The sequence below is a fragment of the Prenolepis imparis genome, unplaced genomic scaffold (genome assembly GCF_030444845.1).
Source record: "Prenolepis imparis isolate NDT839.2.m4 unplaced genomic scaffold, iyPreImpa1.0 SCAF_7, whole genome shotgun sequence".
Classification (NCBI taxonomy): Eukaryota; Metazoa; Arthropoda; class Insecta; order Hymenoptera; family Formicidae; genus Prenolepis; species Prenolepis imparis.
In genome coordinates this window covers 18,524,253-18,596,341 of record NW_028141165.1, presented here as the reverse complement: position 1 = coordinate 18,596,341, position 72,089 = coordinate 18,524,253, and the positions used below count along the sequence as shown (strand labels likewise).

Sequence of the window (72,089 nt, the reverse complement as noted above, 5' to 3'; positions counted from 1 at the left end):
CACTGTCGGGCGACCGCTACGCTCTTCGTCATGAACATTTATTCGTCCTTGTTTAAACAAGCGACACCATTGTCTAACTTTACTATCACTTACAATATTTGGACCATAAACTTCACAAAGTTGCCTTTGAATTTCAGCAACACTATTGTTTTTTGCTAACAAAAAACATATTACAGCGCGAACCTCACAGTTGGCGGGATTATCTATCGTGGCGCTCATTTTGAATTGTTTACACACTACAACAATCACGTATCTAATGTTGATTGAATGGTTAATAGTTAGCTATTACGTCACATTTAAACATGGCGCCATGTGCGATTCCGTTTCCTAGCAACGATCAACAGTAACTTTAAAACGGATCTTATTTTAAAAACGCGCCTTGTATAATCTTGTGTTCGTTAATCACTGTTCATTTTTTTGTCGCACTCGCCCTTCCTTTCACGCACAGTCGCACACTATTTGCGAACTTCGGATTTGCATATTTTATTTGTAATTATTTTTTCTTGGTTAATTTTTAATTTTTGCACAAATTTTTTATTTTTAATTTTTCTGTTAATTTTTAATTTTCTTTTTTATGTTTTGTATTATTTTTTTTAGGCTGACCAAGTCGCTTATTAATCTATTCGACAAATATGAATGATCTGGCAAAGATTCATTTATTGACTTGATATTTATGATCTCGATTCTCTAGAACCCGTTAAACTGATTGTTAGTGCGTTTTCGCAAACAATGCGATCATTCAGAATTTCTTCGTTGAGATTGTCATAATCGAAATTATTATTTACTTGAGAGCTTTCATGCGCCAATTCTCTATAACCAGGAAGTTTGAATCAAGGTAAGATTCAATATCGTTCGATGGCATTTTAATAAAATTCGAAACGTTAATGTTGAAATCCAAATAATAATCGAATTTATTTATTTCAAATTTTTCTCGTCAATTTTTAGTAGCAAGCAACCCATATCACAAGAGTAATCTTCGATGTTGTTCGTTAAATTTATCCGGACATGATTTGTCTTCAGTATGTTCGTATTTCATCTTTAATTAACTGATTGCTCGGATGACGTCCAATTTGTCTCGCTTGTTGCTTGATGATAAATAACTAAAGTGCGTTTTCTCTTCATTGTTCGGTTCGATGGTAGATGCCAACTGAGATTGGTAAATGGGTCACGTAAATTCTTCAATTTATTTTCATTGTTGTTTTAAACTGATTCATCAAAGCACTTTTTTTCGTTGTTCATCTTTGTCTTTAGTCCAACAACATCGTTGGAGCAAGTCATTGAATTTTCGTTGGTTCTCATTCGTTGATTCTAATCGATTGATTCTAATTGATTCTTTTTGATATTTTTCGGAGTAAAATGTAGTTTAAGAGATCGCTTATAAGATTTGTTGATTTTCTTTTGACTTTCTCGTTCTGACTTTCTTCTTTTTTCCATTGGACCGGTGTTCTGTACACATCGTTTAGCGTTGAAATTTATCATACCCAATGAGAAAAGCAAAGTTGCACCGTAGATGTCATGTGCATGCTTTATTAAGAATTTATCAACTTGCATCGGTCCGGTTTTCAAAATTTGGATTTTAATGTTGTTAAAATAACCTTCTACGTAACTTGAAGTTGCGTGTGATGTACTATAATCCATTCCAACGCTGGTCCACAGGGGGAATTCTTAAGCATGCAACAAAAGTATATTGACGACTTCTAATAAAAAAATGGATTCAACTCTTTTCCATAACGTTGTATTTTCTTGGCCTTTGCAACTTGTTCATCGATCCAATCACCGATCTTACTGCTGTTTTGGTCCAATTCGTTACATTCGGTCATAACTTGAGCTTTTGGATGTTCAAGATCGTCAGCAATACTTTGTACGTCAAAGTTCACTTTTATACCATAAATGAGCAATCTCTCCTTCTAGTTTTTTCTTGCATTCGTTGTTGTTAATACCTCTGAATAATCAATTTCTACATCTTAATGAGTTTGCAAACCCACAACACAGGTCAAATAAAAAATTTTCTAAAAATCGGAAAACGTTACACATTTTATCAATGCGATGCAGTGAACATAAAATATTTTAATACAAATGTGACAAACAGACTTCAAGCAATTCCAACGGCACACGCAGTGATTAAATAAGCTGCGTCGACTCGAATTATCGTGTCTGATCTTTTTCTGACTCCAAAAGATCTTAATATTGCGTTGAATGAATCATCATCGTACGATTTAATAGTTTGGTTATTGAAGGCAAGACTAATGCCACATAAAAGTGCACACAAAAGATCACAGACAACCTGCTTGGGCTTGGAGGCACCTATTGCTTCAGCCAAAGCTTAATGAACTCCGTGATATATTTCTTTGAGAGCATTTGATACACAGATATTGTAGTATTGTTGAAATTGATTACAGTCACACTATAAGAAGATATGACCAGACTTCTGATCGTTTCAATTTAGTCTTTGTACGACACTTCCTGTCAAATCGAGACTTATAAGTAGGGCCCGGATGTTTGGACGATTTCTCGGGTCGCGCGCGAGCACCACTGCGTGCAGGAGACCCGACGCCCGCCGACCGCATCTGAATTGACTATCGGCGGGCGTCGTGTCTCCTCGAGAAATGTTGCTACCTCACTTGCACACAGCGGTGCTCCGCGCGCAACCCGAGAAATCGCCCGAACATCCGGGCCCTACTTATAAGTGACTTCTTGTTTAACAGCTTGTTTATTCTTTATATGAATGGAATTGAGTTTGAATACTACTTGAACAAATATGAAACGGTAGAGATCCGATATCGTGTATTAATCCAATATACTTGGGTATCAATAACATTTCCTTTGTCATTCGAACAAGATCTCGGCCATTTTCTTTTATTCCGAGCTCTGCGTTAACTCCTTTTTTATGTGCTTGCCAAAGTACATCGCCACTGGCAAAATGAGTGGTTCGGTTTCATTAGGCCACATGATCTCTCTTACCTTTTTCGCCACTCAGAAGACCCTTCTGCTTTGAGTTTCTTTTATACTTTTTTCGTCGTTTGCTTCAAAGGTCGTTTGACTGCTTCGTGATTTTCAGTATTTTGTGTTGTAATTTGTATTCTTAAATTCTCAACTCCAAATTGTTTTTAGCATATCTCCGAAAAAGGTTACAGCACTTCTTGGATTTACACGATCGTTATTTTGATTATATGTAGTATATATATCGTTCTGAGATAAAATTTCTTCAGCTCGTTTAAACACGAATGCGCACGAAAGTAGGTATTGTTTAAAAAATAAAATGGCAATTTTGTTTGTCCATATTTTTACTTTAATTTCAAACTTTAATTACTTTTGCTTTCAAACTGCCCTCAATAATATCAGGCTTAATGTCATTCCACTGTTGCTCAGTTAGGCTTTTTGTTCGACGAGGGTTTTGGTCTCGTCGGATAGGCGATCTGGCAAAAGTTATTCAACCAAATTCAATAATAGAAGGTAGAGAATAACAAGCAAATTAAAGCAAAGCGACTCACCATTGGCGGCACGTGGAGTCCTCTCATCGATTTATGGCCTCCTTCGGAATTCGATCGTCTCCGGTCTTCCCTTATGCAATCCAACCTTCATGCATAGAGTGCAATAATTAGCGGCAAGCAGGCAAGCTAGCAGGCAATAAGCAGTTAGAAGATAGAGATAGTGAGAGCCATCCAAGTAGAAGATAGAGAGAGAGAGAGTGTATAGTAGTGCGGAGCGTGTTGAGGTCCGTCCGCTCTCCTCACGGCGCCGTGGGCAAGTGCTTTTCTCGCTAGAAAGGATAAGCCGTGAGGCAGTAATTTCGTCCTGCGTGACAATTTGGATATCGCCGGCGGCAATCGATGGCAGCACCGATACGGTGAGTCGCAATATCGAATGATTTGCCAAATCGCCTCCCGCCGATTATATCGACTACAACACTATTTGAAACATTTACAAACAATAAGCGATTTATACAACTAATTACAATAAAGTATAATCTTGCAACTACTATCTACAATTATATACAAGTGTGTGCGCCAAACACTTTTTTTTTTACGCTGTGGAAACCTCCAAGAGGTACCCTTGCCCCCCAGGTAAAGAGCAAGGGTTATGTGGGATTCCTTCTCCTCATCCCAGGGAGAACCGAGGTTTTCCCTGTGATGGGGCACAGAAGGGGACCGCACTAAAATCACAGCGGGTGTCCTTCTCGGGCGTTTAGGTAGGGAGCGTGGAAGATGCTGGAAACCCATGCCGACTCCACGCCCCCCCGCCTTTTCCTTCTCGGAGAAGAGTCACGGGAGTAACCCTCCTCTCCGCCATCGTGCGGACTTCGCGATTGCGACGCGGGATGACACCGATCCCGCGTCGCGCCCTCCCAAAGAGTTTGGGGGGCGGAGTCACGGCTCGAGTATTCCCGCTCGAGCCGGGGCCCCCCGCCTCCAAGGTTGGTGCTCCCTCCACCCCCAAGGGGGGGAATTGGATTCGGTATTTAGCCCCGGAGGCCCTCACCAAAGGACTCTCCTCTGAGGGAGGAGAGTCCTCTTTACAGCGGTGATGTCCTCTCCCCGGTACCTTATGGCTCCCGGTAAGAGGGCACTTCCCGCTGCATTTCCGTCCAAGAGGGAGGTCGCGCGCGCCGTTAGCCGGGCATGGGCCCAGCCACCGGCGACACACGATCCCCCGGCCTCCTCGATTGCAACTTCCTCCGCTCCCATGGGAGTTAGGACCGTAATCGGGGAGGTTGCCCGTTTTGGGAGATTTGGGCGAGCATGCCACGCCGGAGCTTAGCCTACCCGCCCCCACCCCCAATTCCCGAGAGGTCGGGGGGGGAGAGACCAAGACTTAAGCGTCTCGGGTCCACCCCCGAAAATCTCATCCCGGATCAATATTGACCCCGGGGAGGCGGGTGAGTCTCCCCCTCCGTTGTTGTGGAGGAGGTTCCTCCCCGCTGCTCTCTCTATCCTCCTCCGCCCGCTCCAAGGAGCGTCTTCTCCTTCCGCTTCTCTCCCTCTCTCTCTCGGCTTCCTCCTTCTGCAGCATTACTGTGCGGAAGAGAACCCCTTCCAGGCATCTTCGCTTCCTATCACTGCTCTTACAACACTGGGCAGTGATAGGTCCCCTCCGATTGTGGCCACGAGCTCGGCTCTTTCTCCCGCCCAGGCTGCACACTCCTGCAGGGTGTGCTAGGCGGTGTCCCGCTCGTGGTCACAATGGTGACATCGTGTCGTGCGCTCCTTCCGTATACGACCCAGGTACTCGCCAAAACATCCATGGCCTGTGAGCACCTGGGTCATACGGTAGGTTACACCCCCTTTCGCCCTGTCCAACCAGTCTGTCAGGCAGGGCTGGATGGCCCCGACGGTGCGCTGACCAGGCAGTCTTGGGTCGAGAAGATTCTCGGCCCACTCCTCGATCAGCGCCCGTTGGGTATGGACCCTCAGGGTCCGTCGGACCGTCCGTAACCGGAATGCCCGCCCGCTGATATGCTCGCGTACGCCGATATACTTCGGCGTACATGCGGGCGAGCAGTTCCGCAAGGGGTACACCTGAAAGCACCCCCACAGCCGTCCAGCTGACTGTACGGTAGCCCCGGCAGATCCTGTTCGCCACCCGCTTTTGCAACTGATGCATTGCATCTTTAGCTTCGCGGGTGGCTCCCAGCTTCTCTGCCCATACCGGGGCTCCGTACATCAGCATAGAGTGAACGGTGCCGGCATAGAGACGGCGAACACTCTCGTCAGGGCCCCCGAGATTGGGCAGCAGCCGGCATAGTGCCATCGCTGCCCTTTCTACTCTCGGGGAGATTTGATGAAAGTGCTCGCCGAAGCTCCACTTTCCATCCAGGTGGAGACCCAAGTATTTCATATGGGTCCCCACGTCCACGGGGGTGTTCTCCAACGTGATCTGTGCTTTTGGCGGAGTCCCCTGAGAACCGTTGTGCATAAACACTGCCTCAGTTTTTTGGGGCGCCACTTTAAGCCCGATCTGTTTGATTAGCCGCACGACACGAGCCACCGCCAGATTGGGTCGCGCAGTCGCCTTTTCCCACGTTTCTCCCCCGGCCATCACCAGCGTGTCGTCTGCGTAGCAGATTGCGTGACAGCCGGGGGGCAGGGCAGTCCGAAGTACGACGTCGTACGCCAAGTTCCACATTAGGGGTCCCAGCACGGATCCCTGTGGAACCCCGCACGACATACGACGCCGTCGCTCCTCGGCATCTCTATCGGTATAGGCCAACACCTTATCCCGGAAATAGTCCCTGAGGATGGCAACCAGGTACGGGGGTACTCTATGATATCTAAGAGCCTCCCCGACCCGGTGCCAGGGCAGGGTGTTGAAAGCATTGGAGATGTCCAGGGACACCGCCAGCAACACCCCGCCCCCCTCCGTCACGGCTTCCGCGATCGAACGAACACGCAAGACAGCGTCGATCGTTGATCGCCCGGCCCGGAAGCCGTATTGTTCCTCACTTAAATTGGGACCATCCCGGGACAAATGATAGACGAGGCGGTCGGCAATGATCCTTTCTAGGATCTTGCCCGCCTCGTCCAGTAGGCATATTGGCCTATACGCCGAGGACGAATCCTTCGGCTTGCCCTGTTTAGGAAGGAGGACCACGTGTGCCTCCTTCCATTCCCGTGGGAAGATGCCCATGCGGAAACACTCAGTATAGAGGTGCCGCATGGGTTTTGCCAAATCCCGATGAGCTAAGGCCCAGGCCTTTCCGTGGATGCCGTCAGGGCCGGGAGCCTTCCCGTTCTTGATCTTCCTGACGAAGCTCTCCTCCCGTGACCCCCATGATCTCGTCCTCCCATTCCCACTCCCGCAAAGGAATTGGATCTTTCTTTTCCCCCACGTGCGGGAACAGGGTGTCGATGACGCGATCGATGAGTTGGGGGTCAAGAGTCTCCGTTATAGGGGCCGTTCCCCCCCGGAGTTTGTTGAGGACCATCTGGTAGGGACGTCCCCACGGGTCCTCGTCCAGGGAGGAGAGCAACTCCTTCCAGGCTCTGGCCTTGGACTTCCTGATGAGGACGCGTAGGGCGTTCCGTCTGTGACGGTACGCATCCCACGCGTCCTCGTAGCCCTCGGGGTCCGACTGCGCGAACCTTTTCCGTCGTCTCACGGTCCTTCTTGCGTGGAGGCTCGCCGGAGTTCGGCGATTGTCTCCTACCACCAATATACCTTTCTAGGGGACCTGGCCTTGACCTTGGGCATGGTAGGGATGCAAACTATCGAAAAAATTTGCTTGTCGATACTATCGATAGTTTTCAAGATCCTTGTCGATACTATCGATAAATATCGATAGTTTTATAAGTTGTTTATATGCTATTTTTTAACTATAGATTCTCCTAGATTACATTTTCAGATACTATATTCGATAATTAAACAAAAATAAAATATAATTAAATAAAAATAAGGCTATAAATATTATAAAAACAGACAAATTTATATTAAATGTATATTCAAAATTTTATTGACTATATTTGTAATTACATTTTAAGTAAATTAGTTTTTTTGCATTATCAGAGGTTAATCTAGCACGTCGATCACTTATCGTATTTCCAGCAGTGGAGTTAATCCTCTCCGATGGAACAGATGTACCTGGTACACAGAGGTATTTCAAAGCTATTTTCTTCAAAGCATCACATTTAGTGTAGTTAATCCAAAATTTAATAACATCTTCATCTTCTGCAAGAATTGGTTCTTCCAAATAAGAATTGAAATGTACAATTGCCTGAGACAATAGTGGAATATTGTGAGAAGCTGGCAGGGTAGGACTTCGAAATTGGTTCAAAAATGTGAATAAACCTAAACAAAAAGTAACGATTTAAAAATAAAACTTAATTAAATACATGACTTATTGAAATACTTGTAGAGATCCTACTTTTTTTTTGAGATGAATCATCAGAATTAGATGAAGCCGAAGGTTGAGCATGAATAGGTGGAATAGTCGTAGAATTTAAAATCATCTTCAATTCATGTTTAATAGAAGTTGCAGCATTACCAAAGTTATTATATTGATAAAATTCTAAATTTTTAAATCTAGGATCCATAACTGTAGCAATGCTGTAATAAAATAAACAATTTTAATAATTAATTAAATTATAAAATATTAAGAATAATATATTATAAATTATATAACAATATATTATATAAACAAATTATATAAATAATTAAATAATATTAAGAATAATATAAATTTATATACCTAGGAACAGTTCGTGTTTCATATTGCAGCAATCTATCTTCACTCAACTTAATGAGGAGTTTTCGAAATATTTGCCCAGTTTTTGTTTTCATAACTGATTCTAAATTTTTTAACTCAATGAGTATTTGTTTTGTACATGGAATTAAAAGAGAAATTGTGGCATATGATTCACCACTTAGTTTTTCAGTCATAACAGCAAATATTTTCAAACAAGCTAAAATATCTGGGATACATTGTGTTTCTTCATGATTCAATAGAGGAATATTATTTTTAAATTTTAATAAAATAATATTAATACAATCTAAAGTTTTATATATACGTTGTAACATCTCATAAGATGAATTCCAACGAGTATAAACTGATTGTACTAAAGTTGTAACTTCCATTTGACGTAAATTAAGTTCTTTTTTCAATTCAGCTGATTTCTTAGGACTTGAATGAAAGAAAGTAGTTATACGCTTACATTTCTTTAAAATAATGTAAACTGAAACTTCATTTTCAGAAGATAAATTTTCAAATTCATCACTCTCAAATAATCTAAAACATTTAATTTAAACTCAATAAAATAAAGAATAATAGAAATATACACATTTAGATAAAGTTTGAGTACTTACTTCATCACATCAGTATCTATTGCAGTTAACGAAGATGATGGCTTAGTTTTTAATATGACATGATTTACAACTAATTGTATAGAATGGGCTCCGCATGGGACATGTTTCACCTATTAAAATTGTAATACATTATATGATAAATATAAGTTTTAAATATAATTTATTTAAGTAAAAATTTACCTTTAATTTCTCACAAGTTGCTATCATGTTAGCAGCATTATCAGTCACAGCACATATTAGTTCTACATTTGGGTATATCTTCAATACTTTTTCTTGAATTAAGGATTTTAGATCTTCAGCTGTTGATGATACATCACTCACGTGAATAAAATTCAGTAATGCTGCTTGTAATTTGGATTCAAAAATGAAATGACCTGTGATCGTCAGATAAGATTCTCTGGCAACACTAGTCCAGCCATCAAAAGTTATTGCTAAATATCTATAAAATAATATAAAAACTTAGAAGAAAATTAAAAATTATTTTTTAAAAATTATTTAAAAAATTAAAATTATAAAAATATTAAAAATTATTAATTTAATCAAAAACGTAGAAGAAAAATATAAAAAACTAAAACATTTGAAAAAACATACTTGACAGTATTTAAAATAGTTGAAATTTTCTCTTTCACCTCGTGATACATTTTTGGAATTAAAACATTAGTGACTGTAGGTCGACTTGGCAAACAATATCGTGGATTCAATTCATACACAAATTCTTGAAATCCAATGTCATTTACTATGCTCAAAGGCTGAAGATCTCTAGTAATAAATTTTACTAATGCTTTATCCAATATAATTTTTTGTTTACTGTTAGCACCATAATAGAGTCTTTTCTTTTTTATAAACTTCTTCAATGACGGCTGATTCTTAGAACGTTTTCGAGGCAAATTTTTTTTAGTTTGAACACTGAAACAATAGAAATTATTAACAAACATGAGCCTATACAAACGCTAAAAGGAAATAAATTTATAATATTTGTACCAATGATTCTCAGTTTCAATTTCTATTCTTGTTCCTTCAGGTTCACTTCCACTGGGGGTAGAATGTGAAAGGCTCTCTTCCTCTTCAATAGATTTTTTTAATTTGGAGGCATGATAGCGATGTAGATGATCCCAATAATTACTTGTATTACCACTGTTATAAATTTCAGTATTACATATTATGCATACAGATAATTTCTTATTGTTTGGATCTTTTTTAAAAAATTCCCATACTTTTGATTTCTTCATCCTTGTTTTTACACTAAACAACAAAAGAATAAATTTATTAGATAAATTTTAAAAATATAAAAATATTAGCATTTTTTAAAATAAATTATTACTTACTTCGAAATTTGACATTCAGACTGAGAGTTTGATACAAGAAAGCCTTGTAATGTTGATTGTTTCTGCTTTTTTGCAGGTTGGGGATCATCAACTATTGATTCTATAAGTACAGATAAATAACAGAATAGAGTAATAAATACACAATATTTTATAAATAACTTTAATTTGTTTTGCATGTAATTTTAATATAATTCAAATTATTAACTTACCATTTTCCTCTTCCCAATGCATATTGCGTGATAATAATAACGAAAATTGAAATAACCTCACTTTTAAAAAGTTAAATTATCTGTCAAATTAAATTATTCATTAATATCAAGTTAGGATATATAGTTGTTAACATTGATAATAATGTAAGTCGTAGACGGTAGACGCAAGTAACGCACAAGTTTTGGCATATGAAATTTTCGATTGTAGCACGTTTTTACGACATCCTAAACTTGTGCGTTACTTACAATATTTACGTCTATCGTCTACGACTTCATAAACTACGTCATACCCAAACAAAAAGCACGTAAAAACTTCGACAATTAGGCTGCGTTCGGAAATCGAAAACATCACATGTCACTTCTCTAAAGGCCAGAGCACAGACTTTTGCATAACGCATAACGCATATGCATAAGAAATTTGATTGGTTCATAACGTGCATAACGCATATGCATAAGAAATTCAACCAATCGAATTTCTTATGCTTATGCGTTATGCGTTATGCAAAAGTCTGTGCTAGGGCTCTAACTCTATAAAAGAGAGGGAATGCACTCGAGTCACTCAGATGAGGATGGTTTTTGAACGTACTCTTATCGATATCGATAGAGACTTCTCCTTCACCTTCTTGTCGACAACTATCGATAGTTGGTCTTGTCGATAGTATCGATAAATATCGATAAACTTTGCATCCCTAGGGCATGGCTACGTTACACGCTTTCTCCATGGTCTTCAGCAGCCATGTCCGGTGTTCGTCCAGGTCCCCTTTGGCTTCATCTCCGTCTGCCATGAGCACGGCCTCAATCATGGACAGGAACGCATCCTGGTCCAGTTTCCTTAGGGCCCATCTATGAGAGGCACTCTCCCGGAGCCGGCGGCGCTTCAACACTTCGCGGGGGAAGGCGGCAACGGAGAACTCTATATACCTATGGTCTGATAGAGTTTCCGCCTCCGTTGCCACCCTCCACCCGCGAATCAACCTCTGTGCGGGGCGGGTCGCCCATGTGAGGTCCACTATGGACCCGCCCCGCATTCTCACACAAGTGTTCTCGCTCCCCTTGTTGCAGGGAGCGAGTCCACATTGCGTCGCCCACTCCAAAAGCTCGCCACCCCGCCAATCGTTTCGCGGGGAACCCCAAACGCTAGACTTAGCGTTGAAGTCCCCCGCTATTATGATGGGGGCGGAATGGCGACCAATAATTTGCCTCTCAAGGGCGCGTAACCTCTCGCAGTACGTTCTCTTGTCGAGACTCGGCGAGAGGTACACGCCCACAACTACGATGGGCCCCCACTGAACCATTACGTATCCCTCCCCCGCTTGCAAAAATTCCAGCGGGATGCAAAATTGAGAAAGATTTTCGCAAATACAAAATACGCAATTAAAAAGAGCGCCGCTATCGCGAAAATGATTTTACATAAAACACAGCGCGACGGGGAAGCCGCATGCGCGATCTATGTTGGCGAAATCGATATCCGACGGGCGGACAAAGGTACCGCGTGTACTTTCTCTCTCGCTCTCGCGCTTGCCAGTGGTCGCGAGTTACTCATGTTCTTTTTAACAATGGGATTATCGCAACTTGTACTCACATTCGCGCTCACACGACAAACGACACTTTACTCACGCAAGTAATACACGCCGGCTATGGCCGGTTACAACGACGACAATATTAACAAGACGGAAGACGCAATCACACAACTACGCAATAACACAAAATTGCGACAGGCAATATCCGGAGAGACGATAGTGGTACATAATAGAATTAACGGACTGACGGTCTCGAAATCTTGCGTTGCTTAAGGGAATCCAAAACGTGGTCGAAATTTTCCAGTTTCTTCCAAGTTTCTCGAAATCATCAAAGTTTCGTCCAAGTTTTCTCGAAATTTTTCAGAGTCTCGTATAAGTTTCGAGAAAATTTCAAGAATGGTTGATATATCATCAGAAGATGATAGGGGTTGAGAAGTGGGGGGTGGAGGGTCAATGGAGTCGCGGTCCGAGTCGATGCCACCGACCTTCACTCCCCTCTCATCTAAGGTTCGGAAGTTACGGTGAGTCAAAGTTTCGATTTTTGCGAGGACCCGGGAACGGTCGGGGAACGGGGCAGACACACCCCCGATATCATTTTTTTCTCCTACGATCCCACTCAAGTCGCTATCACGGAGAATAACCCGAATACGAGCGGGCCGGGCGCGGCTGGGGATCCAGAGGGGTGAAGCCCCCCGGTGGGGGGTTGGGGGGCGAAGCCCCCTACTCTCGCGTTGTACTTAAGAAATTCCACCACCTTATTACTCGAAGACGGCGCGATATTCAAACACGTTGTAAACATTATTGTACATGGGGCGTCGAGTCCTTGAAAAAACAATAATAACATTTCGTTCCCGGACGTACCGTTTGCGAGTTACGGACCGTTGAAAATCTAGAAAAGTTTAATCGACGCCAACATGGACTCTCGGAATCGTTTTATCAGATCTTGTGGAAATTTTATTTCGTCTCTCAAAATTTTCAGAGCTTCTCCCAAGCTTTATGAAATCTTCAAAGTTTTTTCCAAGTTTTCTCGACATTTTCCAGAGTCTTGTCCAAGTTACCCAAAGTTTCGAGAAAATTTCGAGAAAAATTCCAACAACGATTGATCTATCATCGGAAGATGATAGGGGAAGAGAAGTGGGGGGTGGAGGGTCAATGGGGGTCACGGTCCGAGTCGGCCACTGACCCCCACTCCCCTCTCTCCAAGGGTTCGAAAGTTACAGCGACGGGAATTTTCGATTTTTGCGAGGACCCGGGGAACGGTCGGGGAACGGGGCAGAGATAACCCCGGTACCATCTTCCTTCTTCTTTGATCCCCCGAAAGTCGCGAACATCCGTAAAACCCGGATACGAGCGGGCCGGGGGTCCAGGGGGGCGAAACCCCCTGGTGGGGAGTTGGGGTGCGAAGCCCCCCACTCTCACGTTGTACTTAAGAAATTTTTAAATCAAACTACTCGAAGACGGCGCAAGATTTCAACACTTTGCAAACACTATGGTAAATGGGGCGTCGAGTCCTCGAAATGATGATAATAACACTTGGTTCCCGGACGTACCGTCTACGAGATACGGACTGTTGAAAATCCAGAAAAGTGTAATCGATAAAAGGGCGAAACCAGAGAATCCCGAGAGGCTCTCTACGTCACCCCCGACTTGACACAACCGGCAATCATCATCCCGATCCATCCATTCATCCATCCATGCCGCGCGACTCTGAGAAATTGGGAAAATTGTCGACACGTATCTTTGTCTTTGAAACGATTCAAGTTTCCGGGGTGTCGGCGACTCGGATGATTTACGGAAATTAGATAGACTGGAGAATCGAGACCGACGGAGAAGAACACATACGTACTCTCGCTCGACACTTGTAACCATCCGACACTCGTATCTTAATAATTTGAAGATTTACAAAGTCGCGCGCAAACTATTCGCAACACCACGGGGAGGTTCGGGGGGGCGAAGCCCCCCAGTCCACGTGCGCAAGGCGCGGATGAGGGTGCAGGGGGAAAGGGCGGAGCCTATGACGTAGCAACTCGGGAGAATATAAAAGTAGAAGCGGTATTATTATCTTAATCAAATTTTCGAAACATTATACTCCGTCGGTCGCAAAGTAGAATCTAGAGTTTCGCGAACTCAATCACCAAGTACCTAGTACCACTACCTCACCAACAATACCAACAACACCAACTAGAACAAGACGAACGTCACCGCCGCGAGAGAAACTCGTACCAGCAACATCATTCCAACATATATATCCGTACGATCGATCGGACGATTCCCCCTTTGAGAGTTTCAATAGACATAATTACATATATCTTCAGCTACAACTGTGTATGCGATATGTATGAAATTGTTGCCGCGGGCTAAAGAGTATGTGTCTGTCTGTCTGTTACTCTCGACGGCAAAGTTTTATAGAATTCTAGTTTGTCGTTTCTCGCGTTATAACTAGCACCGATATCGGGGAGGTAACATTATTATGACGATACCTGTACGATTGTTGCTGACTTGGCAACTCGGGAGGATATCGGCGGAGTGGATGCTGCAGCAGCGGTATTATCTCGATCAAAATATCTAAACATGTTATACTCCTCGCTCGCAATGTATAAAAGTTTCGCAAACTCTAATAACCAACCGGATCATTTTTATAACAATACATGCGCTATAATGCTAGATGAATCGGAAACATGTCGATACACAATTATTATTAATCTACTTGATATGATATATATATATTGTTGCGCCCCCTCGGATCTGCATCCTCATCCTCGGGGGATCACCCCGTATACGTTTCCGGAGGATCGTCGTCAAGGGGGTTGTTGATAAACAACCTCCGACTTTCGTTTGTTTTCCGGCTCCATCTTGAGTCTTGGTCTAGCTGTCAAACCGATTTGACGTGTTACGAGACCTCAGACTATTTTCCCGATTTATTGTATTTCTTCTTCTGCATCTCAAAGGGTCGTCACTTCATTAAATAACATTCTGTGCTTAACCGTGTCTTGATTTATTTCGCGCGCGAGTGAGAGTGCTTGTGCGAGTGAGATATCTCTTATGATATCGCAAGAGGCGTCTGGGGGACGCAACATTTTGGGGGCCCCTCCGGGATCAACCGAAAGGATCGCCCGAAAGAAATTCCAACGATGGCACAGAATTCTCCGAAAGCGACGCGATCTCGAACGGCTGCGAAAGACGCCGAGACAGATCCTCTACAAGCCGCGTTTCAGGAGCTCAGAGAGATGCGCGAAGAGCGAGATCGACAGCAGGCTCGTTTCGAGACTCTCCTGAGAGAGAAGGACGACCAGCTACGTCGACTAGAGCAGAGGATTCAAAGAGTTTCTTCACATCAAACACCCAATCAGCTAAGTCCTTCCAATAATAGAGATAGGGCTTGCGACGATACGCAAAACGATTTTGGGGCTTGCGCGAGTACTGCGAGATCCGCGACAAATGCGAGTGCCGCGATAAACGCGATAAACGCGAGTGAAGTGACCGCCGACTTTCGCACGAAAACGGGTTTGAAATTAAAGCCCGACACGTACGACGGGAAAGTTCCGCTGCGGGAGTTCCTCTCCCAATTCCTCCTAATCGCGGTCTCGAATAAATGGGACGACAAAACAAAGACAATCTCTCTCGCCGCGAACCTTAGGGGAAAAGCGCGTACCGTTCTAGAAAACGTCGAGAATTTTGAGGAATTATACAAGATATTATATTGTAGATTCAGTTAATTACTTATTTTGATTGTTAGATGTATGAAATTTAGTTTTGCGATACATGTAATTTTTGAATATATACCCGTATCGGTCGAATAATTAATTACATGGATTTGGCATTTGCTGATAATATATAACAATTATACTGTACTATTTATACAACATACTGCATTGGGGATTTTGTATCTTACTTATATCGATAGGGATCATTTATTTAGTTTCTACGATATGTCAAATTTTTGTACTCTGTAAGAAACGTGTTCTTACACATAGACAGACATACGTAAGAACGCCCGAACGTTTTCGTTTCAACAGTTGATTTTATACATATATGTCTTATGTATGTTGTGTGAAAAAAAAAATTAACGTAACGAAGAAATGTTACAAAGTCGCGCGCAAATTATTCGTGTCACCACGGAGGGGCTGGGGGGGCAAAGCCCCCAGTTCTCGGGCGCAAGGCGCGGATGGGGGTGCAGGGGGAAGGGGCGGAGCCCCTTCCCCCGCCTATGACGTAGCAACTCCGAAGAATATAAGAGTAGAAGCGGTATTATTATCTTAATCAAAATTTCCAAATATCGTTATACACTTTGCTCGCAAAGTAGAATCTAGAGTTTCGATATCTAACCAACCGCACCAAATACCTTTACCACACCAACAAGACCAACAACATCAACTCCCTTCTATATATCCTTGCGCGCAATCGGACGATTCCCCCTTAGAGTTTCAGCAGACAGACTATTCTCCAATTCTCCAACTATATTAGATAAATATTAAATTGTTTCGTTGGCGACTCCCCTAAAGAGCAGAGTACGTGTCGGTCTGTTTGTCTGTCTGTCTGACGAGAAGGAAGAATGCTGTATCGTCCGCGTTATTACTACCACCACCTCAGAGGGTTGGGAGAGAGAGGGAGAGTGAGAGAGAGAGGGAGAGAGAGAGGGAGGTGGGAGAGAGAGAGGGGAGAGAGAGAGGGGAGAGAGAGAGAGAGAGATCTTTATTAGCATTCTCAGCTATTTGTATACAAGTCTAGTTTACATTAATAATAACATGCTCCTTTAACATTCTCTTAAACAGCTCAATTCTTTCGCATCGCCTTATCTTAGCTGGTAAGGCATTATACATTTTTAACATTTTCACTCTTTCATAAAACATACTCTTCTGCGCACTCGTAGTTCTACGAAATTGTATTACAATATCCTCAGCCTCTCGTGTTTGTCTTTCACTCACATTTCCTACTATTTGTAACCTATTTCTTAATTGCTCGGGTAACATTTTCTTTAAAATCTTAAAAATCAATATACATATAATACATTATAATATAGCCTCTGTCATATGGGCATAAACTGCACTGCTTGCAGCATATGCTCCACTTTGTTACGCCTATCACATTGCAATATGACTCATGGCCCGATTTTTCGCTATTTGCAATTTACTCAGCTGTGTTTCTTCCATATCAATTAACATCGTCGCACAGTATTCAAAGTGAGGTGCAATAATTGTTTTATATATCTAGTATATGTCGATATAAAATTACCTATTCTATTTAAAAAACTTGTTTTTTTTCCTATTTTCTTTAACATGTAATCACAGTGGTCTCTAAATCGAAACCTATCGTCAATAATTATACCTAGATATTTCATTATTTCTACTCGTTCTATTTCAGTTCCATCTAAACATTTTGCAGTAACATTTTCTCTTTGTTTTTTTCTTATACGTCTAACTATCATATATTTTGTTTTTCCTGCATTCATTTTTAATTTATTTATATTCATCCATCTTTCCACTGTGCTATATTCATTTTACTTTCTAATTCCGCACTACTTTCTCCGGTCATATATATTAATGTATCATCTGCAAACATTTTTATACTGCATCCTTCTGGACAAACTTTGATTATATCATTATATATACAATAAACAACAAAGGTCCTACAACAGATCCCTGTGGTACTCCGTATACTGTAGTAATTAGTTTCGACCATTTATTGAATCGAACCTGCTGTGTTCTATTCTTTAAATACGATTTTAACCATTCTAAAACCATTCCTCTAATTCCATACTGCTCGTTTAAGATCCGAAAAGATGAAAATTACCCCTACCATCTCCCTTTCACCGACTATTAATTTCCATTCGTCGATGACTGTTTGAATCGCCGTTTCACACGAATACTATTTCCTAAAACCTGACTGATGTTCTGTTATAATATCATTATTTTCTAAGTACATTTCAATTTGCTTTTTTACTATTAATTCTAATACTTTTTCAAATATTGGTAGCATATTAATAGGCCTATAGTCACTCACTTTTTTCGCTTTTTCTACTTTTGGGATCGGTATTATCGTGGATGTTTTCCAACTATCCGGACAACACCCCTCCTTTAATGAGCTATTTATTACATCAACAATTTCCTCCCTTATTACATAAAACGTTGCTTTAAATATGTTACTAGTTATACCCTCTTCTGTGCCTTTCATTTTTGGCAGACTCATCACAACTTTCTCAAGATCCTCTATTTTAATCATCTCAAACTTTTCCATAATCTCACTACTTTCAATAACATAAATAATTCTCTTACCTATACATCCTGATTTATATCCATTTATAGATTTTACTATGTTATCAATACTCTGTACATAATATAAATTAAATTTATCTGCTATATTGCACTCTTTAATATTATTTAATATTTCGAAATCTATATTCTCTGTTTCCTTTGTACCCATCTGCTCGCCTTTTAATATTTCTTATAAAGAAAACCTTTCCACATAGATGTAGGATTTTCCTTATTATGATCTATTATATTTTTATATTATAATATTCTTTTTTCTTGTATCTAATTAATTTAACCACTGCATTTCTTTCACTCTTAAATTGCAACCAATTTTGACAACAATCTGTGTCTTCATACAACGCTTTACTGTACACCTCGTCCCTTCTATTCGCTGCTTCTCTTATTTCCTCCGAAAATCACTTTTTCCCTTCCCATACTTTCGGAATTTTAAACTTTTTCCTAGGTGCTGTGCGTCCAGCGCGTCTACTATATTATCGATGAATTTCTTTGCTTTTGCATTGATATCCATACCCTGTATTTGACCTATTTTATTTTCTAACAATTTATTAAAATCGTCTATATTAAAATTACTATAATCTAAATTCTCTATACTTATTTTCTGATTTACTTACATTTAAATCAATTCTTAACCACGCATGGTCTGTTATTTTAGGCTTATGAATCACTGATACATGTACTTTATAATTAGCAAAAAGTAAATCTATAATTGTTTGACTGTCCTTCGTAATTCTTGTCAGACTATCAACATACTGTTTCGTACCCAAGCTATGCATTATCGTTTGCAACTTCTTTGTATAGAATGAATTTATCATAAAGTCTATATTAAAGTTGCCCATTATCATACAATCTCCTTTAATTATTACCTCTTCTATTATATCTTCTAGAAATCTCACCAAATCACCGTGTGATGCACTCGGTGAGTGATATATTACCATTATCACACCTTTATCACACAATTTCTCTTTTATCGCGACACACCAGCAGTTTGACACTATTCTTTTATCAAGACTGTCTCATATTTAATATCGTCTCTTATTATATAAAATAACCTCTCCTGTACTTCTATTTTCAGCATCACATCTAACCATACTATAACCTTGTACGTTCACTTCACTATCTTCAATTTCAGTCGTCAATCTAGTCTCCGATAATGCTATAACTGCTGGATTCATTCTCTTCATAATCTGATATTTTATCTCATCTCTGTGCGCTATCAAGCTTTGCGCATTTGTATATAATATTAGCTCCTCTTCCTTCTCTAGTTTCTATTTAGTATCCTCTCAGCCGACTCTCTCCTCTTTTCTTCTTGTATCGCCCTCCTAAATGTCGGACATTGCGGATCAAGTGCGTCATGTTCATCATTTATTTTCAGGTTGTATGTTTGAATTTTAAACATACAGTTTACACATCTCTTCTAAGAGAGAGAGAGAGAGAGAGAGAGAGAGAGAGAGAGAGAGAGAGAGAGAGAGAGAGAGAGAGAGAGAGAGAGAGAGAGAGAGAGAGAGAGAGAGAGAGAGAGAGAGAGAGAGAGAGAGAGAGAGAGAGAGAGAGAGAGAGAGAGAGAGAGAGAGAGAGAGAGAGAGAGAGAGAGAGAGAGAGAGAGAGAGAGAGAGAGAGAGAGAGAGAGAGAGAGAGAGAGAGAGAGAGAGAGAGAGAGAGAGAGAGAGAGAGAGAGAGCTTCATTTATTCAGCGCTCTGGGACACGTCCCCTCAAGCGCACTGACATTACAGAAAAAATATACATAGTATCAATGAACCAATTTGTACATATACATTTATGATATTTCCATATAGTAGTTAAGTGTAGTAGAGAGACAGACAGCCCACAATTTAGTAATCTTATTGTTGAGGTATGCCAGAGAAGAAAATCCCATGCAAGCATGAATCAATTCATAGTCAAGATAGACCAAGTAAATGCGCATAGAGCCCCTGCTTAAAGACAGTTAGCGATCCCGCCTCCCGAACTGATGGAGGCAGGCCATTCCACAACCTGATGGATGAAACTCTAAAAGATCGCTTAAACAATTCTGTTCTACACTGCGGTTGCTTTATAGTGTCTAAGGGAGCTCTGGTCAGTCGCTCCGAGTCAGGAACCCTGAAGGAGAGGCCCGAGTAAAGAAATTCCGGCTGTCTTGACCTTAATACATTGAATAGCAAGCACTCCACAAAGTACGACCTGCGTGAATCTATCTTAAGCCAGCGAAGCCTCTCATAATACGGCGTAATATGGGCGTCTGCTCTCACATTAAAGATGAATCTTATGCAAGCATTTAATGCCCTGTAAAGTTTCCTATCGTGTTCTGCATTCATATCCGTAAAGACCACACATCCATAATCAAGGTGAGGCTGTATCAGTGAGGTGATTAGTCTAATTCGAAGAGCTTCGGAGAATAAGTGCTTGCACAATTTTAACTGGTAAAGAATTGAATGTGCCTTGCCCGCCATTCTTGTGACCTGCTTCTTCCACGAAAGAGTGTTGATGATCGTCACTCCAAGATACTTCACAGATGTAGAAAACTCAATTATAGATTTGTCCACCTTTATTCCAGGAACAACATTTAAGTCAATGACATTTGTTCGAGAGAGCATATGTTATTATTGAACGGTGTTTATATTCCCTTTGTCTACTCCCGACGAAAGATCTCGAACGACACTTTATTTGCGGATGATCCGGCAGTTATTTGACTTAGTTTTTCGGAACCTACGTCACCGAGCAAAATAAGTATACCTTCGCTAATAATAAGCTCGTGTCGACTGGTTATTGGTCGACAATCTCGCATGATCAGGGAAACAATAAGAGCACGGATCATCGGCTCCCGTTTTTCGGGTCTGAGGTCGCCCGCAAGACACTTTTCCGACTGGATCGCGCCGAGAACACACGTATTAAAGGCTTCAGTCGTCACGCGTTAAGAAGATAGAAATTTCGAATAGAATTCCGCGAAACGAAGGTCTGAGAGTACGAAGTCTCTTAATAAAGTTTTTCTACATTCGACCGAGAGCTCAGATTATTGTCCTGTCATTGTTCCGGCTACTAAAGAAAATTATTAAAATTAGTGCTGTTGCGTAAAGGGAATCGAAGGCGTGACAACAACATTGATGAATCTTGAGGTGGCCAAAATAATTGCTTGCGTCTTTTCAGTATTCAGACAGAGCCCACTAGCAATAGTCCAGTCAACAATAGCTTTTATATCTTCATTCATTCTGCATATTGCATCCATCAGATACCTTGGTTCACAGTGCAGGTAGATTTGTAGATCGTCCGCATAAAAGTTATACTTGCAGTGGTTGAGCACAAGTCCAAAGTCAGACAGAGAACGAAAGGCAAGGGTCCCAAGACTGAACCCTGCGGTACTCCTGTTTTGACGACTAATCCAGCAGAGCAGGTGTTCCTTGCACGATCCTTGACAACCTGTGTCCTCCCCACCAAGTAAGAATAAACCCATCTCAAAGCTCCATCCGAGAAGTTCAGTTTCTTCAGTTTTTTGATTAACAGAAGGTGGTTTACTCTGTCAAAAGCTTTAAAGAAATCGAAGAGTACAGATACAGAGATCATTCTTCTATCCGCAGCCTATCTAACATCATCGATCATTCTGATCAGGCATGTTTGAACTGAATGATTGTTTCTGTAGGCAAACTGGTACTGGTCAAAGAGATTTGAGTCCTCTAGAAATTTTTGAATCTGCTCACAAGCCACTCTCTCCAAGGCCTTAGCTAGTACAGGCAAAATTGAAATAGGTCTGTAATCCTGAACTGTCATAGGGCTCCTGATCTTGGGGACAGGACAGACAATGGCTGTTTTCCACTGTATCGGAAATACTCCACTAACAAGAGAGAAGTTAAACAGGTATTCAAGGATCGGCAACAGATGGTGAATGGAGTATCTCAGCAACACTAGTGAAACTCCATCCGCACCAACAGCATTTGATTTTATCTTGGAGATCACTCTTGCTATAGATGTTGACGTTGCATATCCCCAGTGGAAATTTTCTTCATTAAAAGATCTCGATAACATATCATCTATGGATAATCCTTGATCAATGACCGATTGATCCGCGCTGAGGGAGAAGAATTCGCTGAGTTCATCGACAGAATGTAAAAGGCCTCCTCCTCCTCTTCTGGTTTTGATAAGTCCAAGATGCCTAAGTTCCCTCCAGATCTTATTTGCACTACCAACCCGATTGAAAGTGTTTGTAAAATATCTGCTCTTCGCCCTGCGTACAAGAATCTGCGCCTCATTTCGCAAGACTTTGTATTCTTCATAGAGACGATTTGTACCTACGCCATAGACGCATTTGTACCTACGCCAAACTCTTCTCGCTAGGTCCCTGTCGCGCATGGCTAAACGTATGTCCTCTGTTAACCAGGGAGCAGGCAGATTTTTGAAAAGGCGAGTCCGCAGAGGAACATGAGAGTTGAAAATCTCCATTAACTTAGTATTGAAGATCTCCATTATCTCATCCATGTTATTTGATGTCAGAAGGTCAATCCAGTTTATCTCTCAATTGCTGACCGGAACGCAACACCATCAAATCCACTCCAAAGAAACCAAGAAAACTCTAAAGAAAACACGCCTGCTTTTTCTACGTTGAATCTTGATTCTGTATGTGACATATATCAAATCGTGCGCAGAAAGAAACGCCATATCGTGTTGACCATATTCCATTAACTTGTCCTTATCATCTATTATACATAGATCCAATAGTGTACTCGAACGTTTCAGATGGTGGTTAGGTTCATATGGAATCAGATGTAGGCCTAATTCAGAAGTAAAAATAAGTAGCTGTTGACTTTCAAAAGAGATTTATGTCATGTCCGCATTGAAGTCCCCAAAAATAGCTGCATGCCGGTATCCCATCTGAAGCTCAGAGTATCTCTGAAATAACTCGTTCAAGTATCCCGTGTTAGGAGGACGATATACAACGGCCAGCAACAGTTTCGATGTACCTGAGGAAGAGATTTCGGCAATAATAAATTCCGGCTTTCCAGATGGAGACCCAGCCGAGCTGACCAGAATAGAGGCGTTCAGACGGTCTGACAGATAAAACGCTACACCCCCACCCCGTCTACTCTCCCTATCGCATCTGTACAACGAGTAACCCTGAAGACTAACCATCAGAGATCCCAAGACGAACCCATGTCTCGGACATGCAGATAACATGGTAGTCCGATTCAGTGAAAAAGTGTCGAAATTCGTCAAGGTGTGCGAAGAGCGATTGACAGTTCACGTGACATATCCTTATGTGTTCATAATCCATATCAGCCATAATTAATAGATGCTATTCTGTCCTTAATCTTCCTGAGCAAAATAGGGCATTTGCCTGCATCCATAGCTCAGTTTGCGCGGTCACCTTGAGGTCCAGAAAGGCGCTCACAATTAGCACATTTAGGCTGAAGGCTTCTGTTTTTGCAGTCTCTCATTGAGAGAGAGTGAGAGAGAGAGAGAGAGAAAGCTTCATTTATTGAGCGCTCTGGGATGAGATCCCCTCAAGCGCAAAGAACAGTAATACAATGTAACACAGTATAAAATAAAATAATAATAATAGATAATACAGAATTATATGTATATAAGTATAAGTTTGTGTGTGTTCATATGCATGCATATGTACATGCATGTGCACGTGTATGTGTGTTGTGTGTGTGTATGTGTGCGCGCGCGCGAGCAAATGAGTGTATGTATGTATGTATGAACATGTGCTAAAAGCAAGAACATATGTGTATATGCATGTGTATTCATACAGATGTGTACAAATCTCCGCAGTAATTATCATAAGAATCACATAACAAAGGAAATAAAGAAAACACAAGGCCAGAGAGAACCATAGCATGGCACGCCAAAACATGAAAGTATAACCATGATCATGGAAACCGACAAGAGAGCAAATGCGCATAGAGCCCCTGCTTAAATTCCGACAACGACTCTACGTTTCTTATTAAAGAAGAAAGACTATTCCAGAGCTTTATCGAGGTAAGCCTGAAAGAATGCTTAAACAGCTATATCCTACATTGAGGCTGATGAAGCATATCCTTTGGAGCTCTAGTTGCGCGCTGTGATATTGGTACTTTATATTTAAAGTGCATGTGCAGATGACGGGGTTGTTCAGTCCGTAATATCTTGTAAATCAAGCATCCCACGAATTAAGTTCTCCTGTCAACAACCCTGAGCCAACGTAGTCTCTCATAATATGGCTTGATGTGTTCATCCCTCCTTACATTAAAAATGAATCATATACAAGAGTTAATTGCTCTATATAGCTTCAAATTATTCTCCGCAGTCAAATCTGTGAGAGCTGCACAGCAATAGTCAAAGTGCGGGTAGATAAGAGAAATGACCAGCTTGATTTTAAGATCCTCCGGAAACAAATGCTTGCACAGCTTGAGCTGATAAAGTACAGAATGCGTCTTCTTGGTCGTATTATTGACTTGTTTGTCCCACGCCAGATTATTCATTATCGTTACTCCAAGGTACTTGGTCGAATATTGGATCACAGCATTCTCCACTCTGATTCCAGGAATAGTAGCTAAATCTATGGCATTTATATATCTAGACGTGCCCATAATCATCACCTGCGTCTTGTCAGGGTTTAAGATTAGCTTACTGGCAGTTGACCAGTCCAGAACCAACTCAATATCCTCATTGACTTTACGGATTGTGTCATGAAGGTCTCCCGGCTCACAGTGGATATATACCTGAAGGTCATCCGCATAGTAGTTGTAGTAGCAAGGTTTAGCACTCGACCAAAGTCAGATAGATACAACGAGAAGAGCAAAGGTCCCAAGACTGATCCCTGGGGCACTCCCGCACTAATACAAGACACAGATGAAACAATATCCTCCAAATAATCCTTAACGGCCTGAGTCCCCTCAGATAAGAATGTATCCAAGTTAAAGCGCTGTCAGAAAAATTTAAGCGTTTCAGCTTCTTAATCAGCAGAAAGTGATCAACTTTATCGAATGCCTTGGAAAAGTCGAAAAAAACGGATATTGTAATCATCCTCCTATCCGCTGCATGTCTAGCCTCGTCCAGCATTCTGATCAAGCAAGTTTGTGTCGAATGATACTGCCTATAAACAGATTGCGGATCAAGAAGGTCATGGTCTTCCAAGAACTCTCTAATCTGCTCACCAACTAACCTCTCCAATGCCTTCGAGAGAGTGGGGAGAATCGAAATTGGGCGATAGTGCTGCACGGAAGTAGGGTTCCTGACTTTGGGAATCGGACAAATAAGAGCGTGCTTCCACAGAGATGGAAAGATCCCATTCGTCAAGGAGAAGTTGAAAAGATGCTCCATAATAGGTAATACACCATGCATAACCAACAATCGTAGCGAGATACCATCCACATCTGTAGCATTAGATTTTGTCCTTTTGATGGCTCTTTCAATTGACAGCGGCGTGACATACTTCCAATGCAAATCCTCGTCATTAAAGCTCCTGCAGAGCTGACTATCCAAGGTGTCGAGCGTCTCGATCGACGCGCAGTTTTCAGAGGCAGAACATTCAGAGCCGCCTGCGAATAGTCGGTTTAACTCTTCCACCGAGAAAAGAAGACGCCCGGCTTCCTTAATCTTGATGAGCCCTAGATGCCTCAGGCTACTCCAGACCTCCCGCGTACTATCCACGCGGTTGAAAATCTTAAGGTAGTAGTCACGCTTCTTAGAACGTACCAGACTCTAAGTACGGTTGCGCAGTTCCTTATAGAGGTCGTAATGCAGGTCACATTTATGCCTGCGCCAAACTCTTCTCGCCAGGTCCCTCCTGCGCATGGCTAAGCGAACATCCTCAATCAACCATGGTGCCGGCAAGTTCTTAAAATGCCGTCGTTTCAGAGGAGCATATGAGTTGAAGATCTCAAGCAACTTATTATTGAAGATATCAATCTTCACATCCATGTCACCCGCAGAAAAGAGATCCGTCCAGTCAATATCACTGACTTCCGTTTGGAAAGGCACGGCATCGAAGGTACTCCAATCCCTGCACACAATCATCCTCCCCTCTCTCCGCTGTACCCTGATTCCATACTTAACATATATGAGGTCATGAGCTGATAAAAAAAGTGGGACGTCATGCTGCCCATGCTCCCTGAGCTTATCCTCATCATCAATTATACACAGATCAATAAGTGTACTAGAATTCCGCAGGTGATGGGTGGATCCGAATGGAACAAGATGAAGGCTTGAAGCAGTCACGAAGGCATTCAATTGTTGGCTGTCGAATGTATCTTGATTCATGTCCGCATTGAAATCTCCAATAATGATAGAGTGCCTATAACTAACTTGCAACTTCAGAAAAGATTGGAAGAACTCATTTAAATATCCGAAATTCGGTGGCCTATAAACTACAGCCAATAGTAACTTTGAAGAGTCATTAAATAAAATTTCCGCGATTATAAACTCAGGTGTTACAGCATGTGATCCAGACGAGCTCAGAAGAATGGCGGCCCGCAGACAATCAGAGAGATAGAACGCCATGCCTCCACCCATCCTGCCAACTCTGTCACATCTAGATAGCGAATAGCCTGGCAGCCTCACCATAACATTGGTTATGTTAGGCCTAAGCCACGTCTCAGACATGCAGATGACATGAAAGTCTGAGTTAATGAAGAAGTGTCTAAATTCATCAAAATGCGCACACAGAGACTGACAATTTACATGACAAATCTTGATGTCCTCAAAGTCATTTGTTATTTCAGTCATACTTTATATAGGCAATCTTATCCTTGATTTTTCTGCACAGTATCGGACACTTCACAGCATCCAAGGCAGAGTGCCCTAGCTCACTATGCGATCCATGACGTTCACAATTCTGACACTTCGTTGATTGGTTCCTACTCTTACAGTCCTTCATTTCATGGTCACCAGCACAATGTCCATACGACGGCTCCGCACTGCAATCTGCAGCAAAGTGTCCAAAAGAGAGACATCTGTAGCATTGTACTACCCTCACGTGATCCGCAAAAAAACAAGACGCGGAGATATATCCGTCCGCTATCAAAAAGTGCTTACGTGCTGCTGATGACACCTTCACAATACAGCTTGTTGTTCGCCTATCTTGTTTACTCTTAAAGATGTAAATAACCTTAAGAGCCATTCCTAAATCACTTTTCAGATTCTGAGCCACAATTTCTTCCTTGATTTCTTCTGCAGACATTTCCTTAGGTACACCATGTATGATGAGCCTTGGATTAAATCTCACACTCTCACACACCTTGCAACCGCAGGTACGGGTGGAGAGAATTGCCACAGCCGGAGCCAGCAAGGAGCCAGCCAAAACTGCAAGACGACCACCAAGCCCGTCTACAAAGGAGGAGACGGCAGAAGGAGTCCCGTTAGACCAGATCAGGGACCAGGGAAAGAGGTCAGCCCCTGCAGACTTCTTCTGAGGTAACTAAATGACAGCAGATAAACAGTTACCGACAGCCGACGGTCGGTAACTAACCGACCCGAGGAAAAACACTTTACACGTCGAGTCTTACCACTTACCGACGGACGATAAGTGACCGACTGTAAAGCGTACACAAAAAGACTTACCGACCGAGCACCGTCGGTAACCTTACCGACGCTCGAACTTACCATCAATGGTACTTACCATTGAAGAGATAACCATATAATATTTAGTTAATTATTAATTATTATTTATTGCGTTACATTTAAGCGTTTATTGGACTGTAAACAGTTAGATCTAATAAGCGCAAACGATATAATATGTATCTAGATTTTAAGGAGCGTATGCGTTACTTTTAGAATGCGCAGGCGCAAGGAGCTCTCGACGACGCAGAATGGGGGCTCGGTTATATAGGGAGAGCCGAGAGAGGATTCTAGGCTCTTGCTCTCGCAACCACCGACGCGGACGCGACATGCGGAGACACGCGTGCAATTTAACCAAAGATATATTTTATTTTATTTGTGCGTGATTTTTATTTAGTTTTTGGGATGTGAAGAGAGGTTTTGTTATTTTATATATTAATTAAAATAAATATTTTAATATATTTATTAATATAAATAAATCGAGTGCCCGTTCATTTACCCATAAACCGAATCCTGTGCGTGGTGACGTCTTCGGTGAATTCTGGACAGGCCCTGACGCATGGACTGGAAGCCGCCACATCCTGGTGGATCCTGAAACAATAATTAATATGATTAATTATTAACAAAGTGTGTGACGCGAGTGTTGCGTCATTACATCTGACGAACAAAGGTGACAGTTGGATGACGTCATCTTGTGCCTTTGTCTCTGACAAAGGAAACTAGTAGCAGCCGCGAGCAGTGAAGCAGTAGCGGTGCTCATCTAGAGAAAGGGTTCTCATCCTGGGGATCTAGAGGTTTTGTCTGTGGACCAGGTAGACTACGCAGCAGCGGTACTCATCTGGGAAAGGGGTTCTCATCCTGGGGATCCAGAGGTTTTGTCTGTGGACCAGGTAGACTACGCAGCAGCGGTACTCATCTGGGAAAGGGGTTCTCATTCTGGGGATCCAAAGATCTTGTCCGTGGTGGAGAAAAACGGACTGGCGACCGTGTTAAAGATAGGAAAACTACCTAAACAATATAACTCCCGAACTCTCAAGACCCATCGTCCGGTCACAACCTTAAGTCCAGCATCAGCAAGACCAGGGTGAGCTTTGATTTTGTCCATGTCAGGAGCAAACGCCTCGATTCTCACGCTATTATCTCTCGCAAGGGTCATCCTTTTGACTTTCAAGCCACAATCGGCAGGTTTTAATACCTTACATAAGGTATCTCTTGTGACCTGAGCCGAGATGTATTTATTTGTCTAACACCTCCGGTGTTATTAGGAAGCTGATGGTGTTGGATAATTCCACCGTCGGGCCACGTGATACCCTCACCTCCAACCCTGAAGAGCCAGTTACAGATGCGTAAGATCTCATTTTCACTTTCCCAGCCTCCACACAGCCCTCCACACTCTTCCTCGCCGAGCCCTGACAACCAAGGTAATCCAGAGCTTCTACAACAGCTCTCTTGATATCCGTTGAGAAATTTGCCAGCATCGATTTTTCATCAAGAAGATTAATCAACACCGTGGATACCTCCATAAAGGCATCCCTGCACGCCCTAAAAGCAGCCTCAATCGTTGTTCTTTTATCCAGTGACTCTTTGCTGGACAACAGCGACCTAGATATCGCATCACTGTGCCTATCAACAGTGGCCCTGAGCGCATTTACTCTTGAGGAGTTCAATATACCAAAACCAGATCTCTCTAACATACCTGACGCGTTTAAATTTCCCGCGCTGGTAGTCTGTCTTGTAAGCCCCCTACTGCTTACGCCACTGTTATCCTGCCCACCTACTCCTACGCCGGCCTCCATATCAACAATACAGTACATAGACTCCCGGTAAACAAATGTGCCAGGTCAGCTTGCAAGGAGATATCCGCCGTCCCGAAAAATCGTCGAAATATCCAAAGATAGCCAACTGACCGAGTGCAGGACAGTGCAGCACAGAAAAAACAAGTCAAGCAAAAGAAGCCCTTGACAGTAATACACTGTAAAAGAAAAAAGGCCCCGAAGGGCCAAGAAACGGAAAAAAAACAACACAGAATACAGAGCTGTCAAAAATACGTCTGTTTCAACTCACCGAGAACCGAGAGAGAGAGAGAGAGAGAGAGAAAGCTTTATTTATTGGGCGCTCTGGGACAAGATCCCCTCAAGCGCAACAATACATAAAGAAGATGCAATTACACATTAAGAAAAATAAAAAGAAAATACAATTAGATAATACATTAAAATAGGGAAAAGAAAAACAAAAAATAAAAAATAAAAAGAAAATAAAAATAAAGATACAAAAGAATACTCAAGAGTACTAAAAATATAGGGAAAATAGCAAAATAATTGAGACATCATTATAAAGCATTTGTGAACCAATTATAGGCAATTATACACACTTATACGCAGGCATACTAGAGAGATCAGTGCCGCAGTCTTTGAACAAGTCGCACATTGCTATTCGGAAGGACAGGCAAGTAAATGCGCATAGAATCTTAATTTAAAATCCTTTAATGTTTTCGCATTCCGTACTTCAGTGGGGGGTCCATTCCATAATCTTATCGAGGTTAGTTTATAAGAACGTCTATATAGTTCGGTCCTTTTTTTGTGTCGGTGTGGAATGCCAGACTTGACGCACGCCCGCCGCTTCGTGAGAGAAGCTTTGGGCGTGTGGGACTCCAGCCGGGATGCATCCACCCCGGACTGACTACCCACTAAACCACACCGGTGGCAACCTGACGCTTGACGACAGCTCCCCGGGAACCGCTTGCGCATAACTTCCGAGGAGCTCTTGCGTCTGCGCAAATACGCATCGACTAAAAAGAAAACATACTAAAAGGACCGACCATGATTGTCATCAATACTAGAAAAGTTTACAGAGCACCCAGGCGCCACCTGCAATGCCAGGATGCTCTGCCCACTTTGTATAAGGACGTGCAATGGAACACAAGCACCCAGCTTGCGTTTCCTGTCCCAATACATGATGGGTTATCACTCTAAAAAATAGGTTAAGGTAAAAAATAGGATAGGAGGTAAGGATAAGGGTAAATTAGGGTAAGGTTGACAAACACAACAGAGGTTGAGTAAAATGGGTTAAAATGGATTAAAAGTGAGATACCGTCGCAAGGAGTCCTACGGTGAGGGTGAGAGGGATCACGTCTTCTCTCCTCCTCTTCCTTCTCCTTGAGCACCGAGGTGGCGAATGTGATAAAGGAATTCCAATGTTCCTTTTTCCTCAGGATTCGATCAACCACCTCTACCAAGGTCACTCTGTTCGCTGGATTTAATTCCAGATCCGTGACCAACCTAACTCGTTGGACTCCCCAAGCAGGGCAGTCGGCCAAGGTGTGTTCCAATGTATCGTCATCGGAGGAGCAATGATAGCACTCAGCAGTGTCACGTCTCTCTATCCTCCATAGGAAATGGCTAAAACTGCCATGGCCAGTCAACATTTGAGACCCATGAAAAGTCAACTCTCCAAACTGACGATCGAGCCAGCGCTGAAGATGTCTTCTCATAGGCTAGATCGTTTTTAGCCCCCCCGATGCCAGTACGATTTAGAGAGACCCCCCCACTGTCTGGTAAGCAGGATCTTTTCTTCGTCGCGGATCTCAGCGACTGCCTCCACAGTAAGCTCATCCCGACGCTTGAGCTCACTGATCCTCTCGTAGATCCTACTCCTCAGGGTCACCTGTAAAATCCCGGTGGTATCCGGGCCAATAGTGTCACGGCATCAAAGGACACGGTTCTATACGCCGCGATAACCCTGATAGCTATAGAACGCTGTATTCTACGTAGAGGTCGAACGATCTTGTCTGATGATGTTGCAAACGTTCTTCCCCAAATAGGCGTAGCGTACATGACGACCGAAATCAGCACACTGGCATATAACTGGCGTTTACTTTCACCGGGACCTCTTAAATTAGGCATTAACCTATTTAACGCTCTGGCTACTTTTGCTACCTTATTCTCAATGTGTTCCATGTGATGTTTAAAACTCCATTGACTATCTAACATGACCACCTACTTTAATCACGGGCATATTTAACGGCTTGTTCTTACAAAAGAGGATAGCCTCTATTTTGGCTTCCGCGACCGTAAGCCCTAGTTTTGTTATATGCCTCGTTACTCTAGCCGCCATAATGTTTGTGTTGATGATCGTATCAAACAACCTATCAGACCCGGAGAGGAGGAAGGTGTCGTCAGCGTAACACACTATACGACAACCCTCCTCCATCCTAATTCCCAATACTGAGTCGAAAGCCAGATTCCACATGAGTGGTCCTAGGACCGACCCCTGTGGCACCCCAGCTCTCACCTCTCTTTCAGAAACCCGTCCGTTAAGTTCCTTAAATTGAATGTACCGCGAGGAAAGATAGCTATTAATTATCCTGCAAAGATATGAAGGCATACCTTTATCTACCATAATCTTTAAAATTACGCGCCAAGGCATATAATTAAAGGCGTTTGCAATGTCTAATCCGACCGCCAATGCGTATCCGCCATTCTCCGTGAATGTGTTGGTCAATTCATGTACCCTCGTTAGCGCATCCATCGTGGATCCTGATCTTCTAAAACCGAACTGATTATCTGATAACGAGTGTACTGGATGCGCGTCTAACCAAACATTTATACGCATGGCGATTATTCTCTCAAAGGTCTTTCCTAATTCATCCAGTAAACAGATTGGGCGTGCTTTAACCTCTCTACCAATTTTAACGGTGCCCTTAGGGATCAGTACGAGTACCGCCCTCTTTCAAGATCTCGGGAAGATCCCCTTTTTAAGACAGAGCGTGAAACTGTTAACCAGATGCCCCAGGACCGCGTATGGGACCATTTTCCATACTGTGGCTTTAATATTATCGGGCCCAGGATCCGCATTCCTTGCCGGTCTTTTCTGAACAAATTCACGCACTTCGATAACATAAACGCTGAATTCTTCCTCCCAGTCAACCACCGGAATAGCAACATCCCTATGGACCGGAAAAGGAGAGTCCAACAATTTCCCCAGGATATCAGCCTCTAAAGTCTCAGAACGAGTTGGACTGACTCTACGGAGTTTGCTCATAACGAGCTTGTATGGCAAGCCCCACGGGTCCCTATCTATGCTAGCTAACAGCTCCTTCCACGAGTTATTCTTGGCCCTTTCAATGCCGCCCTAAGTTCCTTCTTCGCGCGTTTGTACTCTCTCCGTTTTGAGAGCACAAGATCCGCGGCCTCTCTCTTCCGCTTACTTCTGGTCCAGAGTCTTCTGAACCTAACCGCCGCATTACGGAGCCCTGAGATCTCCTCCGACCACCAATATACCTGACGTTTCGCGTTAAACGAAACTTTAGGCGCTGAGACATTGCATGCATTATTCATGGCTTGTATAAGCCATTTTGTATAAAGCTCTAGATCTTCTAAGGTTGGCTCCTGAATTTCAACATTTGCCAGCAGCTCTAGAGTCTCACTGAATAAAATTCCACCTTTTGATGGAGGATGTTGGAAAGTCTCTAATAAATCGCGAGCCTTTAAGTTCTATTTCGATATATTGGTGGTCGGATAGAGATTCGACTTGCTCCAAAACCGTCCAACCCAACACGTCAATAATCAGGTCAGGGGTAGCCCAGGTGAGATCCACCACCGAGGATCCTTGAGGTCTAACGCATGTAAAGCCTGTTCCTGTATTAAGTAATCTCATATCTATCGTAGCTACGAATCTTTCCAATAGTTCACCCCTCCTATCGGTATTTGCAGAACCCCAGAACACGGATTTAGCATTAAAGTCTCCGCATACTAATATAGGGCCGGTTAACCTGCCTACCATGTCACCTAAATCTTCCAAGAAATTTATATATCTTGCAATGCTAACGTTAGGTGAAATATAACACGAAACTACATTTACGTTACCATAACATTTAACAGCAATTAAGTTATTTTTGCTATGTGTTAACCTACATATAGAGTTTCCTGGACTATCCGGTCTCCAGAGGATAGCAGCCGAGTTATCTTCGCTAGCGAACCACGTATTAGCCCAGACAACACTCCTCGGCGGTTCCGAGATCACACCAAGCCCTCCATTGATTTCTGCGACATACTGTTTCAGCAAATCAAGGGCTGCCCAGCTACGGTTCAAGTTGACCTGTATTAGTCTAACCATCCCTGTAAATATTGCCGCCATTACCGGTCCCCCCCTTTTTTTGACGATGGGAAATGCATTTACGCACACACACGGCCCCTTGAGGGAGGGATTGCCAAGTCCGAAGACTTACCGTGTGTAGTGCGGGACTCGTGGTCTGACCGGAAGGGCCAGACCCAATAATACCCGCTAAAAACCACCGGTAATCCCGTGCACTTTCGAGGACCCACCCGGAACCGCTCGCGCATAACTTCAGGTGGGCCCCCATTTCGCTAACCCGTTACCGGGCGCATCTCCGGGGAGTGCACCGAAAGGGCACACTCCCCGTCCAATTCCCGGTCTCCTAAAAAATGAGGAGACTTGGGGGAGCGGCAGGATTACTTGCCTGCTCCCCCTACGTCCCTGGACGACGTGCAATGGGAAAGAGAGCCCTCACTCCTTTCCCCTGCCGAACCGGACGGCGAGCCACACAGTGACTCACTCTCACGCAACAATCATACGACAAAACGTGTATGGACAAAGACGGAGGGCGTAACCGCACCGGCCGCTCTCCCTTTAGGGAGAGACACGCTGGCCGCAGCCCCCATTACCACACTAAACACGACACGACAAAGGACAGAAGGCGTAACCGGACCTCTCGATCCCCGGTCAAGGGGAACAAGCAGGCCGCAGCCCACATATCTACACTAGACATCAATGATAAACCACATTAAGGAGACTCAACCGAACCCGCCGCTCTCCTCATAGGAGAGAGATAGAATGCCAGTCGCATTCTCCATACACAACATATAATAAGGACGACTCAATCGCTCATTCACGCAAAACAGGAGAGGAAGGTAGCCCGGCACTAACCTGATCCACCTCCATCTCCTGCGACACACACTCAGGCACACTCATCGCGGGCGACCCCCCATCGGGGCGCCCCGGGGCCTGCCTCCGACCCTTGGGAACGTTCTCGCTTCCCCCATCCAGCCGCTTGGGCGGAACGACCTGCTTAGCGCAGCTGGCTGAGTCCAGCCTATGCTTCGCCGACTGCCCACGATCCGCACACACCACGCCATGGGGAGGGGCCGCGCATGAAGCAGTACGGTGCCCCTTCTTGCTGCATCTAAAACAGCACGCGGTGCGATCCACCTGGGAACCGCACCGCGATGCCGCATGGCCGAAACTAAGGCAGCGGAAGCACTGAACGGACCGGCGACTCAACGGGTGAACCGTCAACGTCCCAGCCCACGCAGAGCCTCCGCGCCATCGCCAACCTACGCGCAGCCACCGCCGGACACCTTACCCACAAGGTGCCGACCCCAAAGTTCGAGGGCATCCGGACTTCTCCAGCCCGAATGTCCCCGACACCGCATCCTCCTACAGATTGCTGCCACCTCGGCCAATATCTCCTCCCTCGAGACCAATTCGGTGACACCCTTGAGGCGCACCTCCTCAGTCCTCGAGGGACGAGCTCGCAGGACGAACGGCTCGCGAGCCAGAGAACACCGTAGAGAGGCGGTCTGCCAAATTGTTGGCTCGCATCGCCGAATCCTTACCAAGGATGGTCATCAGGATGTTTCCCGTGACTCCTCATCCGCATCCTCATTTCCTGGATTTCCAGTTCTTTCAAACTGACGCCCGCCTTTGCCTCGGACAAAACCGAGGCGTAGGACGAGCGATCCTCCCCGTCCCCCACCACCGTCAGTGAGACGACAGGCAGAGGACGCGCAGACCGTCATCCCCGCATCACGGGACCCTCTCGAGGAGCCCGAAGGAGCGGAGACTCCCTTCCTGGTAGCTCCTCCGAGCGATTGTTCTCGTCGAGCTCTCCTCCGCTTCTCTTTCGACACCCCGCCCCGAGGGGCATCCGCGGAACCCTCCGCAACAGCAAAGAGCGCGGAGCCCCCCGAAACAGGGGCAACGCTGGCACCAGCCATCTCCCCACCTTTCGCCGGAAAAAGGGGCACGGAAGTCTCTCCCGAAAGAGGAATTCTGGCCCGAGGCTCCCCCAGCGAACCCGGCCTCAACGCCGCCACCACTACTCCAACGATATCGCCCCTGAAATCAAGCATCCGCTGGTCGAGGAGCGACATCATCTCGTCCATGAGACCGGAGGAACCCTCCGCCCCCGTTGCCAGGAGCGAAGAAGAAGCCCCCCGGTCCCTACACCCCTCTTAGCCAGTTGATGCACCTCCGGTTAGCTGGCCAACCTCTTCTTCCTCATCACCTTTTTGGCCACCTTAGCGGGCTTCTCCACGTATAAGAGTTTCTCATACTCCTCCCCTATATTGGGGAGGCTGGCCCTGAGGGCTCCCAACTTAGAACATATAGACATGGAGGGAGAATAGTATATACTTTCCGGGAAACAAAAGTGTCCCCAAGATTGTGCGAGAGAGAAAGGTATAGTAATTCCTATTCGTTTTCTATACGCGTGCGCTAAATTAGCAGACATGAATGACAGCTCCAAATTTCTTTTAAAATAGGTAACAACTGCATAGCAATAACAGTTGCTTGGAAACAACATTTGCGCACAGAAGACGATTAGGAACTTATACCTTTCTCTCTCGCACATATGTTGTGAACACTTTCAGACCAGTATTCTCCCTCCATATCTATATGCTCTAAGGCTCCCAACTCCGCGGTTACCCGAGGTACCTCTTTTTCCAAGGCCGAGATACGAAATCTCAGCCCTGTATTCTCAGCTCGCAGACCCTCGACTTGGGGATCCACGGAGGCACCAAGCCGCTCCTCAAAGGCACCCAGAATTTCTCCCATCCTGGAGGACGAGACCTGGAGCTCCCTCGGCAAAATCTCGTCCAATCCAGAGGAGACCTCCGACACCTTGCACACCTGCAGGAGAAAGCGTTCCGCCAATCCTCGCAGGTCGACGGAAGGAACATCCGAGATACCACGGCGGAACTCCTCACACGAGAGGAGACTTCCGCGCCCCACCGCACTCAACACCGGGCCAGTAGTGGGATCCAAGATGCGGTCCACATCCCTAAGAAGGACCACCTAACGCATAGCGGCGTTTAGGCGCTCTTTCGCCTCCGCCAACCCAACATATTTGCCGGTTGTCGCTGATCGACCGCGTTTTTTAATGGGAGAATATTTGGACTTACCCCTAAGCTCCCGTTCCGGTACTGTCACCTTCGCTCGACGCTCCGGGGAAACATCCCCAGAGACAGAGCCAGAAGAGTCATCAACTTCCTCGTTCACAGTCAGGTAGGTGGACACCTCGACAGGTGGGCCACCAGAAGAGCCAGGTGAAGTCCCTGCCACAGGTTCTCCACCCTCCACCAAGCACACACCGATGTTTGGTACACTCACATCAATGGGAGTGAGGGACACTCTGAGTGTTCTCCCACTCGGGTCCAGTACATTTCCCCGACAATCATTTGACCGACAATTTACTTGACCGACACCATTTGGTCGACAATACATTTGACCGACAATATCACTTAACCGACAATTAACATGGCCGACAAGTACACTTAACCCGACACGGTTATTTGACCTACAGTTCACATAACCGACAAGTACACTTAACCGACACGGTCACTTGTTCGACAAATAACTTCACCGACAGTACATTAAACCTACAACGTCCATAACTTAGCCAACACATGTCGTTACCAGGGCACATCACAAGGAGGTGTATGGACTTGGTACCCCGCCACCCCAACACCCTCCAACCACCCACAAATAGACAAAAAATAAACAAAAAATGCATACCTTTTTTATTTAAACAAAAAAAACTTATAAAATGCATAATTTTTTATTATAATACTTTTATTCTTTATTTTAAATTTTATCTTTTTTCAATTTTTTTTAATTAAGCTTTTTTTAAATTCTTATATTTTATTACAACATAATTACAACATTACAAAAACATTAAATTGAAATGTTATGAGCAATTCCTCTTAAATATTCAAGAACTGCTTTATTATCACGATCACATATCACATTTTGAATGCGAATCTCTCTTTGATTATCATCACGCCGCATTTTTTGAGCTGGTTCTCCTCTCAAAGCTCGTTCAATTTCATTTTCAACAATATTTTGCTTTTTCTGAATTTCTTTAATAATAGCAAAAATTCCTACATGAGCACGACCAACAAGAGTTTCCCATCGTCTATGCCATGCTTCCACTTTATTTTGAGTACGTGGTAAAGCCAAGTGTCTATTTTCAAATACAGACCACATTTCTGGTGGATATGCCAGTGGCCATCTTTGAATCTGTCCATTTCTTAAAGTTTTTCGATATCTTCCATGAACATAATTCTCATCAAACCATTTAATAATTGGTTCTGCCTCTTCAGGCAGAAGCTCCTTCAGTTCATCAAAAGCTACAGGTATTTCAAGAGGACTCAAAAATGCCAAGGCAGGAATGTGCCGAATGAGAAGACTGAAATTTTGATCGTTGCCATACTTTGATGTCAAATTATTTCTCTGGATATGTCTATAAACTGATTGAGCCAAGTAAAAATAACAAACTTTATTTTGTGTTGACGGAAATTCGGAGTTGACTGCATTGATTGCAGCTTTCTCAAAATCTGTCAACACAAAATCAGGTTTTAAATCAAGTGAATGTTCCTCAGCCCAATCATTTAATTCTTGAAACAATCTTTTGTACAGCTCTTCACTCTTTGAACTCATGAGAGCGTAAACTAATGGCACAACACGAGGATTAGAATCACTGCCAACATCTGCATGAATCGTGTACATTTGTCTAAAGACAGTTGGAACGGTCTTAAATGTACCATCCATTATCCAGTATTTTGCCTCTTGCAAATGTTCCAAGTTTTCACTCGTAGCAAAAATCAAAATTCTCTCACTTCCATCTTTTATATCCTAGCAAAAGTGATTACCTGAAATTGTCAATAATAATTCATTAGGCATTGAAAACTCTTCTAATGTTTTCGGTTCTGCAGGAGTATCATCTCTCCTGGCTCTTTTGATTTGCTGTCTCAATGCATCTTTTGATGGTAGACAGGGCTTAATATCCCCTGATGTTGATGCCATTATATTATTGATGATTTGAGCCGGTTGATCATTGCTGCTCGTAGCCAATTGTTTCATCTGATTACATGTTTTTTCAACTTCTGGTTTGTCAGCTTGATCCGCATGATTATGTTTCGAAGCATCAAATTTACGAACAATGTGCTGTCCGTTGATCAAAATTGTTGTTGCTCTTGCAATGCATTGTCCATTGTCCTTTTTTCTGCTTCTACGTTCGCAAACCCAATAATATATGTCATCACGATTTTTATCCTTAATGAATTCAAAACCGTCAATATTAATTTTTGACTTGTTTTTGGTTGACGGAATTACTTCTGCTACTCTAACAACAGATTCCTGAGATGAAGCCATTTTTAATTAAACCATCGACACTGGTTGTATAAAATCACTGATTAATAACATTCTTCACTACATGAAAGTCGAAAAACCATATGAAAATGTACAACCATTCGTTTACAAGTATCACAAATTAAATGTGTATAGATGTCAATAATAAACTGAAAAAGCAGTAAACAAAACGTTGACGGCACTTCAAATTGCTGATGTGCGTTTGTAAACAAAACAAAGCATTTGAAAGAAAAGCGGTGTTTTTTCAAATGAGAGACCCCTCTGATTGGAAGGAAACTTTGCTTCAAAAGATCATATTACGTTAAACTGTCAAAATCGCATATGTGAGTTTTGCATAGTTCAAACCTTATAAACAAAAATATCACTAAAAATAAAAAAAATTAATATAAAAAAATAGTCTCAATGATCATGATATTGATATACATATGTTATAAAGATCACTGTCCTGAGTAACAGATTCAACTGTTGCTCATTACTTACAAAAGAGGATGAACAAAAAAGGTTTTATATTGAATTTAAAGGTGGACCTCGCTTCGCGTCGAAAGTTGCAAACCCATGTGGAACCTCGCTTCGCGTGGAAAAGTGTATGTGTGGTCACAGTGGGTTCCGCCCCCCTGCGGAGGGCTCCTCTACCAAAAAACTAGACACATAGGTTCGGGTTGAAGCTCGCTTCGCGTGGAAAGTTGCAAACCCATGTGAACTTTGTTTTGTCTTGCAAAGTACATGCGTGAACACAGTGGGTTTGGCCCCCCCTTCGGGGGGCCTCCACTTCCGAAAGATATAACCTTGCAACCGCAGGTCCGGGTGGAGAGGATGGTAACAGCTGAAGCCAGCAAGGAGCCAGCCAAACAACCGCCAAGACCGTCTAGAGAGAAGAAGACGGCCGAAGGGGTCCCGACAGACCAGATCCGGGACCAGGGAAAGAGGTCAGCCGCTGCAGACTTCTTTTGAGGTAACTAAGTGACAGGAGATAAACAGTTACCGACAGCCGACGGTCGGTAACTAACCGACCCGAGGAAAAAGACTTTACACGTCGAGCCTGACCACTTACCGACGGACGATAAGTGACCGACTGTAAAGTGAACACAAAGGACTTACCGACTTACCGACCGAGCACAGTCGGTAAGTTTACCGACACTCGAACTTACCATCAATGGTACTTACCATTGCGGAGATAACCATATTATATTCTGTTGTATTTAATTATTAATTATTATTAATTGCGTTACTTTTAAGCGTTTATCGGACTGTAAACCGTTATATATAATAAGCGCAAACAATATAATATCTATTTAGAGTTTAAGACGCGTATGCGTGATTGTAGGACGCGCAGGCGCAAGGAGCTCCCGACGACGCAGAGTGGGGGCTCACGGCTATATAGGAAGGGCCGAGAGGGGAATCGAGGCTCTTGCTCTCGCGACCACCGACGCGGAAAGACGCATGAGTCAGTCGTGCAATATTAACAATAGAATATCTTATTTTATTTGTGCGGAATATTTTATTTTGTTTTGGATGTGAAGGGAGAGAGTTATTTTATATTAATTTTAAATAAATATTTTTATATTTATAATATAAAAGCAAGTGCTCGTTCATTTATCCATAAACGAAATCCTGTGCGTGGTGACGTCTTCGGTGAATCCTGGACAGGTCCTGACGCATAGACTGGAAGCTGTCACATCCTGATGGTTCCTGAAACAATAATTAATACGATTAATTATTAACAAAGTGTGTGACGCGAGTATTGCGTCATTGCATACAACGAACAAAGGTGACAGTTGGATGACGTCATCTTGTGCCTTTGTCTCTGACAAAGGAAGCTACGCAGTAATAGCGAGCAGTGAAGCAGTAAAGGTGCTCATCTGTAGAAGGGGTTCTCATTCTGGGGATCCAAAGGTTTTGTCTGTAGACAAGGTAAACCAAGCAGCAGTGGTGATCATCTGGTGAAGGGGTTCTCATCCTGGGGATCCAGAGGTCTTGTCTGTGGACCAGGTAGACTACGCAGCAGCGGTACTCATCTGTTGAAGGGGTTCTCATTCTGGGGATCCAGAGATCTTGTCCGTGGTGTAGAGAAACGGACTGGCGACCGTGTTAAAGGTAGGAAAACTACCTAAACAACATAACTCCCGAACTCTCAAGACCCATCGTCCGGTCACAACCTAACCTTGCAGCCGGAAGTAAGGCTGCACAGGAGGGAGCCAACCAGGGGAAACATCGGAAGGAACAGGACCCCGAGGAGGTAGCCGAGCCGATCGCCGACCCGAACGCTGAGTCAGCAACCGGACAAAGAACAGGTTAAGGACTCACCGAGGGATCCGAGATCAACGGAAGGACCTGTCCGGGTTAACCCCGAAATAGCCGAGGAGCCTACGGCCGAGGTGAAAGGTCAACAAGGCACAAGACAGTCGGTACTTACCCAAGACCCACCGTCGGTATAAGGTAAGTTACCGACCGAGAGGTAACTCGTTTGGAGCTTACCGACGAGGATACCGACCGCGGATAACACCGACCGCGGATAATACCGACCGCGGGAGCAAACAAGCCAACGTGTTTATATTTGTAATTATTTTTTCTATAAACTGAATCCAAAAACTAAGAAAATGTGTCATTTAAAATTTTGAAACTTTGCATATAGGTTAGCGCAAAACCAAAAAGTTTTTTATTATTCTGTATATCTTATTTATCAAATAATTTGTTACAATCGATTCTCAAGACCTATTTTTTGCAAATTTAAAGTATCCATTCTACTTAAATGAATCTATATTAACCTTTTTTTTTTTTTTTTGATGTCGGTGGGGAATCCAGCATAGGACACCCTCCACCTCGGGGGAGGCTTCGGGTAGTGCCGGACTCTTACCGACTAAACCCCACCGGTGGCAACCTAACGCTCATAGGGGGACCCCCGGGAACCGCTAACGCATAACTTCCAGGGGTCCTCCGAGCTCCGCGATGCGCACATCGCGCTACGTTGAAAAACTAACCGAAAATACAGGAGTGAAGTCGGCGCCACCTGCAATGCCGACCCACCCCGCCCACCGTGGTAAGTCACGTACAATGGTACGAAGAGACGCACCCGTCCCTTCCACCTGTAACGTTACCAATGTGGGTTACGTAATGAAAATTAATTCCCGCAATGAAATAAGGAGAGGCTCCCATCCATGACTCTAATTGTCATGGGCAGAGGCCAAGCTTTGAAGACTACCTTGAGAGGGGGGGGAGAGGAGGCTTTCCCGCCTCCTCGCCTCCTCCTCCTTGCCTCGCATTACATGGCTGGCAAAAACCGTGAAAGCATTCCACTTATCTTCCGAATCTAGTATCACACTCACAATGTTTACAAGCGTCAACGCATTCCTTATATTAAGTTCTCTCTTGAGAGACGCACGCTGAATGTCCCATTCCGGGCATACCTCCAACACATGTTCTACGGTGTCATCCTCTTCACCGTAATGCTGGCACCACGCCACCAACCGCTTCTGCATCCTCCGCAAATAGTGACCCAGGCATCCGTGTCCTGTTAATAACTGCGTAAGATGGAAATGCATACCTCCGTGCCTCCTGTTTAGCCACTCCCGAAGGTGAGGCAGAATCGCTGCTTTTGTCACTTGACCCCATCCAGGTTTATTTAAGAGGACATCCCACTGTCGTATCAGTAGGATGCCCTCCTCCTCTCGGACTTGTGCCACCGCTGCAACCGACCACTCACCGCTGCTCCGCAAATACTTCAACCGCGAATACGTTCGCGCTCTAAGCGACGCCTCCAAGAACCACGCTGGCATCCTTGCCAATAAACATGCCACGTCATAAGAAATGGTTCTGTAACCAGATATCACGCGTATTGCAATGGTCCTTTGCAGACATCGCAGAGGTCTTTGAATCCTAAACGGCGAACCAGCAAAAACATCCGCCCAAACCGGAGCGGCGTACAGAACCACTGATGAGAGAACTTGAGCGTAGAGTGATCTCTTTCTCTCACCCGGTCCCCTCAAATTGGGCATTATTCTACACAATGCACGAGTAACCTTGGCAGCTTTGACCTCAACGTATTTAAAATGCTCCCGGTAGGTCCAGTAGCTATCAACCATCACGCCCAAGTATTTCATAAAGCCTTTGGCTCTTATGTTACTTTTACCAATTGTAATTTCAGGCCCGACACTCGGCGATTTCTTTACGTTATGGAAAAGAACCACTTCTGTCTTTTCCTCCGCAATATTAAGCCCCAGAGACCTAATACCTCTACAAATCCTTGCTAGCTGAAGGTTAGCTTTAAGCACCGCATCATAGATACCACTCGATGCAGCTATTATAAGCGTGTCGTCTGCGTAGCATAACAAACGACACCCTTTCTCTACCTCGAGGTTTAAAACATAGTCATAAGTAATATTCCACAGCAGGGGGCCGAGGACAGATCACTGTGGAACCCCTGCTGTAACGCTCCGATCACAGGTGACGCCATCTTTATCTCTGTAAGAGACGCTTCTGTCATTCAAATAATCACTTACTATTCTAATTAAATAATAAGGAAAACCCTTTTCATGCAACGCCCTTATAATTATGCCCCACGGCAAAGAGTTGAACGCATTGCTAATATCAAGTGCAACCGCTATGGCATAGCCTTTACGCTCAGTCACGGTTGATGTTATCTTTCTCAGTTCTTTAAGCGCATCCACGGTCGAAAGGTATTGACGGAAACCAAATTGAACGCTTGAGAGATTAGATCTCGGATTACACTCCATCCAAGTTACATGTCTACCAGCAATAACACGCTCAAAGGTTTTATCTACTTCGTTAAGAAGGCAGATAGGCCTTGCCTTAGCTGGTTCGTCCGTTGTCCTCGCCCCTTTCGGTATTAATACAAGAGTCGATCTTTTCCAGGTCTTCGGAAATATCCCCTCCTTCAGACACCTCGTGTAACAATAAGCGAGCAGGCCGATCATCGATGACGGAACTTTCTTCCAAATGGTTGACTTTATGTTGTCCGGTCCGGGAGCAACATTCTTCGCCGTCCTCTTTTTAACAAACTCCATTACTTCGTGATATGATACATCTAGTTCCTCGTTCCAAGGTTCGTCCCGTTGCTGCAGTATGTAATTCCGTCTGTTGTCGGGGAATAACTTATCAAGAAGAGTATCCAGCTCTGCCACTGAAACTGTCTCTACAAAGGATGAATTATTTCTCCTTATTTTGTTGAGAACCAACTTATACGGCAGGCCCCAAGGATCACGATCGAGCGTCTCGAAAAGCTCCCTCCAGGCTTGGCGTTTGGACCTCCGAATTTCTAGTTTGAGGCTCCTCTTAGCCTCTCTATATGCTCCGACTGAATCAAAGATCTCCTCCGGATGTCCTTTTCTTTTTGCACGTGTGACCATGCGTCGAGCGCGTATCGCATACTTACGTAATCCATCTATGGTGTCACTCCACCAGTACATTGCTTTCCTCGGCCGCGAATCATAAACCCGAGGAGCTGATATATCGCACGCTGTTTTCATCACGCTGTCTATTATTTTTGCCACTTCGTCAGCAGTTTCCGGCGCATTATCCTCGGTCCTGCCATTCAAGGACCACTCTATTACCTCAATAAATAGCGGAATATCTAACTTTTTAAAGTTCCATCTCCATCGACCATTTCTGCCAACATTAGCGGTAGCATGACCACGCACACTCATACCTATATATCGGTGATCGGAGAGTGTCTCAACTTCTTGCAACACTCTCCAATCACGCACAAGGTTAATCGCACTAGGGGATGCCCAGGTGAGATCCACTATGGAGCTACCCTGTGGTCTAACACAGGTAGCCTGATTCCCGATATTTACCAGCCTCAATTCATTAGCCGAGGCCCAGTCACTAAGGATTTCTCCTCTTCTATCCGTAAATGAACACCCCCAAAATACCGATTTTTAATTAAAGTCGCCGCAAATCAAAATCCTCTCACCTGAGAGTCCCCTAATAATGCACTCGATTTCATCGAGTGCATCTTCAAATTCCAAGATACGCAAACTCGGCGAAATGTAACAAGATATTACATAGAAACTACCATATTCAACCGCTACCGTACTAGACGACCTGGCCTTAAATTTACACGGATGTCGCGCTGCGTCAGGCATATAAAGAACCGCCGCACTACCATTAGAACTAACAAACAAGCTAGGTGAACCTTGTATCTTCGGGGGAGGTTCCGCAATCACGCAGATCCCTATGTTCAGTTCCAACAGTTGTTGACGTAACAAATCATACGCTACCCAAGAGTGATTAATATTACACTGTAAAATATTAGTTCTTCACGACCATATGTGCTAGTAGAGTTGAGAGGCCTCCTTTCTCTTGCTCCTGTTGCATTTCCACGTTCAAAACCAGATGCAAATCCGTTGTTATTTAGGCATTGTGCTGAGCCCATCCTGTGGTTATGCGCTTTTTTTAAACCAGCACATACAACACAATGTGGTGGTGCGCTGCATGATCCAGCCTGGTGTCCACATCTAAAGCAGGACCCCGTCCGGTCCACTTGAGCCTTGCAGTTTTGTCGCACATGACCAAAGGACCAACATCTATAACATTGTATTGGTCTATTCCTCAGCAAATCAACCTTAACGCGTGTCCAGCCTAGGTTGACCTTACCAATTTCAGCTATTCTGACTGCCGACATTGCACCCATATGATACCCATGCCATCTTTCTTCGTCATGATATTGCTAAGTCGTAAGTCATTAGGCGAACAATTTCCAATCCTGGCTAATGAGCATCTTACCTCTTCTGATGAGGTGGATGGATCGATGCCCGACAGTCTTAAATCACCTTTGGCAACAGGTCTATCTACCCTGGCCACTTCCTTTAAAACCTCAGTAAGTTTTCCTTGAAGGCGACTGGCGAGTTCATTACCTTCCGGTCCAGGGACCTCTATTACTAATCCGCCATTGAAAGCTCGGCGGATCTTAGTATTCTCTATACCTATCTCCTGAAGCGAAACCTTTTCTCTCGCTTCCTTCAAAATATCCGCATATGAAACACCCTGATTATCAACGATCGTGACTACCGCCTTTTACTAATACTTTTACTTAAAGTTTTAGACCATTGACTCTGCCCAGTCAGTCCATCAGAAACAGCTGACCTCGTAGGAGCTCCTCTCGTTCCAGTCAACCTTTCATCTGCAGGAGCCCTAGAAAGAGGAGCGCGACCAGACGACCCCGGAGAGGAATAAGGTACGTATGATGTTGCCGCAGTTGCCGCTGCTGCTGATGTCGCTGCAACATTCGTCTTCATCGTAGCCCTCTTTTTCGCTGCTACTGCTCCTGTTCCCAGGACTGCTGTTGACGCCGTAGCCCTGTATCTCCTTCTGTTCGCTACCTTTTTCCAATCTTGTGGAGGAACAAGCTGTATATTTTCCACCACTTTTATACCCTTGTTCTCCCTAGGTACTGGCGATACAGACGGTAGGGAGTCTACCCTGCGCCTGTCAATCAAACCATCGTCCTCCATTCTCGCCAGCACACTCCTAACTTTGTCATCATTAGGATCATAATCTTCCTCCATACAATTATCCTCCCATGGGGTACCTCCCTGATCAGGATAATTATGATCTTCATTATCTTTATCCTTAGGAAAACTCTTTTTCGGTTTTTTAAGAGCTTCCTGGCTTCTACCCGGATTACTGCTACCAGCTTTAGACGTCCTCTCTGCTTCCAAGCATAGGCCTCCATTATCCTTAAAAGCTTGAAATTCTTTCCTAGTTTGATACACTATAATCCTAAGTTCGTCCACTTCTTTATTAAGGGTTACTTCACGCTGTTTGGAAAATGCCAGCTCCTGTTCAAGTTCATGGACTCTAAAACGTAGGAAGGTCACATCGCCTGACGCTGTTATTTTTTCCATCATTGCCTTCATTACGTTGTTTGCTTTTTCATTATGATCGTTCATCATACCTCTGAAAGGTCCCTTGATATTTTTACATCTGTCGCGATATTCTCTTAACTTCTTAAGATGTCCTAATCCTTTCTCAGCCAATTCTACTACATTCATTTCTATCAGTTGCTGTTTAGAAAATCTTGTCATCAACTGCTCCTCATTCAATGACAGAGGTATCTCTTGGTTGGAGGATTGTGGCTCAGATGTATCATCCCGGATAGTTAGTCGCTTTTTCTTCGTCTTCATTTTTTCCTTCTTAGAAGCGGACTTCTTGTTAGTTTCCTCTTCTTCACTTGAGAGTTTAATTGCGTCTCCCAAAATCCTAGTGCTTCTTCTAGTAGATCTAGTGGACATCCTACTAGCGCTAACGCAACTATCAAGATAAGTCTCTCGATCATCTGAATCATTGTTACTTATTATTTCCATTTCAGACTCATCGCTGTCCTCAGACGACTCTATGTATTTAGTTTTTCGATGACATCTAGTTTTAGTATGACGCAGTTCCTCCACACGTTCCACAGCATTTTCAGGTGATGCAGATGCTTTCCTTTTGAGTCTAGGTGCATCAACCTCCATATCTTGTTCATGAGAAACAACAACTTCTGGCTCAAACATTGATGGCGACAAATCCCGTGAGACATTCGTTACTGGAGATTCATTTAAAGGGTCAGGTGAATTACTATACCCCACCGCCTGTTCGTCGTCCACGCATTGATCATCAATGAAAACCGAAGCGATAGCAAATTCAGCCTGTGCGTTCGCCGGTGACGCGCAGACTTTCCCCTTACTTGATGACGACAGGACAACACCGGGTACCGTGTCACCGTGCCGGTCGCTGGGGGTTCCGAAGTCCCCCTGCGGCGATACGTTTATACTCTGTTCAGTTGTGCTTTCCATGTTCGTTTTAAGATTGGTTTGTTCAAGAGGTGTCCTTCCCCCTATGTCCAGTGACATGCCAGATTGCATAAGAGAGCAGCAGTCATCCGAGCCACAGGTCTGCTCTACCCGTCAAGTCATAAACTTCATGCAGAGCTGTTATGTTGGCATCCTCTTGCAGAGTAGCTCGAACAGAGTCGAGTGCTCGCTCCATTTCAACGTCCAATACAAACATGACTTCTTTTTTGTCAGTCAGCTGCCTTGAGACGTCAAGCAGAATTCTTTGTGATCGATTCAAATCCTCCTCAATATTGCTGGTATTCAAATCTGTAGATGAGTCATCAATAGTGATGATTTCAGAAGAAGCAGTAGTTCCCTTCATCTCCTCCCAAGTTTTTTTTTCGGGAGATGAGCTGTCACCGCGCAAGACACTCAGTTCCGCAGTCATGTCCCTAATTCGCACCTCACGCAGAGTAATCTTATGTAAAAGGACCTTACGAGCAAGGTCCATCTGCTGTCCATAGTCATACAGGATCTTCACATAACCTGTAAGTTCCCTGACGAGGTTACGTTTATTCAGGAGGTAACCTGCTAGGAATTGATTCTCTATGTAGTAGAGAATGTTACATGTTCTGCCAATAATTTCTTCTACTGAAATATTTTCCTCTTTAAGTTTATCCAACATTTCCTCAGTGTTCAAAATTCCTGTCATGGTGAAGCTAGTCTAATTTTAATTGCAATATTTAACGTCTGATTTTAACTATGCGACCGGAGTGGACCAAAAATGGACTCTAACAACTCTATTTTTCAATAGATCGAGGTCCAACACTAATCAAGTCCGAGCGCAAAGCAGTGCCAAAAAATTAGCCAATCAATAACCGCAAAACAATAATTCCAGCCTGACCATGAATAGCTACAGTGTCACTTATAGTTAAGGGACAGGAGCAACCCTTTAATGTCAAGCAGGATGTCAAGTATTGCTTGCTAAATAGCCCTCGTGTAAGAATTTAGTTTTAAGGCAAATATCTAAATTTATGCAACCCCAGCAAGAATAAATAGACAAGAACAGATAACACCAACCGGTATTCTGTATTTATCGACCAACTAGTATATATATCAATACCGGATATCACCAAAACTACGCAAAAGAGAAAGATTACCCGCGCAAAGTATACCAACAATGATGTCAGCCAAAAATTACTCCAAAAGTTATCGACGTTGGTCGTAAATGACTGATGGTATTACCGTCTCTAGAGTACCCCAACAAAAGTTACCGACACTGGCCGGTAAGTTACCGGCCGAAGTTTGTCCTAATAAAAGTTACCGACAGTAGTTTTCTATGTTACCGACTGATGGTAAATGCCGAATTTTGTCCTAATAAAAAAGTTGCCGACAGTAGTTTTTTATGTTACCGACTGATGGTAATGTTGAAGTTTGTCCTATTAAAAAGTACCGCCAGTAGTTTTCTTTTTACCGACGGGCGAAAGTTGTTCTACACCAATATTCAGTTACCGACTGATGTTAGAGCCTACTCAAAGATTATACAGTTGGTATATTATCAGTTCTGAGTTTTTTCCCAACGATAAACCCAGAAAATCGTTCAAACAGAGGTTACCGACGGAGATTACCCCCCAAATATAGCTGCGGTTTTGACAAAATAATAACAATAGCTACTGCAATAAGTTACTGCGCAATACAGATGATTATCCAATAAATCCAAATTGCTAAATTATAATATGCTATAGTCATGCACCAACCTGCATACCGTGTACAGCCTGTACACAGACCTGCGTGTAAGGCTGTGTTGATTAAGCTATTGGCACAAAAGTAATAATAAAATAAGAAAAAGAAAAATAATAAGAAAGATAATAATAAAGAAATTAAGGTTAAGTTAACTCGACCACTCAACACAGCCTCTTCTCCTTAAGATTCGGATGTCCGACCTAGGAAGGATAGGTGCATAAAAATAATAATAACAACACACATAATATCGTAACAACGCAACGCAGATACAGAATAATACGAGGAGAGTGCAATGTCCTCTCTTCTTAAGGCACTTTCACTTGACTAATTCACTTCATAGATATTACAATATAGTATAAGGCCAATAATAGGTGAAGTGTAATAAATACAACTTACAACTATTGATACTATCACTCTCTCTCTTATAATTCTAGTCCATATATAGGTTCCGTCAACTATTCGCTACGTCGATCCAATGCCACGTCACCAAAGGCAGACTGCGACTCGGTTCAACGCAATACACAGCTCAGAGCTTGGTCCTCTTTATCGCTGAACACCGTTACTCCACTTCGTCCCAGGCTAGACGACCTCAAGGAAACGCAAGACTATTAATTAGACAATATCAAGAACAATTCCGACAGTAGAAATAAAAGTTTCACCAATGACGCCGGTCAGCAATATATTACGCGTCTTGCCAGCGCACACATTCCTACGTTAATGATTTTACGTGGATCCCAGGTGGCGCATGTACAATCATCAGCGCCATCCTGCCTCCAGCGCCACCCCAACACCAGCGCCACCACGAGCAGTGCAGAATCCCACACAACCCGTGACTCGGAAATACTGATTACGCTATATCCCGAAACATGTATAATTACGCAGCCGATCGCATTAAATCTAATCTAGACACCGAGTGAACAACTGTTTCGCTCAGCAACCCCAGCGCCAAAGATTCCGAGGATCACCGTTTAACATAACGCGTGTCTTAAAATAATAATACAAGAATAGAGAATTGTAATATTAATATCGTAGAGTAAGTTAACAATTATGCTAGATATATTATAGTAACCGCAATAACAATTAAAGCTCTTAAGGTTTAGACTAAATCGTCTGGAGTCACTTCAAGAGTAACTTCGATATATATCGAACACAGAAAAGTTTACTGGCAGCATATATGGTTACTAACCACTCCAGAACAACAAAATCCACACTGCAGTTCATTTGTCGTTATCACCGGAGAGTACTAAGACCTCCCCCGGTTAACAACATTAGCAACAATATATATTAATTCGCTAAACATATAGGCACGTGTCTATCCTGCTCCCGACTCACACAGTGCAGAAGACAAGTGCAGAGAGCGCAGTACAACGCCACACGCCGCCAGCGCCAAAGTTTCACACGCCACCGCTGTACAAAAGTACAGACGTAGGCAAAAGTTTTATAGTTATAGGATTTTCAGCTTTAAGACACTAAACCAGGCAATAGGCCTTTCCGTATGATAAATGTTCAATCCAGTAGTAAACATACTACTATATAACTATTACACACAGTACAAATTTAGATTTAAAACCAAACTTATTTGAGATATAAATGTGTCTCAAATAGTTACTATAGAAATCAAAACAACTCAAATAGCATTTAGCTAATCATCCAGTACCCAATTGCCATTAGGCGACTTGTAATTAACGCACTCAATATAAGTTATCATATAATGCCTTTCGTCAGCATATATTAACTTTATCACAATAATTGTACTTAATATTTCGTTAGAGACACCCGTCATGTGACAAGTGTAACAAGACAGGCCAACGATACGTGGCGCCACTGTAGAAATTAGCGACGCGAGCGCCGCTGTTTCACAGCTCACCACAAAGTCACTTATAGGATGTCGCATAAATATCGACAAACCATAAATAATAATTAAATACTAAGAACATTCAAATAAGATTTATATGATCAATATTATCAGAATACTAATGTCAAGCAAAGTATTTAACATCTATTATGACACTTTTATGTCAAGTATCAATTTGAACTAATATTGCTAATTTTAGGTAGCACAAGTAGATGTAACTTCACTTGCAATATTTCACTTATGATTATTCTTAATAGATAAGTCTCAAAATATTAACCAAGTTTCAGCAATCAAAATATTAGAAATTCCGTAAGAATTCAATAAAATAAAATTAAATTCAATTCATTAGAGACACCCGAATACAGATACCACACAACCGTTCGCGGCGCTGCTGTAGAGTTAGCGACGTAAGCGCTACAGTTTTAAAAGCAGCCACGAAACCACATACCAGGTGTCTCACAAGTAAGACAGATAAGTTACAGCAAAGTTAACGTCTCTATAATGTCGCGAATAATTATGCTATTATTGTTATCTACGTAAATAGCTGTAGCATATATGATTCCCTAGACCCCTTATCATAATATTCTTACAGATGTTAAGTAACCTCCTCTTTACTTTACGCTTATTAAATCCAACAGACACCCCGGTATGCAACAGTCTGCAACCAAGTGGCGCTGTAGTATTTACACGACTTCAGAACCAAAGTTCAGCAATCTATCATTCAGCTACACTTCATAAAGTACTTTAATTTCTTTTAACATTAATTTAATGTCATAATAATAACTCCCGCTATATTAAACTGTCAATAATTCTTATTGTCAGATAAACCATCAGTATAGATAATAAAAGTACATGTAACCACTACACTAAGTGCACAGATAGAGCAAGTAAATGTACTAAATTGTTTCCGCACTCAGTAATTTTGATAGTCAATTCAATTCAATAGACTAAAAAGAAAATATAATATAACATTAACTTTGAAGTTAATGAAAACTTCAGATAATAATACTACTTGTATATCTGACAGTAATATTGACTGAATTATACTGTCACCCGATTTCAAGATGCTGCACTCCAGAATCAGATCACGTGGGTAGAGTCTAGTTCCTCTCCGTCATCCTTCGTCCAATAAGCGCGTTCCAGCAATACCGCCAGCTCAACCCAGAGTTGCCATCCCAGAGCTGAGCACGCGAGCACACTTTCAGCAGACGACAGCAGTCAAGATCTGCGCAGAAACCCACTCAAAGCAAAGAAACGCGTTCACTAGTCACGTGGTACAGTAATTTCGGAATTACCAACCCACTTTTGAACACGCGAGCGCAATCAACGTCACGACATGTGCGCACAAAAGTGCGCAACAGACACCACACAGAATTTATGTTAATGCTAATTAAAGTTTAATTAGCATACATACGACTCTGACACTTTGACACGATGTTTAACAAACCTTAATAATTAATGGAAAAATGATAAATCATTGATTATCACTCCCGAAAACAATGGTTCTCATAGATTAATAAAACTATATGAGTGCGACAAGGACAGAGACAGTTATACTAAAAGCTATCAAACAACTAAGTATAGAGTATTTAAACAATCCTTCGAGCACTAAAAACCATAGCCAATAATAGCTTAAATCGCAAAGAAGTTATAGAAAGTCTCAGAACACAAAATGTCACATATAAATTGACTCAACTACGTCAACGTATGCCACGTATGAAAGTCACTAGCATAGCCGAAGACCAGATTGCCAAAATCGTTAATTATAAGATAATTAACGCACCAAACCACACAAAAAGTATATCTAACGACAGATAATCACTTCATTAAGCCGTGTAACACCATTTAAGCAGTCAAAACCACAAAACTTCAGTTAATACCACTCCACGTATGCGGAGCTCATCGAGACACGTCCGCACGGCTCAGCGCACACGAGAGACTCATCTATATTAACCTGGCACCTTTACCATAAAAAATTGGATTTGGCTATAGTGCATAATTAAGTGCTAATTTTTTGTTAATTTATTGTTCTAAGAACAAATTTATTGCTTTTACACATTAATAAAAAAATGAATAATTAAATTATGCATTATAGCCGAACTCGATTTTTCAATGCTAGGTAAATATATGGATCTTAAATAATGATGTCAAAAAAAGACTAATACTAAATAACAAACAAACCTACAATATGTAAAGTGTTTACTAAATAAGTATTAAAAATTGAAGATGATCTATAAAAAGGTCCTATAAATATAAGTCCGAAATTGCTTTTCTTTCAAAATACAAGGTATTAATGAAAAAAATCTGAAAATTTAAAAAATCTAGAAATCGTTCACAGATATTTTTAATTACTGTTATTTTCCATATAATAGGGGGTATAAAGGATTCTTACTAGTTTATTAGCCCTTACTAGTTCTTTATACTCGAATTTGTATTTTTATATTAGAGTTTTTTTTATTTTATTATTTTAAAATAATTATTATTCCTAATATTTAATATTTATTCATAATATTTTCTCTATTGTGCGCAGGGCCTAAGTGACGCATTATATAGTAATATTATTGTGACCTTGTGAATAGCATTGTCAAGATTACATGAAGATCACCTTGAAATTTTTAAATAAACCTTCATCAGTATTTTGACGTAGAATGCAAAATATCTTGTATAACATTCAGTTTTCGGTAATCTTATCTTAATACTTCTATGCACAGAATAATGAGACCAATCAATTGATATAAAGAAAACAGTTGCTTTTAAAAAAGAACGCAGCTGCATGTTGCAAATTACAAAAATTTTTTCCGCGCATAAAACTATTAAAGGTAAGATTACCGAAAACTAAATATTTTGCAAGATATTTTACATTTTATAACAAAAAATTGTTAACTTCAAGCCTCATAACTCGAAAAATACTTAACAGAAAAACATTTTATTATAATATTGTGCGCAGGGCCTAAGTGACGCATTATATAGTAGTATTATTATGACCCCTTGTGAATAGCATTGTCAAGATTACATGAAGATCACCTTGAAATTTTTAAATGTAAACCTTCATTCTTTATTGCAAATTCGTGTAGCTTACCTCGAGAGCTTTCCAAAACATTATAATAAATATTTTTTCATTAAGTTTTTGAATTACGAGACTTGAAATTTACAGTATTTTGACGTAGAATGCAAAATATCTTGTGTAACATTCAGTTTTCGGTAATCTTATCTTAATACTTCTATGCACAGAATAATGAGACCAATCAATTGGTATAAAGAAAACACAGTTGCTTTTAAGAAAAAGAACGCAGCTGCATGTTGCAAATTACATAAATTTTTTAAAAACAATTATGTGTTTTTTTTACACAAATTGATTGGTCTCATTATTCCGCGCATAAAACTATTAAAGGTAAGATTACTGAAAACTAAATATTTTGCAAGATATTTTACATTTTATAACAAAAAATTGTTAACTTCAAGCCTCATAACTCGAAAAATACTTAACAGAAAAACATTTTATTATAATATTTTGGAAAGCTCTCGAGATAAGTTATAAGAAAATGCAATGAAAAATAGTAGGTTCTATTTAAGAAATTGAAAGTGATCTTCATGGGATCTTCAAATAACTATCCAAGATCAAACCGTTTTTCTCTACAATCGCTTCCTGCAAAGTTACGCGGGATGATAGATTAAAATTGGACATCCTGTGTGTGTGTGTGTATATATATATATATATATGTAAAATCTATTTATTATATATTTATAAAATTAATAAATCAATTAATTTTAAGACAATTAAAATAAAATTTTTTTTATGTATTAAATATATCTAAACATCTTTCTTATTTACATACCTGAATATATTTCTTTTTAAAATTTTCTGATCCTTTAGTATTTTCTAATTTTTCCCTTTTTCTTTCTCTGAACTTTTCTTTGATCTGTCCTTTCCTTTTAATTCTTTGCCTCCTTTCTTAAAGAATTTTTAAAGAAGAAGAAACAGTTATATAATAAATTAATTAAAGAGATATAATCTTAATAAATATTATATATAATATTATATATATATATATATATATATATATATATATATTGTGACGTGACGTTTTTTACGCCCGTCACAGGGCCGGAACGGCCCGGCCGAGGAAGGGTCGAGAGAGAGGGCGAATTTTGGTCGGCGAGCGACGAACTTTTCTTCGTCGACTCGCCTTTAGTTATTTAAGTCTCGTAGATTTACCGAGTGGAAGTGAGTGGTCGGAGAAGGCCCTAATGTATCGAAGGGAGCAGCCATCGTGGGATGGCGGAAATTTGCAGCAAGAATGGACGACCTGGGTGGAAGCGGTGCGTTCGGGGACGCCGGATAACGCAGTCAAGTAAGATCTTTATCGTAAAATAAATGAAATAGTAAGCAAGGGCCCGTTACTGCCGAATACGTTTTACAGCCTCGGATAGCGGAAGGAACTGAGCGGAGGAGCACATAAAAGGGCCGACATCTCAAGACAGGGATGACTACTCCAATGGGGCCGCCGGCATCGTCCCGAAGAAATCGGAACCGTCGGAGACTGATCACCTCTCGGCGAGTCCGTCAGCAAGTCGACAACCATTAGAGAAGGAGAGAAGCAGTTATTCGGGACGTACAGCGAGCAGCCATATAATCCGCACCAACATTCCGAAACGTATCGAGAGCGGTTTCGAAATTACCGGGGCAACGAGGCCCGCAAGGATCGACTAGTGTCGAAAAAGGATCAAGGATCGATTATCGGCGACGCGCGCAGCGCCACAGGCGCCGGCTACCGGCGTACCGTGAGCCCAGAGTCGTACACACCTCCATATAGTTAGACGAATTAGAGATTTCTTATTTTCTATTATACCAATCGCTTGGGAATCATTTGGGCAAATTTAGGAATAGATTCTCATAGTTTAGGAAATAGTAGTTTATTTATAATTATTTAAAATAAATTGAGCGTATAGTTAGCAGACATAAATTTAAAAAATATTTTTTTTTATTGTAATTGACGTGAAATTATTTGGGAAACACGTCTGTAATGTTCTTAGCCTTTGGGAAATAATTATTTTATCTGAAAATCAAGTTTAAAGTACATTTATTAGACATCAATTAGACAAATTTTATATTTATTATTTTTCTTTATTATTTCTTATTTTTTCTTATTGTAATCATTTGAGAATCATTTGGACAAATTTAGGAATATATTTTCATAGTTTTAAGACTAATAGTTTATTTATAATTACAGAAAATTAATTAAGAATGAATAGTTAGCAGATCTAAGATTCGTCATAACGGTATAAATAAACAAATTTAGCGACTATAAATAAAAATTGAATATATTGTGACGTTGCCGTCACGACGCGCGTCCCTCCAGCCGAAATCGCGGGGCAAGGGCCGAGCGGCCGCGCCACGCGAGAGAGAGAGAGCACGAGAGCCACCGATTTTCCCCGGAGAAACGGCTTGCGATATCGAGATCACATTTATTAATTCGCGTTTATTTTTATTTTTTTTGTCGTACACGGAGCGTTGTTGAGAGGAAAGAGCGAAATAATACCGACAACTTGGAAAGGACATAAAAACCATCCGAAACAACCTTATTTACAAAAATTGGCATTTAGCTGACTCAAGGGCACGGCCGTTACAGCGCGGATCACGTCAATCCTCAAAACAGGGCAAGGACGCACATCGCAAGGGCGAGAAAGTCACCCCAGATCCACGAGGGCGGATCTTATCGAGCTACCGTTCGGAGGGACCGAAAAGTAATCTGGGACACCCCTCCGGATATTACAAGGCCCGAGGACCGGCGAAGCCGCCAAGAACACGGCGTAATTAACGCGAAAACAATTATCGCGAATTCTCGATAAGGGCGCTGTTGCCCTAAGTACGGCCGTGCGTAAACCGCGCGGCGGCGATCAGTCGTGCGAAGCGATAATTGGGTGGGCATCCGCGCAACCCCTTTCGCGCAGGATTGAGTCCCGATTCCCGATATCGATTCGGGGCAGTAGATCCGACACTCTTGTGCTACCTGTCCTGCGCGTCGCGTGTTCGCTCCATTCAGTTGATATCGAGGCAACGATATCCCGAATCACCGGAGACGCAGAGGTGCCCAAGGAGAGAGATTACCGTATCGGTGAGGTCACCCGTGCCGCTATCTATATATATATATATATATTGCTTTTGTAATGTTCTGGAATGTTGCTGTAACATTCTCATGAAATATTACAATTGTATGTTTCTGTAATGTCTCTACAACGTTACATTGCAACTTGCAAGATTGTAACATTGCCGCAATGTAACTGCAATGTTCTGTGCTGTATGGGATATATAAATATGTGAAAGAAAATTATAGAATTTTAATTATTTAAAATATATTTTATTTAGTCTCTTGAAGAAAACATTTACATGTTCCTTTTTAATTCAATTATTATTCTCTGCATATTTTACAGTTAATAGGCGTGAATTGTAGCATCACCATTTGATCATTTTTATAATATAAATTAAAAATTAAAAACACATTTCGTATGATTTGTTTTGATCACCTATATATCTTACGGTACAAATAAAAATTTAATTGCGCATTATTGACTTTTTCAAATATTAATTATTTTAAAAACTATATTGTATACATATAATTTGTATTTTTTATGTTATAGATTATAGATCAACGCTTTGTACTATAGAGCTCTGCTGTTGCACATTGTATCGGTGAGTGTATTGCATGTATACATATACATATATAACATTGTCTGTATATGTATATTAATCATCAAAAATTAACTAGAGCGCAATTTCAGAAAAAAAAGTTAAGAAATTATGTTAATTTCATATAAAAAAATTTAAGAAATTGTATGTTAACTTTTTCATTAAAACAATAACTTACATAATTTTCTTTAAAAAACTAAAAAATATATGCCAAGCAAATAAAAGTATTAAAAATTCTTATTTTTTTTATATGTACATGGTACATTTACATATTCATGAACATGATAAAAATTGTTTTATTATTTTTGTGTTATATATTTAAATATACAAATATAGGGGCTGCGCACAGCTCTTAATAGTTTATGCGATCATGTAAAGTTCATTATAATGCATAAGTATTACATTAACAAACAAAAATGGTAATTATCAGATTATTTTCTAATCCATTTATTATATATTTAAAATTTAACTTATCTACTTACGTGATAAAATTTATATTTATGCCAAAAGCTTCAAGTTTTCTTAAATTACAATATTTTAAAATATATTTTTTTTAAATCTCAATTTTTTAAATGATATAAATTTTAAAAAATGATGTAGATATAGTTAATAAAGAAACAAAATAAAAAGGTAAGATTGACACATATTAACTGATATTGTTAGAGAAATTATAATATTCATATTTTAATTTGTATTTTAAATCGAGTTAATATCTATAATTTGAGTCTAAAAAATGCTAGTACATTATTTCGTGCAATATATATTTGTAATATATTGCAATATATATTTAAATAATATACTTATACAAAAAATAATATAATTAATATCTCCTTAATAACACATTAAGGGCCAATTTCACCAACGTCGGTTAACTTTAATCTTCGGTTAAACTATGAGGATGTATTTAGGATATACTGAGGATGTTTAAATGTTCGCTCATAAGATATCTGTGAGAGATCCAAAAATGGATATCCTTAGGATATAATTATATAACAAAATTCGATCCCAACAATGTCCACTGGATGTTTCTATAAATGCCTTTTTGCTATCCTAGGTTGATCGATATGCAGTAATTGAATATATAGGGTAATCCATCCTAACAGCGTTACATATCCTAAAGACGGTCAGAGGACATCCAGAGGGTATTTGGATGTTTTATGGATGTCCTCTAAACGTCTTTCGGATATGTGTGCTGTTAAGGATTTTAAATGGTTACCTAAAATATCTTGGATACATTATTCGACAAATATTTCTGACAAATGTTGTTTCATTTTAAGTGAATAGGCATTTAAAATGAGTCACCAGATATAAAAGAAAAATGATCAGCTAATGAAGCTTCTCTAAAAATAAAAGTCGTTGAAGTAACATGTTTACCTTATATTTTAAGAAATATATTTAATATATGTATATAATATAAATATGTATATAATATAAATATGTAACGTGTTAGTTTTTCTTAACTATCGATAAATGTTCAAATATCAATTTCTTAAGATAGATGTAAAATTATATTTACAACTTTCTTAAAAGCTTATATAATATTATTTACGTATAAAATTCTTATAAGAATGCATTCTCATCTTTATATTATAAATAGAAAAAGTTATAACTAAAATGATAATAAAAGTCTCGTTAAAATAATTAAACTTTATTTTAAAAAATGTACATATATATATATATTTTTTTGTACATATTATATGTATTATATATATATATTTTTTCAACATTTAATCGAGAGAGTGCGCCTGTCGTGGCAATATTAACGCGTTACAAACAAAACGCCAGGACGTGTGATGTAAAAGGAAAACATAGCAATCGGCAATATATAAAAAAGAGGCATTCTAATAGTGACTCCGAAAAATAATAAACGATTATCATATAATTATATAATTATCTTATATAATCTTATATTATTTTAATAAACGAGGATACTTTATTCGCGGCGCCCAAATTTGTCTAATGGATTCTTTATAACTGGACCACTTAGAACAAAAGTTTAAAAAGTGCTACATCGCCGCTTGGAGATATCAACTTTATTTTATTGCAACTTTGGAGAAACGAAATAATTCGCATAAATTTGTTTAAGTTTGTGCGTGTGTGTATATTTCGTTTTTCGAATGAAAAAAAATAGATTTATTTTAATATCTTCGAAACTATGAACGACTTTTATCACTTTTGTTTTAAATAATTTATTTATAAAAAATCCATAGTCAAATCTTGCTTCGGATAAATTGTAATGCTGCCTAATAAACAAATGATAAATAAAAACAAAACATATTTTGCAAAAAGTTAATCATTTTTAAATTAAAAAATTATATCTTATAAACCTTATTAAAATCTACTACTGTCTAATAAACAAGTGATAAATAAAAACAAAACAATGCAAAAAGTTAATCATTTTGAAATTAACAAACTATATCTTAAATCTTATCAAAATCTAATACTTATCAATCTAATAGTCTTAAAGATTTCCCTTGTCTTTCGGCTATATTGATGTAAAATTCGAAAAATATAAAATACATATGTAATTCTGTGTATTCATAGAATTGGATTGGAGGGTCAAAAGATAATAAAAATATAATAGAAATCATCACAATTGATCATTAATTAAATTATACGCCAGCAGCATTCATTTTTTGTGCTTTTTCAGATGCATGACGAAGCCATGATTTGATTGGTTCCGAAATTTCATATTCAGTAGCCTGTGGATATTTAACTTGAACTGCACCTAGAATACATATAAACATATAATATATATTAATAAGTAACAATGTAGGCTCCCTGCATTGATAAATTACAAATTCAAAAGGAGGCTATATGGAGCCACGCGTAGGGTGTAGGTACGCAAATATTAAAAACAAACTTGTTGGAATAACAAATTTATTGAATCTAAACGTTTCGGTCCTTTCTTTGGACCTTCTTCAGTAAATTTAATACAATAAATTATAATGGGGAATCTACATACTACCGCACGCAGCGCAAAAGCCGTGAGCCCCCCTATCGATATCCCATTAAATAGACAAAGTGAAATAATATGTCATGAGGTACTCAAAAGTGGACTCTAATGAAGAGTATAGTGAGGAATTTCCGAAAGGGGGCTCACTCTTACTCACACTCATCCATCGCACGTTCACACGACCGTACGCGGACGCGTCCGACGCACGAGTGAAGAAGTGCTCTAATGAATCTAATTTAAATATAATATATAATAAATATAATTATTATATTTATAACTAGATCTAATGTATATGTACATTTGATAAGTTATAATTTAAGTGTATACATATAAATATATTTTAATAAATAATATAAATATATACATATATAATATATATTATACATATACTCACTGATAATAACTGAGCAAAGTTTTAAATCTGAGAAAGTTTTGTTTTGTTTTTTTCCATACCAAAACTATACTCTTTTGCAACGGTTACTGCAAAAATTCTTTTCATTAAATTTAAAACAAGTTGTCTTAAATTTTTGCCACCAATTTTTGAAAGTTTATTTACCTAGAAAATAAAATATTTTAATAAACAAATATAAAATGTTAAATTAATTATAATTTTATTAACTGTAATAAAAATGCAAACAAAATGTTTTATTTTTTGATAATAGATAAACATCGAAAAATCAACGAATAAATTGGTATATTATTTATAATTTATAAATCTTGTAAAGATATAATTAATATAGGTATATATAACATATTATTTTATTTTACCAATTTAGTACGATAATTATTATCAATAAGAGGTTCTTCTAATTCTAATTGATTCAAACTGTTATCAGTTTCTATTGGAAATTGTAACATAACATCTACATCATCATCTTCATTGGGGATGCGTCTTGTATTGTCATTTTGCCATTGTTCGTGGAAATCTAATTGATTTTGTAAAATCAAATCTAATTTCTGCTTAAGCAGAGAAAGGCTTCTATATACGTGATGCTTAAATTCATCAAATCCTAAAAGAGAAAAATATTCAAAATACATACAGTTTAATAGAGAATATGATTTTATTTATATAGTTTTAAAAAACAAATCTTTCTATTTAATATACAAAAATGTGTATTAAAATATAGTAATTACTTTAAAATTTAAATAAACATAGGAAATTCTATACCTGTTGTGTCATGTTGAACATTATAAATACTTCAAGTACAAGAAACGTTTTGATTTGACACTCGCTGCGAATCTGAAATTGTAGAGCTCTATATAAATAATATATATAATAATAGTTTGGTCGATTATTTCAATATTGATCCTTTGATTAATTTACTAGCGATATTTAAAGAATTTATTGTTTATATAAATAATGTTATTAATTTTAAATAAACATAAGAAATTCTATACCTGTTGTGTCATGTTGAATATTGGAAATACTTCCACAAGAAACGTTTTGATTTGAAACTCGCTGGACATTTCGCGAATCTGAAATTGCAGTATAGAGCTCTATATAAATAATGCTATATTACATCTATTTTATGTAAAGAAACAAAAAATTTTAAAAACTATGTAAAAATATAATAGTAATTACTTTAAAATTTAAATAAACATAAGAAATTCTATACCTGTTGTGTCATGTTGAACATTAGAAATATTTCCACAAGAAACGTTTTGATTTGAAACTCGATGGACATTTTGCGAATCTGTAATTGTAGAGCTCTATATAAATAATGCTATAACATCTATTCTATTTAAAGAAACAAAAAATTTCAAAAACTATGTAAAAATATATTAAATAATTATTTAAAAAATTTGTCTTATTTTTAATAAAACAATAATTATAAATTAAAATTTCTTCTGTTTTAAAATATTTTATTATAATATATTTTTTTAAAAATATATCTATATATGTAATAAAATAAAATTAAGAAGTTTCATTATCTTGGACATACATTCAATAAATCGTTATAATACACAGCAGATATAAATATCTAATTGTTACCTTTTATTGTTTGATGAATATTTGAAGAAAAATTATAATTTTGTTCAAATCGTGCATGTTGCGTTTCATTTTTTTGTTCTGATGGACAGTTTTCTTTATCTTGCAACATGCGACGTGATTTATTAGAATCCTTCGAAATTTGTGGTACTTTTGGATAATTATCAATTTTTTTATTTGTAACAAGGTTATCAATTTCCTCTTCACTGCTTGAAGAAAGTACTTTTGTTGCATAAAGTCTTCTCCTTTTTTTTACAATTTCTGCGTTATCTTCATCTGAATTCAAATCTGATAATTTTTCAGCTAATTTTAGCTTATTTTTTGCATTAAGGAAATTATTTGAAAACAATAATATTTTTAAAATATTTTTTTCTTAAAGCTGTAAATAAAAATTTCAGCAACAAAATAAATTAAACTTGTACCTGTATTTCCAAATATTCTTTTAATGGATACAATTGTTGCATTAATATTATTGTATTCTTTCATTTTCTCAACTGCTTTATCATATTCCTTTTGATTTGTCAAATTTGGCCAATATGCTGCAGATTTTTTTTCACACGTAAACCAATTGTTAGGTATAATTTGAAGACCATCTTCAAATTCGACAATATAATATTTCTTACTCATAATGTGTGTGTGTGAGAGAGATATTGTTTATTTTTATTTTATTTTAAATATCTACAAATTAAATTTTTTATTAATTATTCAATATGCAATAACGGTAAAACAACGAATGCATCATTGTTTGAGTATTGCATAATAAACATTTTCTTGCTGATATCCGATATGGGCCATGAACATAATTCAGACAAATTGCTAACTTTATAAATTTCAAGTAATGATGACACACATGGAACATGAAATAAATCTTGTTTAATCATATATTTTCTACCGATGACAACTAAGCATTTTCTTGTGTTACAATATGCAATATTTTCAACTTTTATATAATACTTTCATCTTTCATAAGACAACAATTATTAGCATTATCATTCACTTTTATAACATAATTTGAAATATTAATAACTTCATACTGAGGATTTGTGCAATTTTGAATAATGGGACCATTAGAATGTTCCTTAAGTAACTGTATTTTAGGATTTTCTTTGTATGTCAAAACTTCATTGTTACATATAGCATCTTTCTCTACGTATCTTCTATGTAATTGTTGTAACGGTTTATCAGCTTTGCGAATTGCGCTCTTTACTTCTTGTAAAAAGTTCTCATATTTAAAAGCACTAAATAAATCTAAAGTGCCATGTATTCGAACATCGTCGCATAAATGAATCAGACCGTGAACATTATGAGAGACATTGTATTCTCCATACAAAATTTTAAAACTTTTGACATAATGATTCAATAATTCTTCAGCATAATTCAAATAATCCTTACATAAATTTTTGCTGCATAAAATTCTAATAGCTACGTGAAGAGTTAGAAAATGATCATATAAATCATTTTGAAGTATTCCTTGAAAAACAACAGGGCCTGTATATAATAAAATTTGTCGATATTCAGTTGCCTTCCATTGTTTTAAATAATCCAAAGATCTCGGTTTTCTACCAAATTCAACTGGTACGGTTTGTTTAATAGTTTCTAAATTGTTTGATATTGTTTGACATTTACGATGTTGCAAACGAATTTTTAAATCACCTGTTGTCCACATATACAAACATTTTCTCATAATTTCGAGACAAAGTAGATGCATATAATCAAGAGGAATATTTTCTATAAAATGTCTGCGGTATTTGTTTTAAATTGGTGTAGTCTAAGTGGAAATTTTCATCGGTTTCATTTAAAAAATCATTATTTGTTCTTTTTGCAGCATAAATATCTGCAAAACAAATACGTCCATTTCGATATTCACCTTCAATTATGCCCTTTGTGCAACTGAAGTAACCATTGTGACCTTTTACATTTAATATAAAAGATTTTGCAGGAGCATCGCATAAAATTTGTTTAATTTTGATATTATATAATTTCTCATACAGAAAAATTCCATTATTTATCAATTCTATCATTTCTTCGACAAAATCTTGTAAATACTCATTGCAATTTGCTGGTTTCTTAGATCCATAATATGCACCAATTATAAAAATTTCTTTATATGGCAAAACACATCCTAAGATTGGCCATAATGATGATGTTGAAGATCTTGATATAGGTAAACCGTCAATATTGATTCCTAGATTTATTGTATGTATATTATGAAATCTGTGATTATATTTTCTACAATATTTCTGCTCTAATACAACACGAACTCCAAAATGAGAATATAAACCAGGTAAAACAGTTTTGATTGTAATATTTTTTGGCGTTTGCAATAAAGTTCTAGGATCTACTGGTAAATCAGAAAAGCATTCATGCATACGAAGAATTTTCAAAAGTTGACTTAGTGTAACGTGATTAACGTTATTTGTTACAGCCCAGTCACGTAATAAGAATTTAAAGTTTCTTTCCTCTTTAACATTCTCAGTATTTGGATTGTCTAAATAAACTGTATTATTTTCTGTATTATTTGTTATTTCATGTAATTCATATTATATTCATATTGTCATTTTCGGTTTCACTGCATATAAATTCTATATGATTATCAGATTTATTTACATATTCATTTACATGATCATTTTCATAAAATTTGGCACTTGTACTTGGCAATGTATGATTTTCGGATAATTTTTCCTGATCTTTTCTGATCTTTTCCTGATCATTATAGTCTAACAAATTTGTTTCATTTTGCACAAGTCTTCTCAAATGTCTCTGACATTTCACGTAGCCGTTTGCGTTTTTTATTATATTTTTCCATAATTCCCCTAAAAAATATTTTTTTTTAAATCTTATTTGAACTTTAACTTTTTAATTCATAAAAAGAAAATTTATATCAGACAATAAAAGATATAAATTTTCTTTTCACGAAAAATTATTTTATTAAATGTAAAAGCTAAAGTATATCTGGAGAACAGATTAACTGTATGTTATTGATTTCTATCAACATAGTAATAATCGAATAACATTCTTGTTACATATATCCTTGAGTAGCTATTTACATGACATTACTTCATATATTATCATACTAGAACAACACAGGCGCGCGCATCGCGCGCGCTCTTTAATTGTTTACATTATTAGAAATAAATTATTAAATAAATAAATAAAAAAATTTATTAATTATAATTTATCATTTAATTATTTTAAATTTTAAGAAAACAATTATGTAATATTTATGAGTAAAATATTTAATAAAGTTTTTATAACAATTTACAAATTTAAATTTAAAATATAGAAATAAATTAAAAATTAATTAATAAGTGGATAATAAAGTAGAAGAAGGAATAATACAAATATATTTTTTAAAATTGTTTTTTGTTGCAAAAAATAACATTTATTTTCAATAATTTAATCACATAATAATATTTACATAATAATATTAATTAATAATAATTACATTTACCATATAATTAAAAAGAATTAATTGAATAATTTAAATAATTAAATAATAATTTTAAATAACTAAGAATATAAAGGCTCGATATATATCAAATATAAATCGGTAATAGATAGGCTATTCGAGCCGTACGCGGATGTCGGTGCGTCGATTCCAACGAAAATTAATTTTTCGTTAGAATTAACTAATTGTGCACGGGGCACACATTTTGCTTGGTACACCGCCAAGACTTTATTACGGAACAATCTCAATTCGAGATTTTTAATTCCAAAGATCCCCTCTAACCCCCCTACAGAATTATAGGCGAGAAAAATATAGATCCGAAAATCGCTGAATCGGGAATCGAACCCGAGACCTTTCGCTTGCCGGGCGACTGCTCTCACCATCTGAGCTATTCAGACTCTTCGATTCTATATTTTTCTCTGCCTTGATAAATAACTATTTGTAAATAACTTTCGGAAACAGCGACTTTCGGATCTATATTTTTCTCGCCTATAATTCTGTAGGGGGGTTAGAGGGGATCTTTGGAATTAAAAATCTCGAATTGAGATTGTTCCGTAATAAAGTCTTGGCGGTGTACCAAGCAAAATGTGTGCCCCGTGCACAATTAGTTAATTCCAACGAAAAATTAATTTTCGTTGGAATCGACGCACCGACATCCGCGTACGGCTCGAATAGCCTATCTATTACCGATTTAAATTTTAAATAATTTTAAATAATTTTAATAATTTAATTCTTGAAACATTCTTTAAGTTTTAAATTGTGTGTTCCTTTTATTTTGTGTCTGCAATAGAAATATATTTAAATTATTGCAAATTATTAATAATATAATAATAATAATAATAATATAATAATAATAATAATAATTTCTTTAGGGGGGTTAGAGGGGAACACAGGAATTAAGTAAAATTCCTCATAAGCCTTGGCAGTATACCAAGTAAATTTTCGTGCCCCGTGCACAATTAATTATTGTAACGTGTTAGCGGATTTCGGATGTCGATAGGAGATATATATATATTAAATATTCTTCAACTCGTTATAATTCAGAATCGTATATAAACACTTTATTACTTTACTCTTATAAATTCTCAGAGAGAGAGCCGCGTATGATCGAGCGGTCGCCGTTTATATACAAAACAGTTCAAACGCTTATTCTTTTAAATGACGCCAATCACGGCAGGGCACGTTTCGTCAGAAATACAAGATAAAATATCGAAGCAACGGACAGATATAAGTATATACGACAACGACCCGACACGATAATAATAACAATACATGTAAGGTGATTTCCCGGACATCCCGCTACATTAGATACCGCTAACAGTTCGGCCATTCTGACATTAGGCCGTCCCGGCCTAACATAGGGTACTTTCCGATTCATGCATAATGCGCATGAAGTGACAGAAAATGTATAATATGCGTGACATAAACTATAGATTTTCTGTCACTTCATGCGCATCATGCGTGAATCGGAAAGTACCCATAGTCACAAAAAATGACGCGAAATAAATATAACATACATTCATCGCATCTCGAATGAGCGCATGTCCGAGAAACTTACTTTAATTAAAATTTTACGTATGGACGCATTTGATCGGGCGCCACAAATTCTCTGATCTTATCTCGCCTCCGCGGGAACCAGTGAATTTTAGCTGCACTACCGATAACCCTGTCAACACTGACATGACTAAGGTCATCGTGACAGGTTCCAATCACGTTATTTTCCGTCGATTGTGACACATAAAATAACAGTTCTTTATTTTTATCTCTTCGATACATTAATCCGTCGCGTAATTCATAAAATTTCATTTCGCTCTTTTCGAGCTCGTCACGAGTTTTTGTGATCTCCTCGTCGCGATCTTGGCAAATCGTACGCTTAAATATATTGCCCTCAAGCACGAGGACGCCGCGGCAACGACCGAGCGCATCCACGCAGCTCGCGCCCCCCCCCCCCCGGGTGGTGAACAATCTCGCTCTCGTAATTTTTCTTAATGTTTTCCGATAAGCCGATATCCTCGTTAATTCGGAGTTTATCACGCATGTTAACCGACTCGTCGCAGCTTTCGATCGACATTATTTCGCCACCAACGCACGCCGCCTTAACCGCTGCAATTTCGATAGTTTCTCCGAACGAAACTCGTATCAACGGACAAGTCAGGAAATCTCTACCGAGGAGGACATTGTAGGTCATGGCATCGTCCGAAACGGTGTAAAACTTTATTTCTATGCGGACGTCAGTAGATATACTATGCCAATTCTAACCCATGGGGCTCCGAGGGGGGGTGCGGGGCGCGGGGGTATCTCGTTGGCGAGGGGTATGACGTCACGCGGGGCGGGGGTATCTCATAGGCGCGGGGGCTGACGTCACGCGGGTGGAGGGGATGTTTCGACAAAGGAGGGGGAGTTTTATTATATGAGTGCAATATTTGTAGATGGATATCTTTACGACTTTTTTTTTTTAGGAGAGATCCTAGACATTTTCCCAAAAAGGTATAGAACAAGCGCCGATGATCGACAATTTTGTACCCTCATTAGTATAATTTTATTACGGAGCGTTCTAGAATCCATAAAACTATGTTTTTCATTTTATGGACATTTTATCATTAGGAAAGAAATGAAGATTTTAGGGCCAACGCTGCGACGAACATGTTGAAACGTGATTAGGTGCAAAAGCGCTGACGTTCGGCAGCTTTGTACCCTCGCGGAAAATCTCCCATAAAAACGAGAGCAAAACATTTTTTCTTAATATTTATATAAGTGCAAATGTAAAAGCGTTGACGTTCGGCAGCTTTGTACTCTCGCGGAAAATCTCCCATAAAAACGAGAGCAAAACATTTTTTCTTAATATTTATATAAGTGCAAATGTAAAAGCGTTGACATTCGGCAGCTTTGTACCCTCGCAGAAAATCGGTCGTAAACGAGAGCGAAACATTTTTTCTTAATATTTTTTTTTTTAAGGAAGAATTGCGATAATTTTGAGAGGAATGGGGGTTGAAACTTATGAAGAGAGTCTGTCTCCGCATCAAACAGTCTTTAGCATTCGTATAGCACAGATCAGAGTAAAAGAAATGGATGAAGACATTATGACTGAGGATAGTGATAATGACATAGAAATTATAGATATTGCGGAAGATAGTGATAATGACATAAAAATTATAGATATTGCGGAAGATAGTGATAGAGAAGAAAATGACATAGTGAGTGAATCAACAGACTCCGATTATAATAGCGAGCACGGCGGGGACTTGGATATAATTGAACAATTATTGGGAGTGCCTGTAATCAGCAACATAAATGTTGTAACGAAGGTGTGCGCTATATATTCATATTATATACCTGAAGATTATATTAAATTATGCACTGCTTGTGTAGTACGAAATGCGGAACTATTTGTAAACATTTGTGCCATACGCGTGCATTGTACCACTTCTTATGAAGTGATTATAGAAGAGTGGTGCAGCGATTGTCACGCTCCGCTGCATCTGATATTCACGCGGAACATGTGTCCACTTTGTAATCATTGTAAGTATCCGTTTTATATTTATAATAAATTAAAAATTTGAAAAAACAAAAGTAAAATTCACTGTTTCTATTTTCAGTATAAGACACAGTCTTCACTCTGCTACCTCACCAGTCATCGCTGCAGTCACTGTAACCACCTCCATCGCCCGATCACCTCACAGCTGCCGTTGCCGCTAGCATTTTTTTTTTAATTTTATATTTTATATTAATTTTTTATTCATATATTTTCATTTTTATTTTATATTTTCTTTTATCCATTCAATTTCATACTTATATCTTTGATATTGAGAGCCGATAAAAATATTCTTAATTTTCTTTAATATTAATTTATATTTACATTTTATTGTATTCTTTTATATTCTTTTATATTATATCTATTTTTAAATTTTACATGCTTTTATATTTTTAATCACACACACACACACATTTTATGAATAAAAATTATTATTAATAGAAAAAAAATTCTCTCTCTCTTGCGAACACCTCGCGCTCTCCTTCGCTGCATCATCTCTCGCGTGCGCCTCTCGCTATATCTGTCTCTCGCGTTCGCCTCTCTCTCTCCTCGCTGCGCCACGCGTCATCTCTCTCTCTCTCTCTCTCTCTCTCTCTCTCTCTCTCTCTCTCTCTCTCTCTCTCTCTCTCGCGTTCGCCTCTCTCTCTCCTCGCTGCGCCTCGCGTCATCTTTCTCTCTCTCTCTCTCTCTCTCTCTCTCTCTCTCTCTCTCTTTTTTCTGAGAGAAGACGTGTCAAACATCGCTCTGCAAAAGTGATAACTTTTAAGTGATTATATAGTGAGGGAGAGTGGCGAAAAAGTATTGAAGTAATAGTTGCATAGACCGGGAATAGACATGAGTGTTATCTAACAGGAATATGTTGATTTGTGAGCGTGAGAGTTATATTTCTTGTATGAGGCATCGAGATTTCACGCGACAGGTAGACATTAAAGGTGGACACAAAGCGCTGACGTGTGAATTTGGACAAAGGTAATTGACCGCCTATGCTGGTATTAACAGCTTCGGCCGGTAATTATCGATATGAACGATGAATATGACGAGTATCGATGCTCGGCATGTAAGAAGGCAATAAAAAATCAGGTTGTTGCATGCAAATCTTGTATTAAACTGTTTTACCATCCAGGATGTGCAAGTAAACATAAAATTTATGATAGAAATCGCGAACTGGTGTCGTGTCCTGGCCCATTTGAGAAATTTACAATTGAAAGTGAAGCAGATATGAAGAAGGCACCGACAGCAGCGGGGAGCAGCAGGGAAAGACAAGGATCTATAGGATCTACGGGTTCGTTTACGACATCAAGCAGTGGAAATAGAATATCAGGAGCGAGTGGATCATCGAGTATTGACGTAAAAATAGATTGGCTTGTAAAAACTGTGAAAGAAATAAAAGACGAAACAGCATGTAAGAAGGAAATTAAAATGATGGTTAAGGAAATAGTTCGAGAAGAATTTGGAAGTATTAAACAAGAACTGGAAGACTTGAGAAGAATTATACAAGGAGGAGCGGGTGGACTGGCAGGAGGAGCTCAAAGATGTTATAGTGAAGCAGTTAAAGAGAAGAAAAAAGAAAATATTATAATTGTCAAACCCAAGGTGCAACAGGAGAGTGAAGCAACTAAAAAACTGATAAAAGAAAAGGTAGATATCAAGAATATGGCTATGGGAATAACGAAGTTAAAAAAAGGAAGTAAGAGAACAGTGATTCTCGGCTGTGAGACTGGAGAAGAAATGGAAAAGCTAAAGGCGACAGTACAAGCCAAGCTGGGTGAGAACTTTAACGTTACTGAGTCACCGCGGATGAAACCTAAGATAAAAATTGTCAATATTGGCGAGGAAGAAATGGAGTTGAATGATGATGATTTAATAGGTACAATTAAGAAGCAGAACAAAATTGACGTGAAAAATGAAGGAATTCATATGCGAATAGTGAAGAGAATAGTTAAAGAGAAAATAAATGAGAAATATCAGTCCGGAAGAAGAGGAAAAGATGGTATCGTAATAATTGAAGCAGATGAA

General features: G+C 40.0%; 6 protein-coding genes and 2 pseudogenes across 6 annotated transcripts; all 8 read right to left on the bottom strand.

Annotated features, from left to right (window-relative positions):
* Positions 1-7,424: 7,424 nt before the first annotated feature.
* Positions 7,425-9,021, bottom strand: LOC145938851 (zinc finger BED domain-containing protein 4-like). Its single transcript, XM_083042660.1, has 5 exons — positions 8,977-9,021; positions 8,797-8,906; positions 8,183-8,719; positions 7,859-8,040; positions 7,425-7,782 (listed from the first exon to the last, which is right to left on the bottom strand). Exons 1-5 carry the CDS (start codon positions 9,001-9,003, stop codon positions 7,445-7,447), a joined length of 1,194 nt encoding a protein of 397 aa, XP_082898786.1. The 5' UTR covers positions 9,004-9,021; the 3' UTR covers positions 7,425-7,444.
* A 1,998-nt stretch (positions 9,022-11,019) lies between these two features.
* On the bottom strand, positions 11,020-11,625 carry LOC145938719 (uncharacterized). Its single transcript, XM_083042477.1, has one exon. The coding sequence runs from the start codon at positions 11,623-11,625 to the stop codon at positions 11,020-11,022; it is 606 nt and encodes a 201-aa protein (XP_082898603.1).
* Positions 11,626-21,169: 9,544 nt separating this feature from the next.
* On the bottom strand, positions 21,170-22,581 carry LOC145938718 (uncharacterized). Its single transcript, XM_083042476.1, has 2 exons — positions 21,697-22,581; positions 21,170-21,625 (listed from the first exon to the last, which is right to left on the bottom strand). Exons 1-2 carry the CDS (start codon positions 22,579-22,581, stop codon positions 21,170-21,172), a joined length of 1,341 nt encoding a protein of 446 aa, XP_082898602.1.
* Positions 22,582-24,706: 2,125 nt separating this feature from the next.
* Positions 24,707-27,265, bottom strand: LOC145938717 (uncharacterized). Its single transcript, XM_083042475.1, has 5 exons — positions 27,121-27,265; positions 26,814-27,009; positions 25,797-26,725; positions 25,250-25,625; positions 24,707-24,920 (listed from the first exon to the last, which is right to left on the bottom strand). The coding sequence occupies exons 1-5, from the start codon at positions 27,263-27,265 to the stop codon at positions 24,707-24,709; spliced, it is 1,860 nt and encodes a 619-aa protein (XP_082898601.1).
* Positions 27,266-31,301: 4,036 nt separating this feature from the next.
* Positions 31,302-33,756, bottom strand: LOC145938716 (uncharacterized). The gene is made up of 6 exons (XM_083042474.1): positions 33,555-33,756; positions 33,192-33,434; positions 32,922-33,109; positions 32,526-32,772; positions 32,056-32,231; positions 31,302-31,637 (listed from the first exon to the last, which is right to left on the bottom strand). Exons 1-6 carry the CDS (start codon positions 33,754-33,756, stop codon positions 31,302-31,304), a joined length of 1,392 nt encoding a protein of 463 aa, XP_082898600.1.
* A 3,858-nt stretch (positions 33,757-37,614) lies between these two features.
* On the bottom strand, positions 37,615-38,490 carry LOC145938715 (uncharacterized). The gene has a single exon (XM_083042473.1). It carries the CDS (start codon positions 38,488-38,490, stop codon positions 37,615-37,617), a length of 876 nt encoding a protein of 291 aa, XP_082898599.1.
* Positions 38,491-60,759: 22,269 nt separating this feature from the next.
* LOC145938714 (uncharacterized) lies at positions 60,760-63,720 on the bottom strand (annotated as a pseudogene).
* Positions 63,721-63,794: 74 nt separating this feature from the next.
* LOC145938544 (uncharacterized) lies at positions 63,795-64,777 on the bottom strand (annotated as a pseudogene).
* Between the last annotated feature and the right edge of the window lie 7,312 nt (positions 64,778-72,089).

Coding starts and splice junctions, on each gene's coding strand:
- LOC145938851 (XM_083042660.1), bottom strand. CDS start 9,003: ATGATAGCAACTTGTGAGAAATTAAAG. Junction 8,041..8,182: donor GAAACACGAACTGTTCCTAG/GTATATAAATTT, acceptor ATTTTATTACAG/CATTGCTACAGTTATGGATC. Junction 7,783..7,858: donor TGATTCATCTCAAAAAAAAA/GTAGGATCTCTA, acceptor CTTTTTGTTTAG/GTTTATTCACATTTTTGAAC.
- LOC145938719 (XM_083042477.1), bottom strand. CDS start 11,625: ATGGTTCAGTGGGGGCCCATCGTAGTTGTGGGCGTGTACCTCTCGCCG.
- LOC145938718 (XM_083042476.1), bottom strand. CDS start 22,581: ATGGATGAGATAATGGAGATCTTCAATACTAAGTTAATGGAGATTTTC. Junction 21,626..21,696: donor TGATCAGAATGATCGATGAT/GTTAGATAGGCT, acceptor AGCTTTTGACAG/AGTAAACCACCTTCTGTTAA.
- LOC145938717 (XM_083042475.1), bottom strand. CDS start 27,265: ATGTCTGCAGAAGAAATCAAGGAAGAAATTGTGGCTCAGAATCTGAAA. Junction 26,726..26,813: donor GATAAGATTGCCTATATAAA/GTATGACTGAAA, acceptor TGATGAATTTAG/ACACTTCTTCATTAACTCAG. Junction 25,626..25,796: donor CTATAAGGAACTGCGCAACC/GTACTTAGAGTC, acceptor GACTATTCGCAG/GCGGCTCTGAATGTTCTGCC.
- LOC145938716 (XM_083042474.1), bottom strand. CDS start 33,756: ATGGTTAGACTAATACAGGTCAACTTGAACCGTAGCTGGGCAGCCCTT. Junction 32,773..32,921: donor CGTTTAACGCGAAACGTCAG/GTATATTGGTGG, acceptor GAAGGAACTTAG/GGCGGCATTGAAAGGGCCAA. Junction 31,638..32,055: donor TTAATTATATGCCTTGGCGC/GTAATTTTAAAG, acceptor TGATTAAAGTAG/GTGGTCATGTTAGATAGTCA.
- LOC145938715 (XM_083042473.1), bottom strand. CDS start 38,490: ATGGATGGTACATTTAAGACCGTTCCAACTGTCTTTAGACAAATGTAC.